Source organism: Furipterus horrens, unplaced genomic scaffold (assembly GCF_987537825.1).
Source record: "Furipterus horrens unplaced genomic scaffold, mFurHor1.1.pri manual_scaffold_2, whole genome shotgun sequence".
Taxonomy (NCBI): Eukaryota; Metazoa; Chordata; class Mammalia; order Chiroptera; family Furipteridae; genus Furipterus; species Furipterus horrens.
This window is the reverse complement of record NW_028327172.1, coordinates 120899905-120971993: the sequence shown is the minus strand read 5'-3', so window position 1 is coordinate 120971993 and position 72089 is coordinate 120899905.

The following is a 72089-nucleotide window of genomic DNA, read 5'->3' as shown; positions in this document are numbered from 1 at the left end:
GTCAGTCTGCTCCATGTATTCATGCCTCTGTTTCTATTTTGTTCATTAGATTAAACATATAACTGAGATCATATGGTATTTGTATTTCTCTGACTGGTTTATTTTACTTAGCATAATAATCTCCAGGTCCATTCATGTTGTCACAAAAGGTAAGATTTTTTTGTTTATGGCCAAATAATATTTCATTGTGTAAATGAACTACAGTTTTTTCTTTTGTTATCCTCACCTGAGGACATGCTTATTGATTTTTAGAGAAAGAGGAATAAAGGGAGAGAGAAAAGGAAAGAAACATCAATATGAAAGAGAAACATTGATTAGTTGCCTATAGGACTTGCCGCACTGGGGACCAAACCTACAACCTAGGCATTGTGTCCTGACCAGAAATTGAACTCACAACCTTTCATTTCATGAGATGATACTCCAACTAATTGAGCCAAACTGTATGTACCACAGCTTTTTTTTCATCCACTTATCTACTGATGGATACTTGGGCTGTTTCCAGATCTTGGCTTTCGTGAATAATGCTGCAATGAACATAGAGGTGCATATATTCTTTCAAATTAGTGTTTCAAGTCTCTTAGGATATATTCCCAGATGTGAGATTGCTGGGTCAAAAGTTAGTTCTATTTTTAACTTTTTTTAGGGGAATCCATATTGTTTACCACAGTAGCTGCACCAGTCTGCATTCCCACCAGCAGTGCATTTGAGTTCCCTTTTCTCCATATCCTCCTAGACTTGTTGTTGATTTACTGTTGGTAGCAACTTTAACAAGCATGATGTAATATCTCTATGTGGTTTTAATTTGCATGCCTCCGATGATTAGTGACATTGACAGGGATGTCTGTTTTCACCACTCTTATTCAACATAGTACTGGAACTATTAGTCAGAGCAATTAGACAAGAAGAAGAAATAAAAGGCATCCAAGTTGCAAAGGAGGAAGTAAAACTAAACTATCATTATTCACAGATAACGTGATATTGTATATAGAAAACCCTAAAGACTCCACCAAGAAACTACTAGATTTAATAAATTAATCTGGCAAAGCAGCAGGGTACAAAATTAATATTTAGAAATTGGTGGCATTTTTTATACACCAGTAATGAACTATCAGAAAGAGGAATTAAGAAAATCCCATTTACTATTGCAACCAAAAAATAAGGTACCTAGGAATAAATTTAACCAAAGAGATAAAAGAACTATACTCAGAAAATTGTAAGATATTGAAGAAAGAAATTGAAGAAGATGCAATTAAGTGGAAGCATATAGTGTGTTCAGGGACAGAAAAAATTCACATTATTAAAATTTTCATACTATTCAAAATAATCTACAGATTAATGCAATTTCTATTAAAAGGTCAATGGCATATCTCACAGATCTAAAGCAAATACCCCCAATTTATATGTAACCAAAAAATACCCCAAAATAGCCTCGGAAATTCTGAGAAAGGAAAACAAAGTTGGAGGTATCACACTACCTGATATCAAACTATACTACAAGGCCATAGCAATTAAAACAGCATGGTATTGGCACCAGGAGAAGAATATATTACATATCAATAGAATAGAGTATACAAAAAAAAAAAAAGAATAGAGTATACAGCACACACACACATAAAAACAGAAAACAAAACATGTCTTTATGGTCCATTAACATTTGACAAAGGAGGCAAAGAAATACAATGGATTAAGACAGTCTCTTAAAAAATAATGGTGTTGGAAAAATTGAACAGATACATGCAAAAAAATAAAAATAGATCACCAACTTACACCATATACAAGTATAAACTCAAAATGGATTAAAGATTTAATTGTAAGTAATGAAACCATAAAAATCCTAGAAGAAAACATAGGCACTAACATTACAGATATTTGTTGTAGTGACACTTTTGCCAATATGTCTCCCCAGGCAAAGGAAACAAAGGAAAAAACAAACAAATGGGACTACATCAAACTAAAAAAAACCATTTTGCACAGCAAAAGAAATCATCAACAAAATAAAAAGGGAGCCCCCTGATTGGGAGAACATATTTACAATGATACATCTGATAAGGGTTAATTTCCAAAATACACTTATATAAAGAACTTACACAACTTAACACCAAGAGAAACAACCAATTAAAAAATGCACAAGGGACCTGAATAGACATTTCCCCAAGGAAGACATATAGATGACCCATAGACATATAAAAAATGCTCAGTCACTAATCATCAGAGGAATGTAAATTTAAACCAAGTAGCTTCTTAATGTTCAGATACACATGCTGATCATAAACTTTGCATCTCAGTGAGGTCAATGTCTCACTAATTACGTATTTTAAGATCATCTAATATACAAGTGCTAAGTACTTAGAAGACAAAAGTTACCATATGAAAGCACTTTTATTTTTTATATGGTTCTCTCCCAAAGGAGATCAGAGCACTTATCATGCTGCCTGTCATTATATTTACAACACTTTTATGAGGGAGAAAGCAAAAATTACTGTTTATTTTTATTATCAAAATTTAGATAATATACCCTTAAGATACTCTGTAAGACTGAAGAAAGTTTCTGTGTCCATCTGTGTGATCCCTATAACTTAACAAAGCCTGATAAGATCACCTTCACAAGTAACCAGTGTATAACGATGAAGAATTAAATGTCATCCAGAGCCAAAGATTCTGTGTTCTTTCTGCTTAATACATTTCAGTTAATACTGAAATCTTAATATTTTATGTGTTTGATATAAAGCTTCCTACTCTGGATCTTTTCTCAATGGACATGGGGTTCAGTCCATCACCAAGCTTTCTGAAAAAGACATGAACTTTTGTTCCTGAAAACCTTGATTGAGCAGAAAATTTGTGTATCAGATAGTTTTCATATAGTCTAAACAATGGCCCATAGCTGAAGTGGGGATGGTCAGGATGATTGCTAACCTTTTGACTGTATATAGATATTTAGAATAGTTTTATATGTTGTATACAAATAATATATATTTGAAAGAGAGTTGTGTGAGGACTAATTATTGAGCCAGCATTTTCAAAAATCTATATTCTGCAACACTAGTTGCATATATTCTTGAAGTAAAAAGTCAATAAATCTGGTAAACTATTTACTGCTATTCCCTTTCAGATATTAACCATATATGCATACAGTAATATGTATAGTAAAGTCTCAGAGCTGTCTAAAGTAAAATAGAAGAAAAAAAAACATTTTTTAATATTATAAGAACTGACCAAACTTATTTTAATACCAAATCCTTTTTCATGTAGCACCCATAGGACACAGACATTGGGAAAATAACCTTAATTCATTTTTTTGGGTATTTAACATGTTTATTTCATTTCCTCTACACTTGAGAGCTATGTAATCCGTGCTATTTAAGGTCAAAAGATCACAATCTAGAAGAGACATGGTGTTTATGAAATAAAAACATTCAAAAGTTGGTATAAAATAGTAAATGCTGAGTTCCAAACAACTGAGACAGGCAAGAATGTGCCCTATAAATTAAAAGAACGGTGTAGTACAGAAGTAAGATTTTATGGGAGATTTTATGGAAGATGGTACTTGGAAGTGGTGCTTTCAGCAGGTGATTAGGTCATAAAGGCAGAACTCTTATGTATGTTATTAGTAGCCTTATGAAAGGTCCCAAAGAGCCCTTGAACTCTTCTGCCATGTGAGAACACAGAGAAAAGACTGTAAATGAGGAAGCAAGCCCTCATCAGTCACTGAATCTGCTGGTGCATTGGGCTTGGACTTTCTAGTCTCCAGAACCATGAGACATAAAGTTTTGTTGTTTATAAGTTGCCCCTCCCCTGCAGTCTTGGTGGTTTATAAGATACCCATTAGAGCAGCCTGAATGGACTAAGGCTATGAAGAGAGGAGCAAAGAAGTCAGTGTGTGGGGTTTGGCAGGGAGAAGAGAGTAGATAGGGGAAGAAGTCCAATCATGGCATGCCATCTTCCAAGGGTGAGAAAAGAATATCTGATTCACTGTAGGTATGCTTAGTAATGACATGTTAAGGAAAATAGGCTTTATCCCCCAATAATTAGACTAGATATAACAGGAGATCCTTAGACATCATCTTAGAGACTCAAAAGTGGCTGCTGCCACCATTGTTCAGCATCAAAAGTCAGCCTCTGGCTCTGTTCATTTCCTATCAGAGTGCTTGCCTCTCTGTGCAGGCCTATCTGTCATATTTCCAGTGTTGTAGCAGGAATACAGTTGGAGACCTACATAACATATATCTAAACACTTAAAATAGTAAAATTGGAAAACTTAAAAGTAGCCCCTATTATGAGCTGAATTGTTTCCTTCTCAAATTCATTTGTTGAAGTTCTAACCCACAGTACCTTAGAAAGTGACTATATTTGAAGATAGTCTTTAAAGAAATAATTCCTTTGAATTGAGATCATTAGAGTGGGCCCTAATCCAATATGATTGGTATGCTTATCAGAAAAGGAAATTAGGACACAGGCATGTACGAAGAGAAGACAATGTGAAAGCACAGGAAGAGAACAAGTGAAAAAGAGAGGCCTGAAAAGTAGCCCTGCTGACACCTGAACCTTAGACTTCTAGCTTCCAAACTGTGGCACGGTGAGTTTCTGGTGTTGAAACCCTAGTCTGTTGTTCTCTGCTATGGCGGCCATGAAAAAACTAATACAGATCCCAACTATGTCTGGCCCTAATGCCTAGAACCTGTACATACAATGTGATATCATCACTCATTGGGTAGGTTTTTTTATGGCAAGATGACTTTAAAATAGGGCTATTATCCTGAATTTTCTTGATGGGCCAAAGTAATCACATGAACCATTAAAGGTACAGAGCATTCTTTGCCAACTCTAGAGAAAGTCAGAAAGATTAAAAACTCCATGAACTCTTGCTCATCAGAGGATAGAGGGGCTATGTGAGGAGGAATGCAGGTGGCTTTAAGGAGCTGAGAGTAAGGCCCTTGAAGATACTCAGAGGGGAATGCAGACCTCAGTCCTACAACCATGAGGAACTAAATACTACCAAAGCCTGAATGAGCTTGGAACCAGATTCTTCCCCAAATCCTCCATAAGACCCTCACCCAGTCAACACCTAAACTTTGGCCTTATGAGACTTCACGCAGAGATCCCAGCCCATTTGGACTTCTGACCTACAGAACTCTAAGATAATGAACTGGTGTCAAGATGGTAAGTTTGTGGTAATTTATTATGCAGCCAATAGAAAAATAGTGCAACACCCTTAGTTCTAGCTCAGCTCAGGATAATATGAGTAGTAGGCCTATAGCCCATACATCTTCTCTTACTACCCCCAGCTCTTCCCTTACTGTGAAGTTTGAGACACTTGAGCACCTATGTTCCAACTTTATCTACATCCTCTGCAAACAGCTATTCCCTGGATACTCTTTGGACCTAGACATGCACAAATTTTCCTCATGAGTCACTATCAAGAGGACAGATTCAGAGAAGAGCCCCACACAGGCCCTGGGCTATTTGGGAGTAGAATATTAGGAATCCAGGTGTCTGGAGTATAGTCCAGATTAGGGAACAAAAAGTTCTCAAAAGATAATTGGCCTGGCCTACAGATTTTTCTGGGGATAGAGGGTGGAGAGTGGGAGGGAGCTGTGGTCATGTTGCAGGAAATTACCAGTAGCGAGAAACTCAAGCGGCACTCAGAGAGGCAGAGGAACAAACCTCTATTCATGCATGTAGGCCCAAAGGAGTCGTCTCCAAAGGTCTGAGCCCCGAGCTGCACATCTCACAGGTTTTTATGGCATTTTGCCAGCAAATGTGGGAATCAATGCTCATTGGCTGATTGTTTGAGGGCAAACTGTTCATTGGTGAATTGTTCGAGGGCAAACATGATGATCATGCCTTTTTTCTGATGCAACTATACAAGCACAGTTACGGAGACAGAACATGGCGATTATTTTCCCTATCAGTCAGAGGAGGGCCAAGTGGAGCTTCTCAGTGCAGGACTCAGAGTACAGGCTTCTGATAACAAGGTCTAGTTAGTGCTTTTGAAATCTCTAAAATGTAAAACTTAGCTCCTCTTCAAAATAGGTTTAAAAACTTTATTTTTAAGTCAGAAGAATAGATGATGAAAATGAAATTTGAGTTGGATTTGAAGTGGAAGAGATTAAAAGAAAAATTACCAGGTGATAATGCATTGCAGTATTCTGACACAAGATGAAGAACAAAAAAAGAAATGCAGAGAGTAATAATGGAAATCTGTAAAAACAACACCAGTGGAAGTATTTTTAAAATATTGTTGAATTTGAAATCTAATGGTATTTTTAAGTGGAGATGTTGTATCTGCAGTTAATGCTACCTTATAGGGATTCAAGAAAAGATGACATGGAGAGAAAGAAGTAGTTTGCTATAATTAGCATTATGAGGATACCTGAAACTATTGAGAATATGTGATTTGGGGCATCCAAGGGGGTGAGAATTAACCTTAGAGTGTGATAAATAACAGGCACAGAATAAAGAAAATCTGGAGACAGAGAACAGGAAAGGGTGTGCATAGAATGCAGAGCTTTCCCAGAGCATCCCTGCTGAGATGGACATGCTTCAAAGAAAGAGTGAGCTTCTGAGTCAAGCAAATATGAACCTGGAATATTCCCCTTTCATTCTATAATCTGCTTCTCGAATTTCTTGCCTCTGAATCACTGTCTGATTCTTTCTATGATGCTCTCTGACTTTGAGCTAATAACCTTGTCTGGATTTTCTGTCTCTGAGCTTGTTCCTTTTTACTGACTCTGCTCCCTCACAGGCAGGTCCCAGACCCAGTGTTTCTGATCTCGTCTCTACCCTCAGTTCTATCCTATTAGAGCTGATTGAGTTGGAAAGTTTAAGACATTTGGCAATGTGGGGTGGTTCTCAAGGTTAAATGCAGCAATATGGAGAATAAAGATTAGCGAAAGAAGGCAAAGATTAGGTAGTAAGCACTGGCATTAAAAAAAAAAAAAAAAAAACTCTTGCCAGAAAAATTAAAAGAAAATCAATTGATAAATCAATCATTTAACCTTAGTCTTGTCACTTTGTATTATTGATTTTCTAGGGAATTTTAAGAGTGTGCAATCTGAAAATTAATTTGGTGCTCATTATTTGGAGGATGAAGGGAAAGCCAGCATTCAGGGAGTTTTGTAATTACATTTCTCATTTCTGTGCTCTCACAATGTCAGAAATGACCCAATTTTATTGATTTGACAGGGCAGGAAACAAAACACCACATGAATACTTGGCTGAAGATGCTATGTAAATGATGAGAATTCTTGTGATCAGGATGTCAATCATATGCAATGGACAGTCATCGAGTATTTACTGACTTCTTACTCTATACTGTGGACTATGCTATGTGCTTGGTCTAGAGTGGTAAGACTATAAAACCCCTACCCTTTACATTTTAGGGGTGTGGGGTATATAAAATTAACATAAAAATAAATAAAATACTTTTAAATACAGGGGTGGGTAAAAGTAAGTTTATAGTTGTCCATATGGAAAAGACATACAGGTTTTGATTATTATAATAGCTTTATTAACTCCATGTTTTGATTACTCACAACTATAAATCTACTTTTGCCCACCCCTGTACAGAAATCAACTGTCTTGTCATTTTAAATGCAAATTGCTTTTTCATGTGTTCTCCAAATTTATTCTTATGGTGCCATTTTCTACTCTTCACTGTACCAAACTTTCCCATGAGTCTTGAACATCACTTGATAAATGTATCTTCCTTAGATGTTTATTTGCTTTTCAATAACTCTAGAATTAAGTTATAGTATGTATCTGATTTATGCAATAACCAAATCAGAGACCTGGCATTCAGTAAAGACTCCTTTCTTAGCAAGGAAATCTACTGGTCTCCATAGCTTGTTATTTTTACCTTTTGACATATCTAGAATTGTCCTTCTCTAATCCAATTCTATGGTTACTTAACTAAATTACATTATTCATTGCTTTGGGTTATTTAAATAGTCTAATAACTGGTCTTTCTGCCTCAATTTGAATATCTCTAATTTTTTCCTTACCCAGAATGACATTAAAACTCCAATATGATCATGTCATTTCCTCATATAAAAATTTCAAAGCCATCTCATCAAGCGAGAATAAGGTGTAAACAACCTTGCTTGGCTTACACAGCCTTTTGAGACCCAGCCTCTGTTCAGCTCACCAGGCTCAGTTCCACTGTTTTTCTCTCCATCCACTCTAATCTAGCTGTGCTAGGAATCCTAAAACTGTGGAAAGAACTTAGACCTTAGGGAGCCTTTGGATTTGGCATCATATGAGGCATACGGTAGGTGACTCAAAACTTTTAGGCTACATTTGTCTTCTCTAAGATGAATGTAGTATTACCTACTTCATTAGAATGTTGTGATAACCAAATAAGATTATGTATTTTAATTTGATAGTTATATATCTTGTACATTAAATATCTAACACATAGTAAATGCTTTAAATATAGCTATTATTATAATTACTCACCCTTTGTCTGAAACACTCTTTCTCCAGTGTTCACCTGTTCATAAAACAGGCTTTAATTCTTCCTTCAGAATTTAGCATAGACATAACCTTCTTTGAGACACTTTCCTTAAACGTATAAGAATTAAGTTCTGAGTTTCTTGAAACTAGGTTTAATCTTAGTTGCATTATATTCTATTTGTATAACTTTCACCAAGTAACAATTTATCAGATCTTCAGTTTTCTTCTTTGTGTAATAAGGATAAAAATTTCTATCTTGTGAGTTTCTGTGAGTATTAAATTATTTATGAAAAGGATAAATAAATCTACATCTTTTCTCCTAACACAGAAAGGTTTTCTCATCTCCACTTTTTCTCACTACCTCTTTAGTGTTTTTACATTTTCAATGTTACTGGAAAGCTGACCCTATATTCTTAAATTATAGGTTTATTATTTGTCCTTTTAAACTTTCCTTAAGAGCTATACAGACAATGTAACCAAATCATTTAAATTATTTCTTTCTATATTTCTTTCAGAAAAAGGAAGGCCCTTATTTATGTTTGGTAGAATCAGGGAATGAATCAATATGCACTTATTTATTTCTATTTATCAAATATAAACACATGATGCTGTGTAAGACCTGCACCATCAAGTCCACCACCCATGGAAACGTCTGTGTGAGCAGACAGGATCAATTAATGTGGATAATCTGGTTTCATGTTAAAATGAAGCACAGGCTCTGTCTGGGGGAGAGAAACACTTCATTTTCTGTTGAAAAAGAGACAAATTATTTAGTGTAGTAGAAGTTCTCTTAAGGAAAACTGACCAGCAATGTAAAAAACACACAGTCATTAGATGAAAAAAATTTAAAGAAGTACCTTTAAAATTTTTTCACATGGTTATTTTTGTAAAAATGAACAAAATATGCATTGGTCATTACCTTTTAAATAATAATGGACATAATCAAATAATGTAAAATCTGAAGTCTGTGGTGTTTATGCATTTTATTTTTGTTTTTATCATCCTTTAATATTGCAAATACATGCCTTTGAAAAACTCTCCTGACAGGAGTTCAGAATCTCTGCACAACCATGTTATTTGAATAACACTATTTGAATGATCATATCAGAAGAACAGAACTGATAGCAGTGTCTTCCTAGATTTATAATAAGAGCAGAGTGCTTATACTGTCTGGTGCAGGCCTTTTTTTTTTTAACACACAATTGGTCACTAAATGAAATCTACAGTAGGCAACCCACAGTCTCATTTCCATCTGCTTCTCTCTTTCTAAACACAATTGCCTCCAATCAGCTCTTGTCCTGTAAGTTTTTAAAACTGTGTAGAAGTGCTTTCTTTATTGACACAATATGAGCTATCTCATCTTTACCCCCATAAGTTGAGATATACCTGTAATAACCTTGCAAAGTTAGAGATATTATATTGGCAACCAATTGCTCTCTGCTGCTATGTACTGTATAGCTTTAAAAAAGGTTTAGCTTTCTTTCAAAATCTGTGCAAACCATTTGAACTATGCTGAATAATTTCTTGAATGAATTGATTCATCTTTGGCTGTTTCACACACACATACTGAAAGAGATGAGTCACTAAGAAGAGTGAACCTTGAGCACAGACTGAAGCTCTGCCAAGGTAAACATCAAGCCACATAAATCAGCACTGCCTTCAGCTGGGTTGCCTGTGGACTAAGGAAGGATGGGCATCACATACTCGGAAACACTCCGTTCTCACTGAACAGAGAGTAGAGGGAAACTCCCGTGATAGGGAGATCCTGACACAGCCAATCAAATCATTCTGGATTGGAAAGGCTGAGAGAAGCTAGGAGATAGAAAGTGCCGTAAAAATGCATCAAGTTAATTTCACGCTTTTCCACCTTTAACTTTTGCACAAATTAAATTTAATGCTTCTCAGCCTGAGTGGTCTGCATACAAAATGGTACCAGAGTGGTTGGGGCTGATGGAATGTTATTTACAAAATCATAAAAAAATATTTGTTCTGTAATCATGAGAAGCTTCACAGTAATTAAAAATGTCCTCTTTCCACTTTTAAAAGTACGAAAACTCTTGTAATTCACACAGCATGAACATTAAACCATTTACTCTTCTCACTATGAGATACCAAGTTCAGGTAATCTTAACTATTTCAACATTTCTTAGTTTCAATTCCAACATAAAGGTGAAGAATTTTGCTCATTTGATGATTATCTTTGGCACTTTCCAGTTCTAATACTTTAACATCTAAATAGGGCCCATCATTGGTGACTGTCTCAACATAAATGTTGGAATAAAATGCCACAGGACAGGGAAACAGGCACATCTCTAATATTCACTAGAATTTCTGGCTCCAGGCTTCATCTAAGATAAAACAAATTCATCCTAACCATGGCCCACATAAGACGGTCTTCATCAGTAGTGAAAAATTAAGAGTGTCTGACTTATAAATATTTGTGAGAAAATTACACACAAATGTATTCTGCTTTTCCTCTCTTATTTCTGGTTTAGAATATAATATCAGTTTACCAAGGAGCTCTGAAGGATTCAGGGCTTAGAGAAAAGACCTCTTTCTTCCAGATCAGTTCCCTCAGGAAAGAGGAAATGATAGAAACCTGCAGGAAACTTGTAGATTGTAAGACCTGGAAAGAGAATTTACCAACAAGGAAGGAACCTGACAAGAGTCATCAAAAATTAATTTGTCTTGTTTATTTTTCATCTCAGTTAAAGTGCTCCTCCTGCACTTTAACACTACTAGAACATTTTTCTTTACTTTTTCCTAAAATGTTCTCATTCCTAATAACATTTTTTATCTTGCTTTTTACTTATTTATTTTTATTTTTATTTTTTTAAGTGCCCATCAGTAAATGAGTGGATCAAAAACTGTGGTACATTTACACAATAGAATACTACACAGCAGAAAGAATAAGGAAACTCCTACCTTTTGCTACAGTGTGTGGATGGAACTGGAGAACATTATGCTAAGTGAAATAAGCCAGGTGGTGAAAAACAAATACCATATGATCTCACCTATAAGTGGAACCTAATGAAAAAAACAAACATGTAACATGGAAATAAGGAACAAACTGACAGTGACCAGAGGGGCAGGGGGAGGGGAATAACAGGGGAAAGAAGGGGAAGGGTCTAATCAAAGAACAAGTATAAATGACCCACAGACATGAACAACAGTGTGGGGACTGACTGTGGGAGTGGGTGGGTAGGTGGGGCAGGGGAAAGCAGTGGGGCAAAATTGGGACAACTGTAATTGAACAACAATAAAATTTTTTAAATGGTCAAATGAATTTTTTAAAAAACTAATTTTCCAAATTTAAAAATATTTATTTTTAATTATTTTCCCCAATTATAGTTAACATACAATATTATATTAGTTTCAGGTGTACAAAATACTGATTAGTCATTTACATACCTTACAAAGTGATCACCCTGATAGGTTTAGTACTCACCTGACACCATATATGGTTATTACAATATTATTGACATTATTCCCTATACTGTACTTTACATTCTTGTGACTATTTTTATAACTGGCTATTTGTACTTCTTAATTCATTTCCCTTTTTTACTCATTTTCCCCAACACCTTTCCCATCTGGAAACCACGAATTTTGTCTCTGTATCTATTAGGTTGTTTCTGCTTTATGTTGTTCTTTAGATTCCACATATAAGTGGAATAATGTGATATTTATCATTATTTAACTTATTTTACTTAGCATAATACCCTCTAGGTCCCCACATGTTTTTCCAAATGGCAAGATTTTATTTTTTTTTATGGCTGAGTAATAATTCATTATATATACTACATTTTAATTCATTTTACTATCAATGCACAATTAGGTTGCTTCTTTGTAAGTAGTACTGCAAAAAGCATAGGGATGCATATGTCTTTTTGAGTTAGTGTTTTGATGTTCTTTGGATAAATACCCAGAAGTGAAATTGATGGGTCACATGGTAGTTCTAGTTTTAAAATTTTAAGGAAACTCCATACTGTTTTCCACAGTGGCTGCATCAATTTACAATCGCTCCAACAGTGCATGAGGATTCCCTTTTTCCCACATCCTTGCTAACACTTGTGTGTTGATTTATTCTGACAAGTGTGAGGTGATATCTCATTGTGGTTTTAATTTATATTTACCTGATGATTAGTGATATTGAGCATCTTTTTATACATCTTTTGGCCATCTATATGTCCACTTTGGAGACATGTTTATTTTGGTCCACTGACCATTTGTTAGTCAGATTGTTCTTGTTGTTGGTTTGTTTGTTTGTTTTGGGGTGTTATTAAGTTCTTTATATATTTTGGATATTAACCTCTTATCAGATGTATCATTGGCAAATAGCTCTGCCCTTCAGTAGGTTATCTTTTGAGTTTGTTCATGATTTCTTTGCTGCACAAAAATTTAATTTGATGTAGTCCCATTTGTTTATTTTTCTCTTTTGATTGACTTGTGTGATGAGACCGACTCCAAAAATATTGCTGAGTGATGTTAAAGTTTTTACAATCTATGTTTTCTTCTAGAGATTTTATAGTTTCAGGTTTTACATTTAAACCTTTAACCCATTTTGACTTTTTTTTTTTTTTTTGTATTTGGTATTGTTATAGAACCCCTGGGCTGCTCCAATTGAAAACAAACCCACGGGCTCTTTAGTTAGGGGTCCGATTGCCCGCGGCCAGAATTACAACTCTTAATACTTCTGTTGAGTGGAAAGAAAATTGTTTATTTAACAGTTACACATATCCTTGCCTCCCCCCTACCAAACCTAGCCAGTTTTAGGAAGGTCAGAAACACCGTTTCCCTACTTCCCAAACACAGTTCAGCTTTACCAGTGGCTGCCAATCATTCAATCTGATTGGGGAGGTCCTTTCTGTGCTGTGGTGCCCTTCGGCTCTCAATACAAAACCGCTGGGATTCTCAGCCTCCTTCCTGTAAACCGCGTGGATCTCCTCTCCTTCTCCAGAGCACCCCTGCGAACACCCGCCAGCAAGGGAGACAGCCCCAGAGCGCGCCGCACCCCTAAAGTGTTCGCAGCTGCCTATATATCCCTGACTGCGTCATGTTGCCAACAGTTCTGACCATTCACAGAACCCCACATAGGCTCTGTGTGCTTTCCATACTGTCCCCTGGTTCAAGACTCCTCCCATCCACCTGAGGCCTTGGAAGCATCCAGGCAATTTTGCATAATGAAAGACACCAGCCACCAGCCTCAGGCGTGTGGAGGCATTCTGAAAGCTGCTTCCTTCTCCCCATCCCCCAGCTGCAAACTCCGGGGATTTTTGGACTCCCTGTTTCTGTAACAATAGTTCTTATTCATGAGTATGATACATCCTTCCATTTATTTGTGTCTTCTTCAAGTTACCTCTTTAATATCTTATTATTTCATGAGTACAGGTCTTTTGCCTCCTTGGTTAAGTTTATTCCTAGATATTTTTTTTGATGCAAATATAAATGAGATTATTTTCTTGATTTCTGTCTGTCTCTCTCTTTGCTGGCTGCTCATTTTATTTCCCACTTGGTGCAAGGTATGGTTATAGGGTGCCAAGAAGGCTTGCGGGTGGATTGGATAGTAAAGAGTGGGGCTCTCTCAACTTCATTTTTGGTATTTTGTTGTTTTTATGTAAAAGAACCCAACTGCTTCTGCTTGCTGCAGCCTGCATAGTCTATGCTGTAGGGTGAGGAGCAGGAAGGGGGCACAGAAGGAGGGATGAGAAGGGGCTCAAAAGAGCCTGGTACCTTTGGAAGTCTGGTGGCTGGTGGTGGCCCCTTAGGATAGGGGCCCAGCGTTGACTTTTCTGGGCAGGCTGGTAGGCAGATCTTTGTGGCTTCCTGAGCCAGGTCACAGGTGATTATGTGATGGAGGCCTGGGGGAATTTCAGGTACTCTAGAAATTCCAAAGATGTGACCTTGAACGGGAGAGTGGACTTCCCTAAAAAGAAGCTCAACCACCAGTGACTCAGGTCAGTCTTCAGGAGGGATGACTTCCCCAGGGTACTTGGCACTTCTGCAGAAACTGTTACTGGAAATGGAGCCCAGGCAGCACTGGTAGTAGTCATGGGAAGCCACTAGGGGATGACTGCCATGCTCTTGCTGGTCGTCGGCAGCCGTCCGTCTCGAGAGACGATGGTGTAGCTTCTTAAGAGTCTATCTGCACCGCCGAGAATGGCTGTGCAGTCCAACTCGGGAGTGACACGGTGTCTGTCTCCTCCCGTGTTGAATCGACATCTTGTGATGACGCTGAAGCTACAGAGCCTGGGCAGGGTAATATGGAGGGTCTTCTGTTGCCCATGCAGCAGACCCCCCCCTCTCTTCGCAGCTGAAGGGTCCAAGGGAAAGACGGAATCAATACAGCTTGGCTTCAGGTGCGCCGCAGGAGTTGCCGGTGTTGACTACAACGTCAAACAGCCTTAGGGACTCCGGCTCCGGATTTTCTGTCGGGGTTTACTCCCTTAGCCTTTCCCCTGAAGAGGTATGCCACAAGGCAGCGGAGGTTTTTTGGAGTCAGAGTTTTCCTTCTCTGATGTACCCTGACTGGAAGATCGAACCAGCGACACTTAGCTCGCAGGCCGACGCTCAATCCACTGAGCTAAACCAGCCAGGGCATCCGTGTCTTGTAGTATGACTTAATGTAGTAGGTGTCCTCTAAGGTCCAGTGGCACAGCCTCCCCTATCACTCAAGCTGCATACTCAAGTTGTGCCTTTCCTGTGAGCTGAGTACACCATCCTCTTGCAGTTGAGCCTTGGTTGCTATTGACAAATCAATGAGAGAGATTTATCCAGAACCAGTCAGCTGTAAGAATTGGCTATGACCGCTGACCACCAACATCTACTCCCCATGGAGGATCAACTGTGCAGAGGCAGGGTGGTGGTGCTTCGACATGGTCTGTAGCTGTCTTCTGGGTACGTTGGCTCTTGAGTTTCCCTGGTGGTGCAGACCAAGGTCAGCCTCTACCTGTGTTTTGCCTGGGGCACCCTGCCTGAGCTATAAAATAATCTGAGATGGTGCTACTCGTGCTGGGCTTGGAGATTCCCTGGTGAAGCCAAGCTGTGAATCTAGGCTGACTGCTGCTAGTGCCATGTCTGGGACTCACTAAGGCCAGATGTTACTTGTTTGATAGGATTTAGGAAGTTGTGAAGCTTGAGCCAAGACCAAGCCATTCATATGGAAAAGAAGCTTGGGTTGGCCCAATGATAGGGTGGGGCAGAGTCTCTGGGGATCTCCAAGGTGGGTCAAACAGTGTTAACCAGGTTGATGGAGTCTCAGATATGGCACCAGCCCCTAGGCTCTGTGGGGGGAGGATCCAGAAGAGACAAAGGCCTCTGCTCACTAGATGTCAAACACTTTAGTTTCTCCCTGTATACCACTAGTGCCCTTCCAGCTGCTACTCAGGTGCCAGAGCCCAGAGGGAGCAAGTCTGAGCTGGTGAGTCTGTGTGTGGGTTTTTTAAGAGGAACTGCTTGGGGCTCCAGCAGTGTCTTCCACTGACTCAGTTGCCACTGTTTTTTGCAGCCAAAAGTTGTGGGACTCTGGGCTCGGAGGCCTGGTGTGGGGCTGGTACCCCTCGCTCCTGAGATATCCCTCCCGAAATTTATTCACCACATGTGGGTGAGAGACCAGCCTGTTCCATGTCTGCACCTCTCTTACCTGTCTTGATAGATGCGGTTTCTTTAATTCCATAGTTGTCAGGCTTCCATTCAACTCAATTTCAGATGGTTCTTGCCTATGGTTGTTCTATATTTTATTTGTAATTTTGATGTGTTGTGTGAAGAGGTGAGCCACATCTGCCTACACCACCACTTTGGCCAGATCATGAAATGTCTTTTTCCATTTTGTTACTTTCAGTCTGTGTGGCTGTTTTGATTTAAAGTGGGTCTGTTGTAGGCAACATTATGAATGGGTCTTGCTTTCTTTTCCACTCAGCTCCAGAGCAGGCCAATGTTGGCTTACACTTGTGCAAGCTCGGAGCTGTTTGGTAGGAGCTACAAAGTAATTTGTGGTTGGTTGCCACTTGTGCTGGCCTTGGAGTTGCTTGGGCGAGCTATGCTGTGAACTGAGGATGGCTGCCACTTGTGCCAGTCTTGGAACCCTTTCATAGGCACTACGATAGGAACTGAGACCAGTCCAACTTGTGCCAGGCTTATGGTGGATTAGTTGGAAGTACATTACAACCAAGACTGGTCACCACCTTTATAAGTTTTAGGGTGACCTGATGGGAGTTACAATGGTGTTCAGACCAGTTGCTGCTTGTGCTGTGCGTGGGGCCATGTGATAAAAGCTACCGTGCACACTGAGACTGGCTGCTGCTTGTGTGGGATTTGCAAACCTTTGAGAAAGTCAGCAGTGCAAGTCTAGGGCAGCCCCTTCTTCCATGGATTTTGAATACCTTTGAGTGAGTCCACAGGATGTGCTGAGCTAGGCTGCTCCTGTGGAAGTCATTGAAGAGGCTCAGGCCAGGTGAGTGAGTTTGGTGGAGGCAGCTTCTCAGGAAATCAGCAGGGTGGGGCAAATGTTGTTAACCAGATCGATAAAGAGCACAGATGTTGTATTTTTGCTGGTTGCCCTCCCTGGTTTTGGCTGACTTTGCTATAATGTTACTTTCTGTTGAGGCAAAAGAGGTGGTACAAAATTTTTAAAATTATTTTTATTTTTCCCCCAATCTGGTAATGGATCTGATGGCATTGGTGATATGAATGGAGACACGGGGTTGCCACAGTCTTCGTCCTTTCTTCCCAGCACAAGGACGCTTCTGAGGAGAGCAGGTGTGCTGATACCTAGTGAACTACATGAGCCTCATATGTACCACAGGAGAAGGCAGGAAAAAAGTAACAGAAAGTATGCTTACTTCCACCCAAACCACATCGTGTTCCCTAGATAATGTTTAAAGGTTCTTTGATGATTTTTGGTTACCACAGCATCTCTATAAAGTATGACATGAATCTCAAAGATTTCAGCTTTTCAGTAGGAATTACAGTGAACATACATATGCTCTTGCCTAGAGCAATCTTAAACATCTGTGAAATGTTTTTTCTTTAATCCAGTCCAAGTATCTTTCAGAAATATTGTTTTATTTTATCCTAAATCTCATTATTTCCTTTCTTTCTAAGACTCGCCTTAAAATCTTGCAGCTAAGCTGATTTTCATGCCTTTCTCTTCTGGAATCCCTCTCCCTCTTCCAAACCCCTTTGTCTGTAGTGACACCCCTTTTTCCTCTCTTCCTTCCTAAGCCTCACTTGCCATCTGATGGAATGGTGGCCGCTTAAGCATCTTTGTAAAAGTTGCTCAGATACCTCTGAAACCTTCACTCTGTCCCAGAAGAGTTAGTTGCCTCATCACTTGTGTTCCCAAAGTACCGTGAAAACCCTTCCATTGCCACTTCTCTAATGGCACTGTGGTTGTCTGCTCCCATTTGTTTCTCCCACTGGACTGTGATATCCTTCAGGGCATGACTGTGCCTTTGTCAACTTTGTATCCAACTGAGTACCTAGGCACTCTGTAAATGTTTGATAAGTCAATGAGTCAAGAGCAGGATAAAAGAGAGGAAAGCAAAGAGCAGCATAAAAGAATTAGAACACGCATATAAAAGCCAGCATAAAAGGCTGTCTGTTGTCCGACTGGCCCTCCCCACGCCTCCTGGGGCAATGGTGGGCACTGTTGTTGTAGACAACATGAAGCAGCTTTGATGAGAAAGCTGGAACTAGTCAACATGATGCAGTAAAGCAAGTAAAGTCACTGATATGGTAGAAGCTACCTCAGAGGTACAGGTTGTCAAATACCTGTGTGATACAGGACCAGTGATTTTAAAAATACTTAGGCTTGTTTACAACTTGGAGATACAGTGCTGATCTGCAACAAGTGATAATAATGATGATTTATAATTTATGAACTTATTGCAATGTGGAAGATGTTTATGTTAAGACACTTTTCTACATTATTGAGAATTATCTCAGGAATTCTGTGTCATTTTCACAATTTTATATAGCAAGAAAAGAAAAAAGCCAAAAAAGTGTAAGTACTTAAGGCTAGGTCATTGAGGCCAGGATCGACTTTTGCCAGAGATGCACTCCAGGAAAGATTCCCAGAAAGCAATTAATCCATCAGCTATGCAGAAGCGGTAGATGTCCTCTCGTGTGTGACCAAATCACACTCCAGTGGAATGGAGGAGATGCTGGTCTCCTCTGATTTGCTGCTTTTTGCCAAGAGAAGTTCATTAAGTCCTTAATCATTTCCTAACAGTGTTTTATGAGAATGTAGGCCAAAGACTACGTTTTGCCAGAATCAGCTTACGATGTTTTCGAAGCTTTAGCTGGCAGGAGCATAAATACAAATCACCTTCAGTGTTTTATTTAGAACCTTAAGGAGAAAAAATTCCTCATGCCTCACATTCTCTTTTTCTTAACCAGAGTCCACATGAAAGTCATTGCTTTCTATTTCTCTCATATATACTTATTCTAGAACTGTCCTGTGGTTCTTTCCAAATTTATTCTCTCACTTTGTTGCTCCCTTCCAACCATTTTTCTTCCTTCCTCTGGTACATGGTATGTAAATCGTCCCACACACTCAATCTCTTCATGGAAAGCTTCTTCCACCTTCTTATTTACCTAAAGCCAGAATCTCCCTGAAGGACTTATACCTTTCTCCTATACCCAGCTACCAAAGCTGGCAGTTGATTGTTTGCTAGTCTAAAGAGCTACAGATGAGGGCTGCCCTTCCTGTAAGTTCCCCAACTGAGCCAGGACTATTCAGGCTTTGTTTACAAATCTCTGGCGAATCTTCATCTTTCATCATGATTGTAAATCTTCCCTGAAAGATTTTCATATCTTTGACTTCTCTTTAAAAATGATCAATTCTATAGATACTCAGTGTTTTTTTGGTGAATAAAAACAAAAAATAGCTTCCATTCTGGCATACATATTCACAAAAGAGCAGCCAATGGATCTTTTGTCTTATAAAAATAACCTTCATTTTAATTAAATTTTATAATATGCATGTAGAAAAGTACCTTATATGTACAGCTTGATAATTTTCACAAAATGAATATGTCTAGGTTGCATGTTTCTTTTTATTGCTGAGCAATATTCCTTTGTATGGTTGTACCACATTGTTTATCTATTTGCCATTTGAAGGAGCTTTTTAATATTTAGTATTGAAAAAGCTCCTATAAATGTCTATGCACAGGTTTTTATGTAAAACTGTTTCCATTTTTATTAGCAATACCTGGAGGTAGATCGCTGAGTCATATGGTACCTGTATGTTTATCTTTATGAGAAATTGCCAAGCTATCTTCCACATTGACTGTACCATTTTTAATCCCACCAGCACTGTATGAGAGCTCTAGTTTTTCTGCATCTTTGTCAGAACTTGGTAGTGCTTTCCCTCCCTTTTTAATAAGAATGGGTGGTATCCCATAGTTTTAATTTGCACTTCCCTTACTATCTCTTTGTGTGCTTATTTGCCATTCATATATTCTTCATGGTAAGGTGCTTGATCTTTTGCTAATTTGTCTTATTGGGTTGTTTTATTGTTGTGTTTGGAAAATTTGTTTTATAATTTGAATACAATTTTTTTTTTTGTCAGAAATGTGGTTTGTAAATGTTTTCTCCCTCTTTTTTCTTTTCATTGTCTTAACACTGTATTTAGTAGGGCAAAATATTTTTATTTTAATAAAGTATGACTTATCAATATTTTCTTTTACAAAATGCACTTCGGTGGTTTACAGTATTGCCTCATCGCGGGTATTACGTCCTAGACCCCCCCGCAAAGTAGGAACCTTGCATTTATTCTACACTCTTAAACCTACATAACTTTAACAACGTATGTATACAGAACCTCAAAATCCCGCAATATAGTGAAAAGTCTGCGATAAAGAATTAAATATAATATTTTTAAAAATCCAGTGATACAGTGAGGCCACGATAAGTTAACCACGATATAGAGAGGGACTAATATATTTATTTATGTATTTATTTATTTTAATTTTTAATTGTTTTTATTTATTGGCTTTCTTTTATTATTTTTAGGGAGAGAGAGAGAGAGTGAGAAAACACATTTATTTATTGTTCCACTTATATATGTATTCATTGGTTGATTTTTGTATGTGCCCTCACCAGGGATCAAACCCACAACCTTGGTGTATTGGGATGATGTTCTAAGCTACTGAACTACCCTGCCAGGCCCTTGATGGTATATTTAAAAATACATTAACAAACCCAACATTATGTAGATCTTCTCTTATATTTTTTTCTGTAAGTTTTAATTTATATTTACATTTAAGTCAATGATTAGTTTTGCATTATTTATTCATGTAAAGTGTAAGGTATAGATTGCATGTTGATATCCAATTATTCCAGCATGATCTGTTGAAAAGAATAAGCTTTTTAAATTAAAATACCTTTACACATTTGTCACAAAAGAGTTCGTACTTATGAAAGCTTATTTCTGAGCTCTACATTTTGTTCCATTGACATCTGTCTACCATTTACCAATACCATACTTTCTTGCTTAAGGTAACTTTACAGTAAATCTTGAGTTTAGTATTTCTTTTTCAGAACCTTCTAGCTATTCTAGTTCCTTTAGAATCAACTTGTTGCTAGCTACAAAAGCCTGATAGACCTTTTGTTTGTATTGTGGAAAGGCTACAAATTAAATTGGAGAGAATTTAGTTTCTTAGTCTTTTAACACATACAGTATATTTCTCCATTTACTTAGATCAATAATTTCTTTCACTACTGTTTTGTAACTTGTAGCATACAGATCTTGAGATTATGTTTTTAGATTTATATCTAAATACTTCATTTATTTTGGTATTATTGTAAATGGCATTTTGAAAATTTTCAAACTCATTGCAAGCATATAGAAATAAAATTAATTTTTGTATATTGACTTGTATCCTACAACTTTACTAAGCTCATTTGCTAGGAGCCTTTCTATAAATTCTTTGAGAAGTTATTTACAAAGACAGATTTTATTTCATCTCTTCAAGCTGTATGTCTTTTTATTTCCTTTGCCTTATTACACTAGCAAAGACTTCCAATATAATACTGCAGATGAGAGAAGACATCCTTATCTTGTTTCAGATCTCAAAGAGAATACCATGATAGCTAATAATAAAAAAAATGTAACTTTATTTTTTTCAAGATAGCCCTTTCTAAGATAAAGAGTTTTCCTCTATTTCTGGTTTGTTAAGACTTGCATCGCAAGTGGATGTTGAATTTATCAACATCAAAAGATGCTCATATGGTTTTTATAGTTTCTTAATATGGTAAATGATGTTGGTTGATATTTGAATATTGTACCAAGCTTGCATTCTTGGAAAACAACACACATGTATTATCCTTTTTATATGTTATTGGATCATATTTGCTAATAGTATCCTTTTTATATGTTATTGGAGTTGATTTGCTAATATTTTGTTGATGATTTTTGAGTCTATAATTGTAAGGAATGTTGGTCTCTAGTGTTCTTTTCCTATAATGCTTGTCTGGTTTTGGAATTAGGGAATGATTGCTTCATAACATGAGTTGCAAGTTTTGTCTCCTCTTCTATCTTCTGAAAGAGATTGTACAGAATTTTTATTATTTATTTCTTCAATGTGTAGTATAATTCAGCAAAAAAAAATTGTGGGTCTTGCTTTCTTTTTTTAGATTTTTAACTACAAATTAAATTTAAAAGGTATAGGTTATCTATTTCTTCTCAAGTGAGATTTGGTCATTTGTATCTTTAAAGAAATTAACTGGTTTTTTTTTTTCTGTTTTTGTAAGCATGTATGTAGATTGTTATTTAGTATTCCCTTATTATACTTTTATGGCAGTAGATATCACCTCTTTTATTCCTGATATTTATAATTTTCATCTCTTTTTTGTTTTTTTGTTTTTGTTAATCTGGTAAGAAGTTTATCAATGTTACTGATTTTTCAAAGTCTCAACTATTGTTTTCATTGATTTTCCTATTTTTAAATTTTAATTTAATTAGTTTCTGTCATTATTTTTATTATTTACTTCTTTCTGCTCAATTTGTGTTCAGCATACTCTTTTTGTCCCTAGTTCTCTAAAGTGGAAATTTAGATTATTGACAACAATATTCTACTTTCCTAATATAGCATTTAAGAGTATAAAATTCTCAAAAGTATTGCTGTAGCTACAGCCTACAAATTTTGCTATATTTTGTTTTCATTTTCAGTCATTTAAAATATTTTTTAGCCCTGGCTGCTGTGGCTCAGTCGATTGAGCGTCAGCCTGCAAGCCAAGTGTTGCTGGTTCGATTCCCAGTCAGGGCACATGACTAGGTTGCACGTTCAGGTCCCCAGTTGGGGGCATGAGTGAGAGGCAACCGCACAGTGATGTTTCTCTCCCTCTCTTTCTCCTTTCCCCTCTCTCTAAAAATAAAATAAATAAACAATCAAACAAACAACTAAATAAATTATTTAAAATAAATAAAATAAAATAAAATATTTTTAATTTTCCTGAGATTTGTTCTTTGACCCATGATTAATTAAAAGTGTTCTATTTAATTTCAATGTACTTAAGAATTTTCTATATCTCTTTTTATATTGATGGCTTCTTTAATTCTGTTATGATCTGAGAACATAGTTTGTATGAATTTCAATGTGGAATTGAAAAAAAATGTGTGTCTATACACATTTATATCTAATATGGTGTTATTGATGGTAAAGTGTTGTGGATTCTCAAGGTCCCATAACTAGACCATCTTTTAGTCTTACTTTTATTCTTATTCAAACTCCTTGGTACAACTACCATATACATTTTGAAAACTCTAATATCAGTGTCTGTAGCATAAAATCTGTTTTTATGTCCAGGTTTTTGTGTGCACTGAAATACTTATTGCACTTTTTTTTTTTATCATGGACTCTTCAAAATCATTGGGCCCCCAAATAATTTAAAACAAAGCTACTCTTCTTACCCAGTTGCGCATCTCAGAAACATGTGGTTCGTCCTTGACTCCTTGATTACTTATCTCCTCTTCCAATAGGTCATCAAATCTTGCTAATTTTATCTTCATCTGCATTTAAAAATCTTTTTTATTTCTTCCCCAATTTTAGTAGTAGTCTAATTTTCCTTTATCTCCATATTCAAATGTCATCTAATTTAGTCTCTATAAAAGTACCTTTCTATTTTAAACATAAATTTAACAATTGCCACTTGCCTATCCCTTCTTAAAAACAAGCACACAAACACCTTAGCCTCAAACAGAAAGTTGTTCATAGTCCATTTCCCCCCTACTTTATCTTAATTTTCTCACCACTCTTCCATTCTTCCCACATCTAACATTAAAATTTTTTTTTAAATTTATTTTTAGAGAAATGAGAAGGGAGGAAGAAAGAGAGGGAGAGAAACATCAATGTGTGAGGGATATGTTGATTGGTTGCCTCTTACATCCCCCCAAGTGGGGACATGGCCTGCAACTCAGGTATGTGCCCTGACTGGGAATTGAATCAGCAACCTTTTAGCTCATGGGCTGGAACTCAATCCACTGAGCCACACCAGCCAGGGCCGCATCTAACATTTTTACCACAGTGAACTACTAGCAAAACTTCTACCCTAATGTGAAATAATTTCATTTCTTATGAATTCCCTTTGCTTCATAAGTTTATGTGTAATCACTTAATATATTATACAGAGTAGGACAAAAGTAGGTCTACAGTTGTTTGTATGGAAAATAATACAATAATTAATAAAAATACAATATCTGTGTTTTGCATACTTATAACTGTAAACCTGCTTTTGCCCCACCCTATATTGTAATTGTTTGCTATTTTATACATCTCCCTTAGTAGATTATGAGATCTTTCAGGTTAGGGAATGTAATTTTATCATCTAAAAATCCCTTCCTATATCCATCAGAGGGCCTAACTAATAATAAATATGTAATAAATCTAGCTTTAAATGAATGGCTAAATGAATGATTTATTGAATGAAAGAACAGTTTGTTACCAAGAGATCTAATTAAGATCACCAAGGAGAAATAGGAGGGGCCATAGGAGGAGTTTGCTGAAGCAATGGAAAACAGTCTAGGATGAGGTTGGCTGAGAAACTGAATGCCTCCAGAGCCAATGGAAATAAAAAGGGATGGCTCTTGGCTCACAAGCTTTTCTGGCTCCTGGACTGGCTCTCTCTCAGGATCTGGCTCTGGCTCTGGCTCTCAGGCTCTTTTTTTTTTTTAATTAAAAAAAAAATTTTTTTAACAAGGTTATTTTTATTTTGTTATTTGTATTATTATTTTATTTTATTTATCTGTTTTTAGAGAGAGGGGAAAGGAGAAAGAAAGGGAGAGAAACATCAATGTGCGGTTGTCTCTCATGCTCCCCCAACTGGGGACCCGGCGTGCAACCTAGTCATGTGCCCTGACTGGGAATCGAACCAGCGACACTTGGTTCGCAGGCCGACGCTCAATCCACTGAAACACAGCAGCCAGGGTCAGGCTCCTCTTGAGGATGCCTGGATGATTGTGCTGCAGCTGCCTGCATTTCCCAGTGGACAGTTTTTCCATGGGAAGGAACTCTGGGCACAGCCTAGGATTGGGCTGGCCTGGCAGAGGGTGGCAGGTTTATTCTTTGGGTGTTCTAGAGGGAACAGGCTCTGAGGGTGAAGCCTGACATTCTTCCAAGATTGTGTAGGTTTTGTGTATTATGTTGTTTTAGTTTTTAAACTAATCCTATCGAAGCTGACAGGTGAATGACAGGAGAACTCAGTTGTTGGAGTAAAGCTGTCACTTGATAGGCTTAAGTTACTGCTTTTGAATAAAAACTCCTTTCCTTTATCACCAAACTTTTGCCTCTGGAATTTTGCCTAGAGGGTGGTGGGCCATAGGACCCCAACTGCTGTTTGATAACAAGTTGAGCCAGGACTGGAAACTGCTTATTTTACTTCCAGGTAACACACTGACTCAGTGTTTAGTAGAATAGTAGTTAGTTATTGCCTTATATACCATTTCAATAAACGACAGGTCTTACTTTCTATTTGGGTAAAATAATGTCTGTTTGATTTAACTTTTTTAACCTTTTGGCTATGGAAGCAATTGTTCCAATGTCTTGAATAAATATTCTGCAAAGATACTCAAGTCTAGTCTTTTTAAAGGATGTAATTGATAGCTAAATGTCTTGTTTTGCACTTGTTCCCACAGGAGCTTGGCTAACCACTTTTATGTCATTTCACAGTCTCATGTTATATTGCTACAACATATTCCATCAGTTACTTTCTTCACTAGCTAGAAGAGCTTACTGTTATCTGTAACTCATGAGCTCCTTCCAGTTAATTTATAAAAGGTTAAAAAAGTTGTTCCAGTTTAGGTTAAATAACAAAAGTCTTTAATTAATCAATTTCTAGAGTACTTCTAACATTTGGGGAAGAACTTTGTCCAAAATATTTTGAATATTTAATTACATTAAATTCAATGTTTCTTCCATAAATAAGAGCATATTTTCACCATCAAATATATTTAGGCATTTGTCAAAACAAAAATATCCTTACAGACATTGAATTTGTATGGCATGCTGAAGATGTAGAATTTAACATATAGATGCCATGGGTTACTCAGGCAGTACACTGAAGTATGTTACCTGTATATCTTATCAGGGAATTTAGGTGATAATTTTGTGATATAAAAGTTTTGAAATACTGCTTCTTTAGAGGCAGGGCAATCTATTAGGCATAGAGATTAACGCCTAGTAAGCTCTTAATAGATGCTACCTTTTATAATTATTATTTATTATTTAAATTCACTCTTCAGGGCACTGTAAGAATGAATAAATTATTGTCCATAAACTTATTACTAATCTTAGTAAACATAAAAAATGAGTTTTGCTATTGTTTTAGTTCTTGTTGGTGTCATATTTCTTTTGGTTACTGGATTGTTTTCTATAATAATCTAGATTGTGAATATCAAATAATTATTTAGTCTCAAAACTGACTGTTATGGAAGCCCTGTTTGGGATCTCTTATTTATTTTCACCACCAACTTAACATTTTCAGCATGAATTATAAGAAATATTAACTATTATGATTTTTCCTTTCTTCTTGTTTTTTATTGAGAAGAGGACTGTCCATGTTGCCTGCTTTCCTGAATGAGGAGGATAACTGGAGTGATATATTTTCATTCATTGAAATGGCACATTTCCTTGTAGAGATTAAGTTAATTTCCTCTTCAAAATGCCCCTTTGCCTCTGTCTCATGGTTTTTCCTTAATTTCAGATGCTCATTCACTGAATAGGGCAATATTCTTCCTAGAGTAATAAAAATAAAAAGTAACGAAGATGGAAAATCACATATGGCATTTAGGAGACAGTTTTAATAAGCCACAAATTTTCACATCCTAAGACTGCTGCAGTGTTAATAGATTTATTGTATGTCCTGTGGAACCATGGTACAGAAATAATTTGTAGAAAACAAATCAGCTAAAACGTAGTTAAGACACCGCCTTTGTAGCAATTGATTAAAATTTGGTTCATGGAGTATTATTTATGACTAATGCAAAATAAGGAGTCAAACCAATTAAAGTCATGAAAGAGAGCAGAGAACTTTACTCCAAAAATTATGTTTACCATTGCTTTCAACTCAGAATAATTGTTTTCTGTTCATCTGAATTTTCCACATCACTTCCACTGTTCCTCAAATAGAAAACCTCAGAATGCTTTCTCATTATTAACCTTGCTCTTTTTCCCTCCTACCTTGCTTCCCTGTTTTCCTCAGGGCACCCCCACACTCAGTGGATTATTTTGGACAGCATCTTTATTTAATTATCAACTTAACACTTTCTCTTAAAATGATCATCTGCAGAGAAAATTATCATCTCCCCAGCTTTGCTTTCTTTACCTAAAGGAATCACTTTTGCATGTTTACTGCAACCATAGGGTGACAAGTGATAATCCTGGTCAGACCCTTCAAACTGTATCCACCAGCACTTTTCTTCACTGAGCATGTGGTGCATGTGCGTTAGGCTCTGTTGAAGGAAACGCAGTACTCTGGAGGACAGAGCCCCGCTGTCCTTTGCAGGGGACAGGGATGGCCGACATGCTGCCATCAGTGCTGGCACCACTTTTTAAAGGGGACATTGCCAAGCAAGTAGGTAACCAGGAGAAGGTGTCCAGAATATTTAAATGATATAAGAAGATAGTTGGAGGGAAGTAGAGCTCCTCAGTATGGAAAGGAGAGGATCCAGAGAGGTCAAGTGTGCTCCTTTTCAACACCTGAAGGGATTTCAATCTATTTTGCATTTCCTTAGAGGTCCAGACCAAGTCAGTGGGTGAAGATTATGTGGGGATCATTGCAACTTAATATAAGGAAGGAAATCCTATTGACTCTACTTCTGCAACATATTCTGATCTTTCCACTTCCCTTCCCCAGTTCAAGACACCATTAGCATGCCAGCCAACTGTTTCACTAAACTTCCATCTGGTCCCTCTGCTTCTACTCTTCTGCATCTCTAATTCATCCTCTAAAGAGCAGCCAGAGAGTTATTTTGAAAACCTAAATCAGGTTTTGCATTTCCTGCCTACGCCCATTCTAGTGTCCTGTTAGTATAAATTCCTTTCCATTGCCTAACAAGGCCCTAAATGATCAAGTCCCTGTCTGCTGTTTGCCCTCTTCCCTGTTGCTTCATGTATTCCAGCTATCCCGGCCATCTTTCTTCACTAGCAACATGTGAAACTCCTTCCCAGACTTGGACCCTTGCATTGGCTATTGTCCCTGATGGAACACTCAGCCATCCATAGGCTCCCACTGCTGAGTCTTTTTTTGTGATTCAGCATCAACCCAAATGCCCCATATTTTATCTATCACATGGTAGCACAGTAGTTAAAAGTATGATCCTGGAACCTATCAGCTGTGTGAATTTCTAACTAAATTCTGTTGAGTAACATTGAGCCAGTTATTTAGACTATTTAAAAATTTTTAATACAAATTGGGGATAGAAACAGTGCCCCCTAACTGTGTATTTAGCTGAGTTGAGTAGAGGAGAAGATATATGTACAGAACTTAACATAGTGCCTGATATATGATAAGTTTTCAAATATTAGCTATTAGTGATAGTAGCAGTTTTAATGTTTTTACATAACTGTGTGACTGTCAAGGTCCTTTTATATGAGAGTGAGTCAATACCATGGTGAATTGAATAATGGCCAAGAATTTAAGTATGCTTTAAAGTTGTTTAGTCCAGAAAAATAAATTATACCGTTTTTCAATGTTATTCTTTCAAACCTTCATGTTTATTTTGACAAGTGATAAGCTTTCTGGTTACTAAAGAGAAAAAACAGAGAGAGCTTTTATAAGAGAGTTTTTCCATCTTTTAACCCTTATATAACTCAGAAATTTTCTCATTCTAAGAGATCCTACTGCAAAAATTAGTATTTACCACAAGAGTAAACAACTGTATTTATATTGTATAAGAATTCTAAGTGTTTTTACTTGTATGCATTGTTTTAGGATAGGAAAGGAAAAACAATTATATTGATGTTTAATATAAAAGTAAAATCAATAATCAAAAATACCAGTAACTATGTAAGTAACATTATTTAGCAAAAGAAATGAACTCCACATGTTTTTATCTGCACTCCTAAGAGCATATATAAATCAATACAATAGACACATAATTATGCACATCTACTGTTAAAACTCACCTTAAGTATTATTTCTTCTTTATTCATGTGAGTAAATAACTTTATAAGTTTTTAAAAAGTATTTTTGAGAACTAACTAGCATATTTCTAAGGACTACATGTCCTTGATTTATGTTTTTTGAGCATGATTTAGTGAGATTTTTGGTCTACTTTTTTTTGTACAATATATAAAGTAACCATTCTACAGTTTGTATTTCATGACTTCCCCTCAGTCTTGTCAAGGAATACCAAGATTATAGTCCTGTTGAATATATTAACAACTGTGGACAATCTTTGACTAGCTATAGTTTTTGTGCATACTTATATTTGTATTATCAATATAATGCTTGGTGAGAGTTACATTGGTCTGATCATATTAATATTTAGACAAGATCTCTCTTTAAGAATAGGTGATTACTCAATTTACACCATACATTGTATTTTTGTTTGTTTGTTTTTTAGTATGGTAACTATGATTTCTCTAGCAAGGTAAATTTTCTCTAACTTGTGAGAAAAATAAATTGGAAAATGAACTGAATTAATTTGAATAGGAATTTAAGGAAATTCCTACTTGCAGTAATTTCAAGTGCTCAATTGGTTAAGAAAATGATGTGTAAACTGAATATCTAAGTATGCTTCTAATTTTTCTGTACATATTTATAAACCTTGCTACTCATTTTCACAAATGGGTATACATAGTGGTTATTGCTACAGAATCAGGTATTTCATCAAATATACTCCTTTAGCACAAAATAAATACAGTGTGTCTGCCTCTTTCATTCAACTCTTATAGCTCAAGTCAAGCATGTATTTTCCAAAATTTAATAAAACCACCATCAAAATGGAATGCCAAAATGCCAGCTTTTTTTTTTCTGTTTGGCTTTCTGAAGCTTTATTTATTGATTAAGTGGCTTGCATCTCTACAAGGCCACCATTCATTTTTTCTAAGGCCTTGACCACAGAGCATTCAATTGCTTAGCTATTAAATTGTCAGCAGGCAATGGCTGTTTGAACATAATCTTCGAAAAGTCCAATCTCCTGATATGAGCCACAATAAATCAGTGGATAGAGTCTTAACCCTCTCAGACAAAACTCAACATAGGGGAAGCAGTTCTTATGCGTGAAAAGTCATAACAACACCTGAAAAATGCTTCAGGGAAACAGAAGATGCCTACATATGGGTATTTTAAGCTTTGATAAAGTAGGAGTTTATGTTAAAATACTCATAAACCATTCCTTGCTCACAGAATGATCCAATGCTTATCCAATGATATCCTGCTAAAGAAAAATTTCTTAATAGAAGATATTGCATATATGATAATCCAAGCATATCTGGAAGTTTCTTGTGTGTGTGAGGGAGTCCAGCAGTGACACCTTCCACTCTTGATAGACAGGAAGTTCTTGATGACATGACTCTAGGAGAGTGTTCCCTCCTTTTTGGGGTCCATAGGCATTTTTTCTTTTGTCTGTACATTCCCTTTGTGGTATCTACTTTGAACAGTGACAAACATTTGACATACAGTTAACTGGGGTACTTTTAGACTTTTATTATGATTTTAAAATAATATTTACTATTTGCCAACAAGGCAACTTACCTTCGCTGAAATATTGTAAGAAAAAGAGAAATTTGTTTGTTAAGCAATGCAAAGGTATACAAGTGATAAAATAAATGGTCAAATTCATGGAACAAACAGATAAAATGGGAATAAATAGAGGTGGGATGATGACAATGTCATCTATGATGAAGTAAAGTGTTCACTTGTTTTTTATATTGATAAAAACAATAATAATTTTCTACCAAATTTCAAGAAGTGCAACCTATCATGATGATTCAAGGTAAGTCATGGCACATGCTCTAAATTGGGCAAATAGACACAGATGGTATTATACTCTCCTGGCATGTTGCATATTTGAGACATCTGCACCATTAATCAGGATTCTTTTTTTTCTACTAATGCACTATGAAAAAATAAGATTTTTTTTCTAAAAGAATGATATATGGATGAATAGCATAATTACCTGTGTATATTCACATGGAATGTCTGACACACAACAGGAGAAAATTAATGGTATAGTTAACAAACTATAAATCTGAGAGTGGATGTATAAGCATGAATTTTATACCTTAGAAACACCATAACTAAGAGATTCTGGAGAAATAACATAGGTCAGTGTAGGATCGAAGGTAATTGGACTGATGTATTATACACACATAGCTAAAAAGCCGGTAGTGAGCAGTGAGGACTACTGTAGTGGCAGCTGATTTTCAGGACATATACATAATGGTAAGAGAAACAGGTGTCCACAAAGGTTCCATGTTGAAGGACAAAGTCCAGTGTCTAAATCTAAGCTCCATGGTGCTAATATATCCTCTTTCAGGAAGGAATGTATATATATATATATATATATATATATATATATATATATATATATATATTGGTTAGCATCATGAGATATTTTTGTCTTGAAAATCCCTGGAATATTGATACACATACAGAAAAAATGATCATTTTAATGATTAGCATCATCAATTAGCATCATCAAACTGTCACAGACTGCCACAGAAAGAGGAGAATTCTGAATATTCTGTTAAATTGGTTGAATAAATTTGGTATATAATGTATATATATTATATATTTATACACACATACATACATAATATATATGTTACAGTGTTCTTGTCACAGGGCTGGAAGGAACGGGAAGTGGAAGGGGAAGAGGTATGGGGAGGCAACCAATGAAACCAGTGAGAGTCTTTGATTAAGCTGGAACTAAATTGATTACCAAGAGCACAAATAAGGAAACAGAATTGATAGGTATTGAATGTATCTTATGTACTAGACATGTCATTATGCACTTTACATATTGTATTTCATTAAATAATAAAGCCATTTTAATCCTTTATTACTACTTTCAAGACTGTTCTCAAATATCATCTGATGACATGCTCTCTGCTCTTCAAACTGTACAGAAAATCCCTGGAAATTTTTGTCTGTCAGTTTGAGCCCACCAAAAAAAAAAAAAAAAAAAAAGTTATTTTAATGACCATCATCATCATCAATTAGCACTTATCAAATATTTACAAAAAGGATGCTATTCTGAACAATATAGTCTACAGTACTGTAGTCCGTTTTAAGTGATGCTCACTATGCATGTGTAACTGTGTGTATGAACTTGGATGGGTGAAAATATATATAGAAAATTGGCACTTACCAAATAGTCACAAAGAGGATACAATTATGAACAATTTGTTAAATTGGCTGAATAAATCTGGCAATCTAAAAAGTAAGTTTTAATGTTTTGCTCTAATTAAGAAACTAGTATATAATAGTGTAAAAAGGTGGAAAATATTGAAAAGCATAAGGAAAAAAGTCATACAGAAGCCATTGTCCAAACGTGACCACTACAATATTTAACCATGTGTATGTAGGAAGCATTTCTTTTTTTTAAATATGCTTTATTGATTATGCTTTTACAGTTGTCCCAATTTCTTTTCCTTTTGTTCCCCTCCACCCAGTGACATCTCTCCCTCCAGTAGTCCCACCCCTTAGTCCATGCCCATTGGTTGTGCATATAGTTCTTTTCAACATCTTCCTGTCTACTCCACTCCCTCCTACTATGCTTCTTAATTCCTGTACCATCTCCCTTCCTTTCCCCTCATCCCCCTCCCTGCTGACCTCCCTCGATAATGTTCCCCATACCTACAGTTCTTTTCCCACTCCCATTGCCTACTTAGTTTGCCTTTGTTTTGATTCCCTAGCTTCTGTTGTTGGTTGTTGTGATACAGTTTTCATTTCAGTGTTCATAGTTTTAATCCTCTTTCTCCTAAACAAGTACCTTTAACATGTCATATAACAGTGGTTTGGATCTGATGAACTCCTTCAGTTTTACTTAGTCCTGGAAGCATTTTCTCTGCCTTTCTATTCTGAATGACAGCTTCACTGGATAGAATAATCATGGTTGTAGGTTTTTGCTTTTCATTACTTTGAATATTTCTTGCCAGTCCCTTCTTGCCTGCAGAGTTTCTTTTGAGAAATCAGCTGACAGTCTTATTGGGACGCATTTGTATGTAATTCTCTTCTTCTCTCTTGCTCCTTTTAAGATTCTCTCTTTATCCTTAATTTTTGACATTTTGATTATAATGTTTCTTGGTGTGGTTCTCCCTGGGTCCAGTTTTTTTGGAACTCTTTGTGCTTCCTGGACCTGTAAGTCTATTTCCTTCCCCAAGTTAGGGAAGTTCTGCTTTATTATTTTTTCACATAATGTTTCAATTTCTAGTTCTTCTTCACCTTCTGGCAGCCCTATGATTCATATGTTGTCCCGCTTATAGCTGTCTGATAAGTTTCTGAGCCTCTCCTCATTTTCCTCACTTCTCGTTTCCTCTTTCTGCACTGGTTGACTGTTTATCCTTCCCTATGTTCCAATTTGTTGATTTGATCCCTGGTTTTCTTTCCCTCACCACTAGTTTCATATGTGTTTTTGTTCATTTCAGCAGGACTAGCCTTCATTCCTTCCCTGTCTTGTTTACTATCTGCTGTTAGGTCTGCAAGCACTTCTATAACCAAAGCTCTGAACTGTGCATCAGAAAGATTTCCTATCTGCTGCTTCATTAGATTAGAAATTTGCTGTCTGGTCAGCTGCGTCACTGGGGTCTCTATCATGATCTGTGCCATCCTGAACAGTTTTATGAGTACCTTTGCTTCCTGGGCAGGACTGTCACACCTCATATGCTATAGGGGGCAGAGCCCTATGCACTCATCACAACCAGGCGTTTTCTGCAGGGGTGGTGGTCCAAGATGGATTCCTGCCGTTAAATCTTTGCTGAGAGACCGGGAGCCTCCTCCTTCGTCCCTACCCGACTGGGCCTCACAGTCCAAGGCAATGGGGGGTCTGCCTTTTCTGGCTTTGGAATCGCAAGCTGACAGGTTTGGTTTGCATCCAGGGGTGCTCCCCAGGTGCTTCTCACCTCCCCTTAAATGTGGGCACTGTGCTTACCGATATCCTGCTGCCTCAATGCTGCTGCCATGGACAGCACAGCTTAATCTCTCCTTGCCAGCTTCGCCCCTTCTACCTGTCCGTATGAGCACCACTTCTTTATAACGTCATACGTTGGACTTCCATTTATTTTCTGGAGCTTCTGGTTATTTCTGGTTTTTCGGTAGTTGTATTCCTTCTTAGTTGTGGAGGGAGATGGAGCGTGTCAGTGTAGGCCTCCATCTTGGCTGGAAGTCTCCTGTGTTTGTTTGCTTCCATGTCCCAGGGAGAGCTGTTGCTCCTACCATGTTGTAAGGGGTGGAGCCTTAGGTATTCATCAGCAATGGGCAACTTGTTTCACCACATTGTGGTGCTGTATGTGGGGGAGGGGTCTGAGAAGGAACAATGCCGCTTGCCCAGCACTCGCCCCTTTCTCAGGCACTTCTCCCACTTCTGCACTGGACTGGCGCCCCTCTAGCTGCTGTCCTGGCTGTCATTCCCAGGGTGGGTGGGTCTGTGGATGTTCTTGGTCCATTGGGGCCCTTTAAACAAGTGGACTCTGCTGAGATACTGGCAGTTTCTGCCTCCATCTCAACCCCCACTTGTTTACACAGTCAAAAGCAATGAGGCTTGATTTTCCCCAGAGCTGGGACAGTGAGCTGCTCTGGTGAGGAGCTGGGAATGCTCCCCAGGTGTCCCTCCTGACTTTTTAAAATGTGTAACTGCACTTTCTGCTGAGCTGCTGCTGTTGCCACTGCTGCTACCACTACACCGTCTCTTCTCCACCCAGGCTCCGCCCCTCCTACCTGTCTGGATGAGTATTTCTTCTTTAAATCCTTGTTTGCTGGACTTCCTTGTACTTTGATTTTCTGGAACTTCTGGTTGTTTCTAGTTTTGAGATAGTTGTATTCCTTCTTAGTTGTGGAGGGATACACAGCATGTCTGTCTACGCCTCCATCTTGGCTGGAAGTTGGAAGCATTTTTTTTTATCTTCCTGTATACATGCACATCTTAGCACAGTTGGGATCATATGATACATACAATGCTATATTCTGCTTTTTCATTGCCCTTCACTTTTAAGCAATTTCTTATGCTGTTAAGAACCTTATAAAACATGTTAATGCTTGTATGTTATATCCAATTATATATGTAAACCATAATTTATTTAACCACTCAGAGGATTTTTTTGTACAACTTTATTATTTTAAATGATAATGTAGCTAATATCTCTTTCCTTTATTCATTTGTTCACTCAACAAATTTTTATCAAATGTCTTTTATATGTTAGGCACTGTGTGCCAGGTAGTGTGCTGGACTTTGAAGGTCCACAGTGTATAAATGATGAAGATAGCCTATAAAAACAAATAATTACAGTAAAATATGATAAATGCTAATATAACATACATATAAATCTATGTTTACATTTCTTATAATTTATTTACTATATTATATAAAGAAGATTATTAGGTTACTGTGAATAAATATTTTGAAAACTTTAGATACTACTGCCTAACTGCTTTCCAAAATGATTCTATCAATTTACAAATACATTGGCACTGTGTTGACAGTATATTTCTCATCAAACCTATCAAAATATTATTAGCATTTTATATATTTGCTAATTTCATAAGTAAAAATTATATTTTATAATTGACTTATTTCTCATTTCCTTATTAGTAAAGTTAAACATAATTTTACAGCCTAGTCAGTTTTTAAAAATATCTTCTTTTATGAACTATTACCTCATTATCTTTCAGTGTTATACCATTGAAATATTATTATTTATCTTATCAATATGTATTGTACTTTTTACAAAGTAATTATCTTTTTGTGTAAATTTTAATAAATATTTTAGTAAATATTGATTCTCAATTTTAGGGCCTTCAATTTTGTTTTGATAGCTTTTGATAGTTTTGATACACATTAAATTTAAATTTTAAGTGCTTATGTTGATATTTTGTGAATATTTCCACATAGAATTATATATATTTTTCACAAAGATTAAGTTGAAGGTTATATGTGTGTTTCTCAGACACAATTTTGTTCAGTTATAAAAAGTTTCTTATCTAGGTCACTAAAAGAGACAAAGGACTATTGGCTGGTATTGGAATGGGTCAAGGTAGACATCAGGATTAGTGGGAGCTCTGGAAAACCACTGCTTCTAGCATCTCTCTCTAGTAAAATCTCAGTAATCTTTGGGTACAAGTTCCCCCTTAAAACTTGACCTTTTCACAATCCTGCATGACTCTGACTTACTTCAGTCTCACTCTGCTTATACATATTTTTAATATCAGATCCTATTGCTAATTGATTGAGGCTCCTCATGTTTCAAGAGCAGGGCCCAGTTCACCTTTATACACCAGATCTCAATTTAGATTGCTGGTCAATATATTCATTGGCCATTCTTGAGTTGGGGTCCACTCATTGACTAGTCAGTTGAGAGAAATAGGAGAAGAGTGGTGGTACCAGTGAGTCAAGTTGAAAAATATTTGTCTGTGGGCTGGTCAGTATCTATTAGAATGAGTTGTGGGTGTCAGAAATCCTGTGATTGACATCGCTGTCAAAAAACAGTTGCAAGTAAGATGGAAATTGGGCAGTCAGGAGTTTATAGTACTAATCTCAGCTCTGGGTCCTTATACTAATCCCATAACTTACTTACTTACTTACTTTATTTATTTATTTATTTTTGCTTTTGGTTTCTTTTTTCAACATTTTTATTGTATTTTTTTTCTTATAATTTAGTCCTGTTATACTCTCTCCCCCCTGTAATCACCATACTGTTGTCCATGTACATAAATCCTTTCTCCTTTTTGCTCAATCCCTCCACCCCAGCCCTTAGCTGTCAGCCTGCTCTCCATCTATGAGTCTGTCTCGATTTTGCTTGTTAGTTCAGTTTGTTCATTAGATTCCACATGAGTAAATCATATGGTACTTCTTTTTCTCTGACTAGCTTTACTTAGAATAATGTTCTCCAGGTCCATCCATACTTTCACAAAGGGTAAACTTTTCTTCTTTTTTAATGCCAAGTAGTAGTCCATTTTGTAAATGTCCCACAGTTGTTTTATCCACTCATCGACTGATGGGCACTTAAGCTGTTCCCATATCTTGGTAACTGTAAATAATGCTGCAATGAACAAAGGGGTTCAAAATAGATCTGCCTTTTGACCCTGTAATTCCACTTCTGGGAATATATCCAAAGGAATACAAAACATAGTCTGAAAGAACATAAGCATCCTTAACATTTTTAAAGTACACTTTGTATCTGAAAATATGGTAATTGTACAGTCTTTAAATTCCATTCCAATCCCAAAACAGCTATAGCACTTTTATATAGTATTTGACAATCTGAAAAATAATTCTCTGTTTACTCTGAGGAGTAATCAAGTACTATCATCACTTAGCTATGAACTGAATGAAACAATATATTTCAGAACATTTAAGTTATGATATAGTTTAGAGACTAAAATACAGGAGGAACAGATATGCAGACTTGACAGTCCTTGGTTGACTACAAGATAGCTCAGTTAATAACATGGTGTGAGCAACCTCCTTATTATTTTACTTCTTTTGAGCTCAGTAATAAACCTTGCTAAATTCTTGAAGAGATCAGCACAAACTGCTCCTCAAACTACCAAAGCTAACACATAAATACAAAATGTTGACTGTAAAACTCTTAAGGAGAAGTTTATTTGGGAATTATTAATGGTGGTGGCCACAAACCAATCCCAAATCTCAGTAACTTTTTTAAAAAATGTTTATTTCTAGATTATATCACAGTTTGGCTACTTGATGTGTGGCCTTTTGTATGTGATTGAAGGACCCTGGCTCTATCCATCTATGGCTTCGCTGTCTTGTAGACCTTCACATTTCTCCATAGCTTTCTTTGCTTTTAGCTGGGAGCAAGCAAAGTGTGAGTGGCAGGGACACCTGGACAGTTCTAGAAGAGGTATAGAATACTTCCACTCACATTCTTTCAACAGAACCCAGGAACTTGGCCCTGCCCTTACTGTAAGGGAGTCTGGGAAGTTATTGTCTTCCTATGTGTCAGGAAGAGGAAGCAGGTTTGAGACCATCTAGCCAATTTTGGTCACAATGGCTGAAATGTGCTGAAATGAAAAATCAAGTGAGCACAACAAATACTGTTTTTAACTTATAGCTGCACCAATAATAATGAAATTGTCAAAAATAAATTTACTTCCTAAAAACTGAAAACAAATTTTCATATAGAAATAAAAATTTTTTACTAAGATAGTTTTGGGTAATTCTTATTAATCATGAAAAAATGTTAATAAGGTTTTTGCCAAGTGATTACATTTAGCAGCAGATTTTGGTGAGATTTTTTCCCCCTAGTGAATTTTTAAAATAAATTACTTACAACTGAATTCTCTATCTCAGATAAATTGGTATAAGGTGGTAACTGACAACATCATCTATGTCTAGGACGAAGGGTGTTTTGACATTGACAAAGATTCATGTCATAACAAAGGGCTCAACAGGATAACCAGAGTTTTTACATGACACTATTTTGCACACAGATGTCAGTCACCTTTTTATACGTTTTTTCTTAGTTTTACATAAGAAAACCAACAATAAACAGTCTTTTATCATCTAGCTTCATTGGTCTTAGGGTCATGACATATTCCTCAAGATTGATTTTCCCCCTTCTCCTTTCTACTCATCCTTTACTCACACTTCTATACAGAGTAAAATCTTTTTCCTTATGTCTATTTACCTATTCTGCCTTTTTAATGTTTTTCTTAAGGTGTCCAATAGACTCCCTAGTGTCTTTTCCTTAATCAGTTATTTCTCTTCCCAGGACTGTGGGCACTTCTTGACTATCAGTTATACTTACCCAATAATTCAGAGTATATTAAAAAACAAAACTGTAACCAGTGTTAATAAGATGAACTATACACATTCTCTTATGCACAGAAAAATAATATTATTGTGTTTAAAGAAGAGTAATTTCTGACCATATTCAGTTGTGTCGTGCTATGCCATGTTAACTGACAAAGGAAACCACTACTAAAATTCTACTCATTTGAAGTGATTCTGATTTTTTATAGTGTTTTGTCTTCTGACTGATTGACTTATATATGTATTAAAATGTCTTCAGTTTACTAGATTCAATTGTTTGGGGCGTGAGGGTAACTATCTTTTACTTCAATGCTTGACATAATCTTCTTCAAATGGATAGCACAGACACAGTATCCTGCATCTTTTTCCTTTCAGAAAGAACCAGCATCTTGTCAGAAAAGCAGAATATAAAGCTGATTCTCCATCTTGCTTAAAACCAATTTATCAGTTGTCTTTGTTTTGTCATAATAAGTCATCAACATTTCCAAAGAAATTTGAAATTAAAATATTTTTAAACAATCATGGTTGTTATGGATACTACTAAGTACTCTACAAAGTGGAATGCTGCCTTATTGTAAGATAATATTTATCAAACCTAACCCTATTATGACCCTATTAGGGAAAGGTATTGTGAAATTTGCATTTCAGTCTGAGTTCCACAATTCTGAATAAGATCACCAGATAACAGCGTCTAATGGAGTCATGAATTGATCTTTTGTTGAAAGAGAATATCAGTATCGAATTTACAAAATTTTGTGATAATAATGAATAAATTCACCAGTTTAAATGCCTCATATTAAAAATAATTAATGTAACCATTTTTTACAATTGATCTACACTAAGTACCTACCAACTGCAAAACATTGTTTATCTTTCCTATAAGAAGATGACAAGCAATAACACACACATGACCACTGTATTTATATATATAATGTGTATAAGCAAGCATGGACAGTCATATGATGAAAAACAATGAACTATTAGATGATTTTGTATATCGATACTTGCTAATGTGGGAAATATACACCATATGCTTCTAAGGGAAAAACAAGTAGGCTCAAATTAATATGCAAAGAAATTTTAAAAGAAAATATATGATTTAAAGATGTACTAGAAAGACATATCAAATGTTTATAGTAATTATCTCTGGTTGATGGTATTATAAGCAATTATTTCTCTGTGGTTTTCTGTAATTTCATTTCTGTTTTAAGCATGTCACGTGTGTAATAAGAGGAAATGATAAATGTAATTAGAGAACATAATGTAGTCTTAGAAATGGCATGAATATAAATAAGTATAATACTGTAAAAATCTACAAAGCCATTCATTTGTTTATTCAGCAATCTTATTTAATATTTACTGTTTCCGACTTGGGCTAAGTACTTAGTATGCAGCCTCTCCCTCACTGAGCCTGTTGATTTGCAGCAAAGTGTTAGGCAATTTAGGGAAAGGACTGGTTATTTTGGCTGATATCCAGACACCAGGGTCTTATGATACCAATGGCTTGAGAGTCATTATTCACAGGAGAGCTTTATCTCTTTGTAAATGACATCAAAGGAGCATCTAAAATCATCACAGCTGCAAGAAAAAAAAAAATGGAAATTTTTAAAATGATGATTAGAGTAATTGCAAACCCATTTTTCTATTTCATAATGAAACATTTGAAAAGGAAGGGGACTTGAAATAATACTATCTCAAATATTTTGTTGTTAATAATATAAGATTATAGTTTATAAATATCAAATTTCTCCTACACTTTAATATGGTTTAGCCTCTTGGATATAGATTATTTTAGGTCATGCCACCATGTTTCCAGTTTCATGAGGTGCTAAGAGGACGTCCTATGTTACAGGCACTGTTCCAGGTCAAGAAGGCAGCGAGAGCTGGATCGGTGTTAGCTGTCCTGCATTGCCCACTCTTCGGGGTGGTGTGGACCATAAGAACATATCCTTTCCCATGGCCACTAGAGGGCTGGGAATGAGAATGAAGGACTGCCCACTGTAGTCCCTTGGTGCAATATTAAAATACTGATTTGGAATTTCTATGCTTTGAAAGAACGGGTTTTCACAGAAGAATAAGAGCTAAAATTTTGTACATTAGCTCCTCTTTATAATCCAAATCTAGTTCATTATTCTGGGGGTGGGAGTTTATTTGTTTAAAATTAATCCATAATTTTAAATGTTTCTTGCAGATCCAGAAACTTCTTTCTGTACAGGCTTCAACTAAATTTCTGTATGTCTGCTATGGTGAATGAAGGTTTTTGAACAATACAATTAAGACATCAAATAAAATGATTTGAAATTACAAGATGACCTAACTTGAAAATAATAGCCCATTCACTTAAGATGCTAGCTCACACCCAGGTTAGGACCATGGCTTAGATGATTTTGAAGTTCAGTGATTTCTAAAATGAATATCACATATTTGGTAATTTTTTAAATTGCAAATCTGTTTTGATCTGGGTAGACTTCTTTACATCTTGTGTTGCACAGTAACATTTTCTGAATTTACTCTTTTGATTCGTATAACAATCAATTTTGCTTCCAAATGCAAATGGCTTATTTGCCTAACATACAGGTCAGCAAATTTCTGTCAAAGCACATGGGGCTCATATAAACTGCTAAGTGTTACAGTGTGAATAAGGAAGTGATTACTTGATTTTATACGAAACACCCTATAATTGGACTATTTCTCTATATTTTATAAGGTCTACAATTAACTAGTCAATAAGGGTGTGTTAAGAACTTCATAAAGGATGTGATCTTGAAAAGAGATGGTGCAATACGGCTGGATGGAAAAAAAAAAGACTTGCAAAATTATATCATAAGCCACATGTCTACAATAGCAAAACAGAAAATTAAAACAAAGAATAAACTGACACATTGATAATAGTTGGTAAAATTCGTAGAAATCAGACAGAGCTGGTGTGAGGAGCTGTTTTTGGATAACTGGTGTGAGGGGGCATTTTTACCACATAACTGAGCCCCAAATGAGAGGAGCCACAAACCGTAATTCTTAGCATCTTTGCATTTACCTAGAGTGTTCACTCAGACCTGCTACTTTCAGTCTGCTCAAAGTAATGCTGCCCAAATTTCTTCTGGCCTTTATCTGACCTTAGACAAAAATCAAAGTAGGAAAAATACCTGATTGGATGTTTTGTTATCAGCATGATGGGAAACAAATATTTTGACTGAACACTCTTGCAGCCTGATAGAATGATATAGTCTACAGTACTGTAGTCTGTTTTAAGTGATTCTCACTATGCATGTGTGACTGTGTGTGAATTTGTATGGGTGAAAATATATATAGAAAATTGGCACTTACCAAATAGTCACAAAGAGGATACAATTATGAACAATTTGTTAAATTGGCTGAATAAATCTGGCAATTGAAAAAGTAAGTTTCAATGTTTTGCTCTAATTAAGAAACTAGTATATAATAGTGTTAAAAGGTGGAAAATATTGAAAAGCATGAAGAAAAAAAGAAAAGTCATACAGAAGCCATCGTTCAAATTTGACCACTACAATATTTGACCATGTGTATGTAGGAGTGCATTTCTTTTAATCATCATGTATATATGCACATCTTAGAAGCATATGATACATACAATGTTATATTCTGCTTTTTCATTGCCCTTTACTTTTAAGCAATTTCTTATACCATTAACAACCTCATAAAACATTATGTTAATGCTTGTATGTTATATCCCATTATATATGTAAACCATAATTTATTTAACCACTCAGAGGATATTTTTTGTACTACTTTATTGTTTTAAATGTTACTGTAACTAATATCTCTTTTCCTTTATTCATTTGTTCATTCAACAGTTTTTTATCAAGTATCTTTTATGTGTTAGGTACTGCATGCCAGGCAGTGTGCTAGGCTTTGGAGGTAACAAAGTGAATAAAGGATGAAGATAACCTATAAAATCAAACAATTACAATATGGACAGAGGACTAGGATTAGATTTTTATATTTAAATTAGATTTCTATATTTAAGAATTAGCAAAATAACTCTCACGTGTCTGGGTTTCTAGGAAGGTTTTCCTGCGAAGTCAAATGCTATTCCTAATTTTTCAGGTTCTCAAAATTCATATTTTAGGGGTTTATTCCTCAGACCTAATTTTGTCTTTTACCCTAGCAATTTTATACCTCAATATAAAGCAATTTTCTATAACTTTTTCTGCCTTTGCACATTCAGTTATCATGGAATACTTTCCACCTACACTTATCTTTCACAACTACTGGTGCAGGACCTGGTTCAAGTGTCTTTTCCAATTCAAAATCTTCCCTGAATTTTCTAAGTGAACTTTGTAACTTCCTTCTATAAGTCATATTTATACATAATATCTTGCTATCATTATTGTATTCATTACATTGGATTGCATTTATTTTGTATCTTTCTCCTCATTAAGCTATGAGTTAGTAAGTGTATGCTTTATGCCTTATATATTTTAATAATTCTAGCATCTGGCACTTGAGTCTTACAATTCTTCATTGAATGAATACATGATTAAATAAATCTGTGTTGTCAGAGAAGGGGAATGCTTCAAGCAGGGAGGGAGTATTCAGAGGAAGAGAGGTGAAGGAGAAAGATACTGCTGGGCATACTGAGGTGAATTTCACTTACTTCACAATCTCCTTTGGGGCTGAGCCTTTGTGTCAGTTACCACCTGGGCTGAGCTGTGTACCTCAAGTCAGGCCCTTGGTTTGTAACCCAGGCTGCTATTTGCAAAACCCTTTGGAGATTCAGACTCTTAAAGTCTGCTAAAAACCTTTTCTTTAGAGCTTTTCTGCTTGATGCAACCACCCATTACGATCTGTCTTTTGTGGTAATTTCCCAGAAGTCTTCACCAAATTGTTTGTACAATTAATCCTGAAAGAATTTCTTCTTTGGTTGCCAAACAGGTGGCTTCAAAGTATCGAGGAGCTAAAAGAAATAATGCTATATGTAAGGGGCAAAAAAAAAAAAAAAAAAAGAAATCTTATTTTAAACATGTAGAGTCCTGAATGGGAGAGGTAATTTACAACAGTTCTTAAAGTAATGATGGTCAACGTCAACCACTCTGCCATGACATTGGGACTATCAAGGTAAAAGTTTCAAGTTGATTTAAAAATAGGTATTTGTAAACATACAAATAAATCTGATTTAAAGGAGTGTTCTTTCTGCAGAAATCCTTTATCTGTAATTAAAAATCTGCCTGAGAAAAAGAGAAGCAATTTTCAATCTGTTTAAGTACATTTTATAAGGCATTCTGGAGAACTAGAAAACAGTTCAAGGTCAGTGTTAGGGTTGTTTCTCCCTCTCAGAAAAGATACTGCTAAACTGTGGACTGCTTCATAGTGCTGTGTGAAACAAAGATGCTGGAAGGCTCACGATGCTCTGTCTTCCTCACCTACCTGCTCCTATTTATTCACAGGGTGCATTGCTTGAGCCCTTCACCTATTTCTTGGCTATTCGTTGCCTAAATGTGTAATACTGAGGATTTTTATTATATTAAACTTGACTTTTTAACTTTGGGTGTTGACAACTTCATTACTCCTAAGAGATTTATGCAAGTAAATTGTCCTCCCCAGCAAAATAGAAAGTTCTCTTAGAAGTTTGGAATCATGGCACACACTTCTGCCCAATGTGCTGATAAGTATAGAATTCTGTGGCACTGAATTTGTTTGTAATAGAGAACCAAAAAGAGTGCTGAAGAGGAAGATGCAGCAGCAGGGTTGGTTTCTGTAATGGGGTAAAATAAAATAATTGGAAATCCTCTTCCAATTTTTGACAAATTAATGGGCATTGCTGGCTTCTTCCCTTGGATATAATTTTGTAGATTATAATTAGGATTCAGTTCTGTGACAGAAGTGGCAGTATGGTTGATTCCGAGAAGCTAAAATTAAACGACTGAGGATTCTTAAAAGACATAAGCTGATTGGTCTTCATGCGCGGAGAGGAAGAACAATCTAAAAATAAAAAGAGCTGGATATAAGGACAACAAAAGTTTGGGGAGGAACTTTTCACTTGTAGCTTCTGCATTTCCTCAATTGCTCTGTTTGGATTGTTGCCTACAGGAAGGAGAAAAAAACTGCAGCACCAGCCCAGCACAAACAACAGATGGTAGAAAGAGAGCAGAAGGCACTTGTGCCTAGCAGAGGTGAAGGGTGGGTAACAACAGTTTCTCAGACATTTTGGCTGACTCCTGAGAATTCCCTCCTCCTGAAAAACCCCACTAGAACTTCAGAGAACGAAAGGAGAGTCCTCTAAGAGTAGAGTTGCTTCTATCAGGGAGGGGTACACAGAGAGTGGTTTAAACCAGATTGTAATGTTAGAAAAATCTGAAACTTGAGGTGCAATCCTCTACCCTATGTCAGATAAAGAAGAATTCGTGGACTAGAAAGTTATATAAACAAAAGCTTTATTAGGTCAAATCAATATTCTCAAAGAGATATAGGAGAATATTGGAAAAGATAAGCCAAATAATAAGCTCTACAGAAAAAATAAAATAAAGAACAAACTAGATAGACTAAAATATGGAATGACTACAACTGGATAAAAAATTAGTGGGTTCCAAGATGAAGTTGAGAAATTCCAAAAAGTTATCAGGAAGGGTTAAAGAAAGAGGAGAGTAAAATTAGAGTTTAGAGATATTGAGGATGGAAGTGCAAATGTTAACCTCCACATTAAAGTTTTCCCAGAAAAATGGAAGAAAAAAGTGGAAGGAAGGAAATATTTGAAGAAATAATGACCTAGAATCTCTATGAACTAAAGAAAGGTAAACATTAAAAAGTTTCATAATGCCAATTCTTAAAACAATTACATAACAATGTATTAGACTAAATTTTAAAACATCAAAAAACTGTCCTTAAATCTCTCTAATAGAAAAAGCAGATTATTTTAAAAGAACAGAAAAAAGCAACAACATACTTCTCAATGTTAATCTCTTCTTTAAAATACACATAACATTGTATTTTGCATACTAACAGAATAATATTGTTAAAAAGTTGGAATAAAGGAACTTTAAACAGAGAACACTCTCTTCAACAAACATTAATTTAAATACAGAAGAATTATACTTACACATTCTTAGTCAAACAGGGACTCAGAAATTTCATCAAGCAAATGGCTCTTTTGAAAACTCTTTTAGAAGTACACCGTAAGATGTCAAAAAAAAGAGAAAAGCTAAAGAGATCTAAAAATATATATATGGACTGTAAAGGTGAGGAAATAATAAGTTTCTTTGTTATGGTGGTTGCTAAAGCAAGCCAAAATTCCATAAAAGATCCACAAATCTCAGAATTAAAATGTAGAAAAAACAATTGTGGTGGGAGTGAAAGACAAGAGAGTTTAGATGGTATGGATATTGATAAGCATAAGAAACAGGTAGAAAGCAAAAATTAATGCAGACATATATTGTTTTATTGGTAATACCCCAAAAGGAAAAAAAAATACACCATTTACCTTTATGTAGAAGAGGAAACTTGATGTGTCCAATGAAAGGTATGAAAGCAGAATTATGACAATTATAGAAAATACATAAATAGAAAAAAGTCAATCAAATAGGAAGGTAGAAATAAATTCTAACAACGTCTATATGTGAGCAGAGCAAGGGCGGGGCTAGGGACAGAAGTTCAGCAGGTGAAAAGCTGAGGGTGCCTAGCAAGGAAAAAAGTGGGAAAACAATGGCCTCACCCCAGTGTGACCTTTCCTCCCCTAGCATATTTCTGGTCATGTGTTTTAGAACCCCTGAATTTTCATTAGGCTGATCATGCGGTTCGGACCCTCCCCTGACTTTCCCTCCCCTCGCATATTGCTGGCCATGAGGGTTAGACCCCCCCCCCTTTGAGGAGGAACAAGGGGCTGGCTGAAAAGTGGCCCCAAAGGACCCTCAGTAGACCCCTTGCACAGCCAATCCCTTAAGCATTAATCTATAGAGATAACATATAGGCCTTAGTCGTGTTTAAGCTCCAAGCCCAGAAAAGCAGCAAAACCAGACGAATGTCGATGCTACTGACCTCAGGACCAGCTGCATCTGCTAATGACCTGTGCCCTGGCACCAACCAATCAGTGGAGACCATGACCCTGAAAGGGCACAACTGTAAAACTAATGAATATTCTTTTGGGTCCTCCCCTGGAAACTCCCCTAAAATTCCAGCCCTTAAAAGCCCTTAGGATGGAGGACCCAGCTCACTCTCCTTCCAGGAAGCACACCCATGCCTTTCCCCTTCCCCACCCTCAGGTTATGATTACCTTCCTCTCTTCTAAGCTCCAAGGACCCTCCTTTTGCCTCTGTAACTTGTTTCTGGAACCCATCTCTTCTATGGCTCACTTCTTCTACCTCTGTGACTTTCTAAATAAACTTTCTCTTATAGTTTGAGTCTTAGCTCTGAATTCTTTCTTAGCCAAATCTCAAGTACTGACATTGCTGAACCAAGATCCGAACTGACCACAGCAGTCTAACACCTGGTGCTCTTCTCAGCTCCACCAACATTTTAACTAAAATCTGGCAAATTTGAACTATGCTTCTACTTTGGGAACTGTACTTTTTCTATAGAGATTCTTTGTCTGCTTATACAGAAATTTAGAAGTTTCTGGGAAGTTAGTCCCTCTTCTCATAGCCCTTGCTTGATCAATGACAATTTAGTTTCTTTTCTGTGGACAACTGTGACGTGTAACTAACTGCAGAGCTTCCCTGCAGGGTCATGCTCAAGCTATGTTCTGCAGGTTTTTGTCTTAGATCACACTTTTGCTTGCTTTTTTTTCTCTTTTTTCTTTTCTTAATAGGAAAGGCTGACAATAAAAAGTTGATGAGGGTGTGCAGAAGTGAAATCCTCATGCATTACTGGTGGGAAGGTTGGTACAGCTACATTGGATAACAGTTTGGTTATAATATTAAATATAAAGTTACCATATGACCTACTAAATCTCTCAGGTACACAAATGTTCATAACAGTATTATTCATAATAGCCAAAAAGTGGAAACAACCCAAATTCCAACAACTGATGAATAAACAAAATGTGGCATATTCATATAGCTATAGAGTGGAATATTATTATGCAATAAAAGAGAATGGAGTAGTTACACATGCTACAACAGGAATGGACCTCAAAACTATGCTAAGTAGAGGAAGCCAATCACAAAAAACCACATAGTATATAATTTCATTTATACGAAATGTGTAAACTAGGACATTTTGTAAATATAGAAGGTAGATTACTGGTTGTCTTGGGTAGGGGTTAAGGAGGTTAGGTTAGGAAACTGGAAGTAAATACTAATAGTTACAGATTTTTTTGAAGTCATGAAAATGTCTTAAAATTGGATTATATTACCTCTCCTGTACTTTACATCCCTGCAATTATTTTGTAATTACCAATTTGTACTTCTTAATCTCATCACCTTTTGCATCCAGCCTCTTGGTCCTTGCTTCCATCTGGCAACTCAGTTTTTTCTATGACTCTGTTTCTCTTTTGTTTGTTCTTTAGATTTCGTTCTTTAGATTTAAAATATAATGAAATCATATGATGTTTGTCTTTCTCTGTCTGACTTACTTTTCTTAGCATAATGCCCTATAGGTCCATCCATGTTGTCACAAATGATAAGACTTTATTCTTTTTTGTGGCTAATATTTCATTATATACATGTACCACAAATTTTTTATGCACTTGTCTATCTATGGGCACTTTGGTCGCTTCCATATCTTGACTATTGTAAATAATGCTAGAATGAACATAGGGGTATATATATCATTTCAAATTAGTGTTATTGTATTATTTGGATACATATCTAGAAGTGGAAATGATGGGTCACCTGGTAGTTCTACTTTTTTTTAAATCTTCCATATTTTTATTTTTCATGATGTTTATTTTGAGAGATCACTGTTTTGTTTTAAATAATTTTTATTTATTTGTTTGTTTATTTATTTTATTTTTAGAAAGAGGGGAAAGGAGAAAGAGAGAAAGAGAAACATCACTGTGTGGTTGCCTCTCACTCACGCCCCCAACTGGGGACCTGACATGCAACCTAGTCATGTGCCCTGACTGGGAATCGAACCAGTGAAACTTGGCTCACAGGCCGACACTCAATCCACTGAGCCACAGCAGCCAGGGCTTGAGAGATCACTGTTAAATTGAGCATTTCTTCTTTGTTTCCCCCATTATTCTTTTTGTTTGTTTTTTAAATTCAATTTTATTGTTTTTCTATCAAAGTTGTCCCAGTTTTCCCCCATTGCTCCCCCCCAACCCAGCCCACCCCTTCTCCCACAGTCATTCCCCACCCAATTGTCCATGTCCAGGGGTTATTTATACTAATTCCTTTACTAAATCCTTCCCATACTTACCCCCTTCTCTCCTCCCCCATTGCCCCTGATAACCGTTATTCTGTTCCATGTTCGATTGCGTTCATTTGTTTGCGTTGTTCATTAGTCTCCTGTATTAGGTGATGTCATATGGTATTTTTCTTTCACTGTCTGGCTTATTTTGCTAAGCATAATTCTCTCTAGTTCCATCAGTGTTGTCGCAAATGGAAGGAGTTCCTTCTTTCTTTCTGCTGTAGAGTATTCCATTGTGTAAATGTACCACAGTTGTTTTAATCCACTCATTTACAGATGGGCACTTAGGCTGTTTCCAGCACTTGGCTATTGTAAACAGCACTGCTATGAACATAGGGGTGCATAGGTTCTTCAGGGTTTTCAGGATTCTTTGGGTATAATCCTAGCAATGGGATCACTGGTTCAAGAGGCAGTTCCATTTTTAGTTTTTTGAGGAAATTCCATACTGTTTACCATAATGGCTGCACCAGTCTGCATTCCCACCAACACTGCACTAGGGTTCCTATTTCTCCACATCCTCACCAGCACTTGTTGCTTGTTGATTTGTTGATGATGGTCATTCTGACAGGTGTAAAGTGGTATCTCATTGTAGTATTTATTTGCATCTCTCTGATTGCTAGTGATCTTGATAATTTTTTTATATGCCTATAGAACCTCTGTATATTCTCCTTGAAGAAGTGTTTGTTCAGGTCCTTTGCCCATTTTTTAACTGGGCTGTCTGTCTTCTTGATGTTGAGATGTGTAAGTTCTTTTTTTTTTTTAAGTATATTTTATTGATTATGTTGTTACAGTAGTTCCAATTTTTTTCCCTTTGCTCCTCTCTGCCCAGTACCCCCCTTCCCTCCAGCAATCCCACCCCCCTTAGTTAATGTCCATGGGTTGTACATATAAGTTCTTTGACTTCACCCTTTCCTATATTATTCTTAACTTCCCCTTGTCTATTTCATACCAATCAATTACACTTCTTAATCCCTGTACCATATCCCCATTCCTCCCCCTCCCAGCTCCCAGCTGATAACCCTCCAAGTGATCCCCATACCTATGATTCTGTTCCTATTCTGGTTTGCTTAGTTGGATTTTATTTTTATTTTTTAGATTCAGTTGTTGATAGTTGTGAGTTTGTTGTCGTTTTAATGTTCATAGTTTTCATCTTCTTTTTCTTAAGTAAGTGCCTTTGACATTTCATATAATAATGGCTTAGTTATGATGAACTCCTTTGGCTTTATCTTGTCTGGGAAGCACTTCATCTACCCTTCCATTCCAAATGATAGCCTTGCTGGATAGAGTAATCCTGGTTGCAGGTTGCCTTTTATCACATTGAATACTGCTTGCCAGTCCCTTCCTGCCTGCAAAGTGTCCTCTGAGAAATCAGCTGATAGTCCTATAGGCACCCCCCTGTAGGCAACCCTCTGCCTCTCTCTTGCTGCCCCCAGGACTATGTCTATCTTTCACTTTTGGCATCTCAATCATGATGCATCATGGTGTGGTTCCCTCTGGGTCCAGCTCACCCAGGACTCTCTGTGCTTACTGGACCTGTATGTCCATCTCCTTCACAAAATTTGGGAAATTTTCCTCATTTTTTTCATTTCTTGCTTTCTCATTCTGCACTGGTTGACTGTTTCTTTCTTCTTTATGTTCAAAATCATTGATCTGAACCCTGGTTTTCTTCCCTTCACTGTTGGTTTTGTATGAATTTTCCTTTGTTTCACTTAGCATAGCCTTCACTTCTTCTCTTATGTGTTTGCCATACTCAAGCATATCTGTCAAGCCTGTGAGCATCTTTATCATCAGTGTTTTGAGTTCTGCATCTGTTATGTTGTCTATCTCCTCATCTGTGAGGTTGGCTATCTCCTTGTCACTTAGTTCTCCCACTGGAACCTTGATCCATTCCCCCTTTTGGGCCATACTTCTCTGTCTCCTCATTCTGACAGGCTCCTGTGTTTATTTGCCTCCATGTCCCAGGTAGAGTTGTTGCTCCTGTTATGTTGTAAGGGGTGGAGCCTTAGGGATTCGTCAGTACAGGGCAACCTGTTTCACCACGTTGTGGCTCTGTATGTGGGGGAGGGGTCAGAGAGGGAACAATGCCGCTTGCCCAGCGCTCACCCCTTTTCCAGGCACTTCTCCGACTTCTGCACCAGACTTGTGCCCCTCTAGCTGCTGCCCTGGCTGTCGTTCCCAGAGTAGGTGGGTCTGCTGATGTCCTAGGACTGTGGGGGCCCTTTAAACAAGCAGGCTCTGCTGAGACCGGCAGTTTCTGCCTTCTTTCCAACCCCCACTCGTTTGCCCAGTCACAAGCAATGAGGCTTTATTTTCCCTGGTGCTAGGACCGTGAGCTTCGAGGTCTGGTGAGGAGCTGGGAACACTCCCCAGGTGTCCCTCCTGACTTTAAAATGTGTGACTGCACTTTCTGCCAGCCCGCTGCTGCTGCTGTCACCACACCAAGTCCTCTCCACTCTGGCTCTACCCCTCCTACCTGTCTGGATGAGTATTTCTTCTTCATATCCTTGTTTGCTGGACTCCCATGCACTTTGATTTTCTGGAACTTCTGGTTTTTTTTAGTTTTGAGGTAGTTGTATTTCTTCTTCGTTGTGGAGGGAGATCCAGCGTGTCTGTCTACACCTCCATCTTGGCCAGAAGTCTCGAGACGTGTAAGTTCTCTTTATATTTTGGAGATCAATCCCTTGTCTGAGGTATCATTGGCAAATATATTTTCCCATATGGTTGGTTCCCTTTTCATCTTGCTGATGTTTTCTTTCACTAAGCAGAAACTCTTTAGTTTGATGTTTCATTTGTTTATTCTTTCCTTTATTTCCCTTGCCTTAGGATATATATCGGTGAAAATATTGCTACGTGGGATATCTGAAAATTTCCTGCCTATGTTTTCCTCTAGGACTTTTATGGTGTCACGGCTTACATTTAAGTCTTTGATCCATCTTGAGTTTATTCTGGTGTGTGGTGTAAGTTGGTGGTCTGCTTTCATTTTTTTGGATGTCCCTGTTCAGTTCTCCCAGCACCATTTGTTGAAGAGGCTCTTTTCACTTCATTTTATGTTCCTTCCCCCTTTGTCAAATATTAGTTGACCATATAGACCTGGGATTATTTCTAGGCTCTCTATTCTGTCCCACTGATCTGTATGTCTGTTCTTATGCCAGTACCAGGCTGTTTTGATTATAGTGGCTTTGAGATCAGGTACTGTGATTCTTCCTATTGTGTTCTTCTGTCTGAATATTGCTGTTGCTATTTGGGTTATTTTTTGTTGTTGTTGTTCTATATAAACCTTTGATGTATTTGTTCTAGGTCTGTGAAATATGTCATTGGTATTTTAATAGGTATTGCATTGAATCTATAAATTACTTTGGGTAGTATGGACATTTTAATGATGTTGATTCTTTCCATCCATGAACATGGTGTATACTTCCATTTATTTGTATCTTCCTTAATTTCTTTCTTCAATGTTATGTAGTTTTCCAAGTACTGGTCTTTTATCTTTTTGGTTAAGTTTATTCCTAGGTACTTTATTTTTCATGTTGCTTTTGTAAATGAAAAAAAAATTTTTTTAGTTTCTATCTCTCATATTTTATTGTTGTTGTACAGAAATGCCTTCAATTTCTGAATATTGACTTTGTACCTTATTATTTCACCATATTCACTTATTACATCAAGTGAGTTTTTTTTGGTGGAGTCTATAGGGTTTTAAGTACATTATCATATCATCTGTAATAGTGACAGTTTTACTTCTTCTTTTCCAATTTGGATGCCTTTTATTTCTTTTTCTTGTCTGATTCTGTGGCTAGAATTTCCAGTACTATGTTGAATAGGAGTAGAGAGAGTGGGGATCCTTGTCTTGTTCCTGATCTCAGGGGGGATGCTTTCAGTTTTTGCCCATTGAGTATGATGTTGCTTCAGGTTTCTCATATATAGCCTTTATTATGTTGAAGTGTGCTCTCTCTATTTCCATTTTCTGAGTGTTTTCATCATAAATGGGTGTTGTACATTATCAAATGCTTTTTCAACATCTATTGATATGATCATGTGATTTTTGTCTTTCATTTTGTTGAGGTGGCGTATTATATTTATTGATTTGCGAATATTGAACCACCTTTGCATCCCTGGGATGAATTCCACTTGATCGTGGTGTATGATCTTTTTAATGTGTTGCTGGATCTTGTTTGCCAATAATTTGTTGAGGATTTTAGCATTTATGTCCATCAGCGATATTGGCCTGTAGTTTTCTTCCTTTGTTGTGTCTTGACCTGGTTTTGAAATTAGGGTAATACTGGCTTCATAGAAAGAATTTGGGAGTCTTCGCCCTTCTTGGATTTTTTTGAATAGTTTGAGAAGGGTACGCATTAGTTTTTCCCTAAATGTTTTGTAAAATTTGCCTGTGAAGCCATCCAGTCCAGGGCTTTTGTGAGCTGGGAGTTTTTTGATTACAGTTTCAATTTCACTCTTTGTTATCGATCTGTTCAGGCTTTCTACTTCTTGATTCAGTTTTGGAGGATTATATGTTTCTAGAAGTTTATCAATTTCATCTAGGTTGTCAAGTTTCTTGTCATACAGTTATTTGTAGTAATCTCTTACAATCCTTTGTATTTCTGTGATATCGGTCATAATTTCTCCTCTTTTCTTTCTGATTTTGTTTATTTGGGTCCCCCCTTTTTTTCTTGTTGAGCCTGGCTAAAGACTTGTCGACTTTGTTTATCTTTTCAAAGAACTAACTCCTAGTTTTGTTGATCTTTTGATTTGTTTGTTTGGTCTCTATGTCATTTAATTCTGCTCTGATCTTGATGATTACTTCCTTCTACTTGCTCTGGGCTTTGTTTATTGTTGTTCTAGTTCTTGTAGCTGTAGGGTTAGATTTTTTATTTGAGATTATTCTAACCTTTTAGGTAGGATTATATTGCTATGAACTTTTCTCTCAGGCCTGCTTTTGCTTTGTCCCATAGGTTTTGGGTTGTTGTGTGTTCATTATCATTTGTTTCCTGAAACTTCTTGATTTCTTCCTTGCTGTCATTGTTAACCCATTCATTATTTAATATTATGTTATTTATTCTTCATGGGTTTGAATGTCTTTGAGTTTTTTCCTTGAGGTTGATTTTTAGTTTCAAGGCATTGTAATCTGAGAAGATGCTTGATATAATTTTAATTTTTTTGAATTTGTTGAGGCTTGTTTTGTGTCCTGCCATGTGGTCTATCTTTGAAAATAGTCCATGGGAACTTGAAAAGAACATATATTTTGCTTCTTTCGGGTGAAAAGTTCTATATATATCAACTAAGTCCATTTGATCTAAAGTGTTGTTCAATGCTTCAATATCCTTGGTGTTCCTTTGCTTTAGAGATCTGTTCATTGTTGATAATAGGGTGTTACAGTTTTCTGTTATGAGTGTGTTGCTGTTGATATCTTCTTGTAGCCTTCCAATATTTTCCTTATATATTTGGGTTCTCCTATGTTGGGTGCATATATGTTTATCAGGTGTTGACCCTGGCTGGTTTGGGTCAGTGGATTGAGCGTCGGCCTGTGAGCTAAGTGTCGCTGGTTCGATCTTCCAGTCAGGGCACATCAGAGAAGGAAAACTCTGACTCCAAAAAACCTCCGCTGCCTTGCGGCATACCTCTTCAGGGGAAAGGCTAAGGGAGTAAACCCCGACAGAAAATCCGGAGCCGGAGTCCCTAAGGCGGTTTGACGTTGTAGTCAACACCGGCAACTCCTGCGGCGCACCTGAAGCCAAGCTGTATTGACTCCGTCTTTCCCTTGGACCCTTCAGCTGCGAAGAGAGGGGGGGTCTGCTGCATGGGCAACAGCAGACCCTCCATATCACCCTGCCCAGGCTCTGTAGCTTCAGCTTCACTGGAGAGGACACTCCAGCGTCATCGTAAGATGTTGATTCAACACGGGAGGAGACAGATACCGTGTCACTCCCGAGTCGGACTGCACAGCCATTCTCGGCGGTGCAGATAGACTCTTCGGAAGCTACACCATCGTCTCTCGAGACGGACGGCTGCTGATGACGACGACGACGACGACGACGACGACGATCTTCTTGATGGATTGTTCCCTTAAGTATTATGAAATGTCCTTCTTCATTTCTTTTTATGGCCTTTGTGTGAAGTCTGTTTTGTCTGATATAACTATTGCTACCCCAGCTTTTTTTTCATGTCCATTTGCTTAGAATACTTTTTTCCATCCCTTCACTTTTAATCTGTGTAAATCTTTTGTTTTGAGGTGTGTCTCTTGTAGACAGCATATATGTGGGTCATGTTTTAATTTCCATTTTGCGACCCTGTGTCTTTTGATTGGAGCATTTAATCCATTTACATTTAAGGATATATTGACAAGTATTTATTCATTTCCTTTTGTACCTGTGTTCTTCTCTCTCTCTCTCTTCTTTTTATTAAAGCACCCCCTTTAGCATCTCTTGCAATGCTGCTTTGGTGCAGATGTATTCTTTTAGTCTTCCTTTGTCTGGGAAACTCCTTATTTCACCTTCCATTTGGAATGAGACCCTTGCTGGGTAGAGTAATCTTGGTTGTAGGCCTTTGTTTTTCATCACTTGAAATATTTTTTGCCATTTCCTTTGGCTTGTAGTGTTTCTGTTGAGAAATCAGTTGATAGTCTTATTTGAGCTCCCTTGTATGTTATTTGCTGTTGGGTTTTTTTTTTTTTTCTGCCTTTAGGATTCTCTCTTTGTCTTTGAATGTTGCCATTTTAATTATGATGTGCCTTGGAGTGGGCCTTTTTGGGTTCATCTTCTTTGGAACCCTCTGTGCTTCCTGGACTTGCAGGACTTTTTCTCTCATCTAGTTAGGAAAATTTTCTGTCATTATGTTTTCCCATGCTCCTCTTCTTCTCCTTTTTGTATCCCTATGATATGGATATTGTTTCATTTTATGTTGTTCTGCAGTTCTCTTAAACTCTCTTCATTCTTTTTTAATCTTTTTTCATTTTGTTATATTGTCTCGGATTTTTTTCTACATTGTCCTCTCAGTAATCTGATCCTCTGCTTTGTTTAGCCTGCTTTTGATTGCTTCTACTGTGTTTTTCAGTTCAGAAATTGTGTTATTCATTTATTCCTGGCTCTTATTGATAGTTTTTATGTACTTTTTATGCTGGTGTAGTTGTCCTTGTAAGCTCCTTGTAGTTTCCCTGGAGTTATTTGTATCTCCCCTGGAGTTTGTTGTAGTTTTCTCTGAGTTTGTCAAGTTTATTGAGCTTCCTTATAACCATTTTTTAAAAATTCCATGTCTGATCGTTTGCTTATGTCTGTTTCATCTAGCACTCTTTTGGGGGATTCTTCTTTTCCTTCATTGGGAGGTTGTTTCTGTGTCTCCCCATGTTGGATGTTTCTTCTTATTTGTTTTTGTTTCTTAGATTTGTCTGCTTTGATTTCCCACCCTTGCAGTATGAGATTCTATATAGGAGACCTGAGGGATTCAGTGGTGCAGTCTCTTTGATCTCCTGAGCTTGATGCTCTTGGAATGCCCTTTATACCATTTGTTTAAGCTGTCTGTTTGTATTTCAGTTACTTTTTGGTGGAACCTTCCCTCTGGCTAGTTGATTGAGAGTCACTTTTCCCACCACATCTTGAGTTCTTTGTGGAGATGCTGTTAAAACATAAATACACAACCCAGGCAAGAAACTCACACTCTCAAACATATCCCCACCCACAATCACACTATCAGCAGCAAATGAGCCAGTATTAATATAGATGTAAAGAGGTTAAGACTATTATACTATAGGAAAAACAGATAAGGTTTATTTTATCTGAAAGAAAGATGATTTTTGAGAGGGAAGATGGTAGAATAATAACAGTAGCAAGTAGGGTCAAGGCTTTGTGATACAGTAAGTAATATTTACATTGTATGCTGAAAAAGGGAGGGAAGAATGCAGAACGAAGTGAGAAAATGGAAGTTATAGCATTAGGTTTATATAACAGTTATATGTTATATATTTAGTGTAAGAGGGAGTATAAACAAAACAGACAAACAAAAAAAAATTAAAGAAGAATAGGAGGGAGAGAAGGTAGGAAATAGATTAAAGAAAGAGCTTTACCCCAGTACAAACTTTGGGCACTGTCTTCTTTTTCTGGATTGGCCCCTGGTCAAAATTCCATGGGTTTCAAATCTTTTCTGGCTGTCTGTCTAAGAGGATATCTAGCTGGATTCTGAGGCTGCTATTCTCTCACTCGTGGGCCTGCCGCAGCTCTCTGCTGTGAGCTGCACTGAGTTGAGTACCCCCCACTGGTCCTGTGACACCCTCTAGCACTCCTCAGGCTTGTCCAGCACCCTTACTCTGCTGGCAAGCCAGTGCACATGCCCAGCCTCAGGTCCTGTCTCCACTCCTCCTCCAAAAAAGTCTGTGTTGCTTCCAAGCTGCAGCACCAGCCTGCATCCCTGCCTGGCAGAACCTTGTTGCATGAGTGTGTGCAGAGTTGCCTGCCTGGGGTCCCTACTGAGTTGGGTTCCACTATAGCTTTCCCATATAGGCCCCTCTCCACAGTTCAGTTCTGCATTTTTGTTTGGTGGAGCTTTGGTGCGTGTGCATGTGCAGGCACAGTGTTGCCTGCCCGAGGTCCCCACCAAGTTTGGGGTTTTGCCGCCACTTTCCCATGTAGGGCCCTCTCTGCAGCTCAGTTCTGTGTTTTTGTTTGGTGGAGCCCTGATGTGACCACCCCTGGGTGCAGGGTTGCCAGCACAGGGGTTCCCCACCAAGACCCAGTTCACATACCCTCCCACAGTCCAGGCTGCTCTCTGTCCTTTCACGCCTCTGGCTGTTTCAACCAAACCTCACTGACTCCCTCCGGGACTTTGCTGGTCAGAGTGACTATGGCAGAGGGAAGTTTCCAAGCAGATCACAGCTAATGAGCTGGTCAGCAGTTGCCCCTTCCGGGCAGAGGTACCAGGCTTGGGAGTGTAGGCCAAGCTTTCTGCCCTCTTTCATGCTGCTCCCACACTCCCATCCCTGGTTCGCCCTCTCTGAAATTCGCACTCACTCACTCCACTCCATACTTGTACTCCAAGTCCTTCCACGATGGGAGCAAGCAGACAACACTGTTACCTACTCTGCCACCACCTTCCCACCCCCCCCAGTAGGTCTACTTTTAATTGATCAGCTCTCTTATCCTGAAAGGAAGATTATACTTCTCCCTTGGGTTTTATCATTGTGAATGAATAAATTGATGAGGCAAATGTTGTTTTAAATGAAATAAAATTGATCTTACACAGGATATTATTTGTAACCAGTATATACACAAGAAAGTTTTATTAATTTTCTTCAAGAGTTAGTTAAGATTTAGGCAAAGGGAGAGTCACAGATAGGTTTAAAGGCCATGAGGTGATGAAGGTAACAGACAGTGATCTTTGACAATAAAAATGCAAGAACCCCTCATGGATGTTGTAGAGAAAATGAAAATGATTAACATTACTTTTATAAGTGTGTTTTCTCTCTTTTAGTAGTAACTAACATTATTGTTATCAAGGATTATTTTTATTTTTAATATCCATGACTTTGGTTATTAAAAATATTATACTCTTCAAATTGCATTTAATAACTAGTTCAATTCTCTTTTTCATAGTTGAAAGAATATGTAATTGGACATCACATAAGCAAAAAAAAAAAAACCAAAAAAAACCTGTAGACTATAGGTTTGATATAAGTCAAAATGTAAGCTAATTTTTCTATTTTTTTCTTTATTAACTTACTTTTTGCTTTCATTCTCCTATTCATTCCCCAATTCATTAATTATTGAGTGCTTTTCATGTATTAGAAACTGAATCTTTATTGTGATTAAATACAAGTTTCCTAAAACTTTCTGACATATGAGAAATAGTTCAAGATCTCCCTACAAACTCTGTAGACTGGAATTTTTGGAAGGCCTAATTTTTTATAAGAAAAAGTTGACATCTATAGAGGTTAAATAATTTGCCCCAGTTTGTATAGACAATTCATGGTTGCAATACCTGTAGGTATAATAGTAATAATACTTAATATATTAATACTTAAAAAATAAAAATGACTTATTTTTTGTCTTCTCTCTTAGGATCTGTCATTACATTTGGCTAAATAATTGTTGCAGGATAATTTGTACCGTCGTCGGCGTCGTCGTCGGCAGCCGTCCGTCTCGAGAGACCATGGCGTAGCTTCTTGAGAGTCTATCTGCACCGCCGAGAATGGCTGTGCAGTCCGACTCGGGAGTGACAATCCCTGCCGCACTTGTTACAGGTGAAGGCAGATGGCTGTTGTTGCTGCTGTTGACGCTGCTTCCGCCTCGATCTTTTCTGGACCGCCTCCTCGTTGCGCGCAGCCTCTGCACGTGACGTACCTTGCCTGACCGCGAGCCTCCAGGCTAGGCGGTCGTCTGCTTGAATTTCCCATGTGTTGAGATTGATGGAGCATTGTGTCATGTCCTTTTTGCAGATGTCTTTGAACCGCAGTTTTGGGCGCCCTGTCATCCTCTTGCCTTCTGCTAGCTCGCCGTAGAGGAGGTCTTTGGGGATACGGCCTGCATCCATTCTTTTGACATGGCCGAGCCACCTGAGGCGTCTCTCGCTAAGAACTGCATGCAAACTGCTCATATTGGCTCGCTTCAGCACCTCGGTGTTGGGGACCTTATCCTGCCAGGCGACATGCAGGACGCGTCGCAGGCACCTCATGTGGAAGCTGTTGAGTTTCCTTTCGTGCCTTGCGTAGGTGGTCCACGTCTCGCTGCCATAGAGGAGAGTGCTGAGTACGCAGGCTTGGTAGATGCGCAGTCTGGTTTTCTCAGTGAGGCTGGAATTGTTCCACGCTCGCCGGTTCAGTCTGGCCATAACTGTGGCTGCCCTGGCGATTCTCCGGTTGACCTCCAAGTCGACTGACAGAGAGCTCGAGATGGTGGACCCGAGGTAAGTGAAGTCGTTGACAACCTCCAGGGTGTACCCGTCGATGGTGATGCATGGGGGAGTCCCCGTGCCTTGAGCCATAACATTCGTCTTCGTCAGGCTGATGGCTAGTCCGAACTCCTTGCATGCATGGGAAAGGCAAGTGACTAGCTGCTGGAGTCCCTCTTCGGAGTGTGATGTCAAAGCTGCGTCGTCGGCGAAGAGCATCTCACGGATGAGCACCTCTTTGACTTTGTTCTTGGCTCGTAGACGGGCCAGGTTGTAGAGCTTGCCATCGGATCTGGTGTGAATGAAGACACCCTCGCTGCAGTCCTTAAAGGCGTATTGGAGGAGCATGGAGAAGAAGATTCCGAACAGCGTAGGCGTGAGGACGCAGCCCTGCTTTACTCCGCTGCTGACTGGGAAGGCCTCAGAGGTTGCGCCGTTGTAGGACACCGTGCTGTGCATGTTGTCGTGAAAGGACATGACCACAGCAAGCAGATGTCGTGGACAGCCAATCTTCCATAGCAAGCTGAAGAGACCGCTTCGACTGACCAGATCAAACACCTTCGTAAGGTCGATAAAGGCGAGGTAGAGTGGTTTATGCTGCTCGTGACACTTCTCCTGCAGCTGGCGTAGGGAGAAGATCATGTCCACTGTTGATCGGCCAGCTCTGAAGCCACACTGGGACTCTGGGTAGACGCAGGAAGCAAGGGTCTGCAGGCGGGCAAGAGCGACCCGGGCGAATACTTTGCCGACGACGCTGAGGAGAGAGATGCCCCGGTAGTTGTTGCAGTCGCTGCGGTCTCCTTTGTTCTTGTACATGGTGATAATGTTGGAATTTCTCATATCCTGGGGGATGTAACCCTCCTTCCAGCAGCGACAGAGTAGATGGTGGAGCGGCTGTAGCAGGACTGGTTTCCCGCTCTTTAGGATTTCTGGAGGGATTCCGTCGCTTCCTGGTGCTTTCCCGCAAGCGAGGCGGTCGATGGCTTTGCCGAGCTCTGCCGCAGTAGGTGGGGTGTCTAGCTCCTCCATGACTGGTAGGTCTGGGATGGCGTTAAGAGCAGTGTCTGTTATGGTGTTCTTCGTTGCGTACAGCTCGAGGTAGTGCTCAGTCCACCGCCGCATTTGCTGTTCCTGGTCAGTGATGACCTCACCTGTCTTGGACTTAAGGGGGGCGATCTTGGAGGGGATTGGGCCTGTTGCCTTCTTGATACCCTCATACATTCCTCGTGCGTTGCCTATATCGGCGGCTTCCTGAATGCTTCTGCACAGGTTTAGCCAATAGGTGTTGGCACAGTGGCGGGCGGTCTTCTGGACTTTGTTCCTGGCAGCCCGTAGAGCTTGAAGTGTACTGGGAGTGGGCGTGACCTTGTAAGTCAGTAGGGCCTTCCTCTTAGCCTCGATCACGGGTTCCATTTCTTCCCAGTGAGCCTCGTACCAGTCAGCGTTCTTCCGCTCTTTCTTCCCGTAAGCAATAATGGCGGAGTTGTATATGGCGTCGCGGAGACGTGGCCAATTGGATTCGATAATGTCATCTGCCGCCACTCCCTTGCCGAGTGCATCTTCCATCTTGTTGATGAATTGCTGGGTCTTAACTGGGTTGCTGGCACAACTGGTGTTGATGCGTGGGCGACCCTTCATCTTGGAGTGGTGCAACCTCTTCGGCATTATGCGCACCTTGCTTACCACGAGGGCATGGTCCGTGTCGCAGTCTGCACTGTGGTAGCTGCGGGTGAGGAGGGTGCTGCCAATATCCGTTCTTCTGGTGGTGACGAGGTCAAGCTGGTGCCAATGGCGGGAGCGGGGGTGCCTCCATGACACCTGGTGGATCTCTTTGCACTTGAAGAATGTGTTTGTCACGCACAGGCCGTGGTGACATGAAAGCTCAAGCAGTCGCTGACCATTCTCATTGATCTTTCCTCTCCCAAAGTTTCCAAGGCAGGTAGGCCAGGCCATGTGGTCGGCTCCTACTCTTGCATTGAAGTCTCCAAGGAGATAGAGAGCGTTACTTCTGGGGATCTTGGATAACGCTTCGTCCAGTGCATGGTAGAACTGTTCTTTCTCTTTGATGGTGGCGCAGAGGGTTGGGGCATACACGCTAAGAATGCTGACTGGGCCGAAAGTTGTTGACAATCGGAGGGTAAGTAATCTCTCTGTGCCTCCTGTGGGTGGCTCTATGGAGTTAACAAGCGTGTTCTTCACAGCGAACCCAACACTGTGCTGTCTTGGTTGGTCCGGAGACTTCCCTTGCCAGTAGAAGGTGTAGTTGGTTTCTCTGATAGTTCCGTTGTCGGCCAACCGGGTCTCCTGTAGAGCCGCAATGTCGATGTTTAGTCGTGCCAGTTCCCTATCGATGACAGCGGTTTTCCTGGCACCCTTGATCCACGGAAGGTCTGCAGTAAGTCCGGGGCACATGGTCCTGATGTTCCAGCTAGCGAGGCGAAGAGCCGGAGGCTTCTTTCTTGTTGTTTGCTTGGAATTAACTGGTGCGGGTGTTTTGTGGCCCACTTTTCGAGAGGCGCCTCTCTGATCCCCACGCACCCAGTGGGGCAGGCGAGCCATGGTGAGACGGCATCTAATTGGCTGGGGCTGCCCAGCTTGAGGCGGGCTGTAGCTGTCCAGTGAGGTGCGATAACCTCTCCCACCGTCAGAGGAGACCCCTGGCGCTCGTTTCCTTCGCCAATCGGATGAGCTTATAACTGGTATCTGTCTCCTCCCGTGTTGAGTCGACATCTTGCGATGATGCTGGAGTGTCCTCTCCAGTGAAACTGAAGCTACAGAGCCTGGGCAGGGTGATATGGAGGGTCTGCTGTTGCCCATGCAGCAGACCCCCCCTCTCTTCGCAGCCGAAGGGTCCAAGGGAAAGACAAAGTCAATACAGCTTGGCTTCAGGTGCGCCGCAGGAGTTGCCGGTGTTGACTACAATGTCAAACTGCCTTAGGGACTCCGGCTCCGGATTTTCTGTCGGGGTTTACTCCCTTAGCCTTTCCCCTGAAGAGGTATGCCGCAAGGCAGCGGAGGTTTTTTGGAGTCAGAGTTTTCCTTCTCTGATTTTAGAGATGTCCTTCCTCTTTCCTCCTTTACAGGAGTAGAGATGGCCCACTTGGTGTCTGAGCCACCTGCCCCTTCCAGGACCTGATTCCCTGATTCTGATCAGAGCATAATTTGTACCATAACTTTTTTTTAATATGCTTTTTTTGATTATGCTGTTACAGTTGATCCAATTTCTTTTCCCTTTGTTCCTCTCCACCCAGTGACATCCCTCTCTCCAGTTGTCCCCTACCCTTAGTCCATGCCCATTGGTTGTACATATAGTTCTTTTCAACATCTTCCTGTCTACTCCACTCCCTCCTACTATGCTTCTTAATTCCTGTACCATCTCCTTTCCTTTCCCTCCTTCGTCCTCCCTGCTGACCTCCCCCCATAATATTCCCCATACTTATAATTCTTTTCCCACTCTTGTTGCCTACTTAGTTTGCCTTTGTTTCAGTTCCCTAGCTTCTGTTGTTGTGATACACTTTTCGTTTTAATGCTCATAGTTTTGATCGTCTTTCTCCTAAACAAGTCCTTTTAACATTTCATATAACAGTGGTTTGGATCTGATGAACTCCTTCAGTTTTACATTGTCCTGGAAGCACTTTCTCTGCCCTTCTATTCTGAATGACAACTTCGCTGAATAGAGTAGTCATGGTTGTAGGTTTTTGCTTTTCATTACTTTGAATATTTCTTGTGTGCAGAGTTTCTCTTGAGAAATCAGCTGATAGTCTTTTTGGGACCCCTTTTTATGTAATTCTCTTCTTCTCTCTTGCTGCCTTTAAGATTCTCTGTTTATCCTTAATTTTTGACATTTTGATTATAATGTGTCTTGGTGTGGTTCTCCCTGGGTCCAGTTGTTTTGGAACTCTCTGTGTTTCCTGGACCTGTAAGTCTATCTCCTTCCCCAAATTTGGGAAGTTCTGCTTAATTATTTTTTCACATAATGTTTCAATTTCTAGTTCTTCTTCATCTTTTGGCAACTCTATGATTCAGATGTTGGCTTGATTATAGCTGTCCGATAAGTTTCTGAGCCTCTCCTCATTTTCCTCACTTCTTGTTGCCTGTTTCTGTACTGGTTGACTGTTCCTTCCCTAAGTTCTGATTTATTGATTTGATCCCTGGTTTTCTTTCCCTCACCACTAGTTTCATATGTGTTTTTGTTCATTTCAGCAATACTAGCCTTCATTCCTTTCCTGTCTTGTTTAAGATCTGCTGTTAGGTCTGTAAGCACTTTTATAACCAAAGCTCTGAACTGTGCCTCAGAAAGATTTTCTATCTGCTGCTTCGTACGATTAGAAATTTGTTGACTGGTCAGCTGCGTCACTGGGATCTCTATCATGATCTGTGCCATCTTGAACAGTTTTGTGTTTACCTTTGCTTCCTGGGCAGGGCTGTCACACCTCTTACGCTATAGAGGGCAGAGCCCCATGCACTCATCACAACCGGGCGACCTGTCTCACTACACTGTGACATTTTCTGCAGGGGTGGGGGTCCAAGATGGATTCCTGCTATTCACTCTCCGCTGAGAGACCAGGAGCATCCTCCTCCATCCCCACCCTGTCTAGGCCTCACAGTCCAAGGCAATAGAGGTCTGCCTTCCCTGGCTTTGGAATCGCAAGTTGATGGATCTGGTCTGCAGCCGGGGGTGCTCCCCAGGCGCTTCTCACCTCCCCTTAAATACAGGTGTCTGTGCTTACTGTGTCCTGCTGCTGCTGGCGACAGCACAGCTTAACCTCTCCTCCCCGGCTTTGCTTCTCCTACCTGTCCGGATGAGCACCACTTCTTTATAACTTCATACATTGGCCTTCCATTTATTTTCTGGAACTTCTGGTTATTGCTAGTTTTGTGGTAGTTGTATTCCTTCTTAGTTGTGGAGGGAGACAGAGAGTGTAAGTCTAGGCCTCCATCTTGGCCAGAAGTCTCCTCTGTACCATAACTTTTAATTGTAGCAATCGACAAAAACTTTTTTCTTTAACCTCTAATCAGAGAAACATACATCTGGGTCTCAGTCAATTCTAGTTGCTTATAAATGGCCTTTGACTAATTACCACAGTTGGAAAGAATGGTCAGGTAAGTTTGTCATCAAGCATGTAGACAATAGCCCAAGAGAGTTTGACAAAATACTGAAGCAGCTGACCTGTGGCAATAGATCAAAACAATTGCTGCATAGTCAGTGCTGAACAAAGGAAAAAAAGCAGTGACAAAACAAAGTATTTTAAAAATCACTTGTTCAACAGCCAACCTTGATCAAACCTTAAAGTTTAAAGTCAGATGAAATCGTGACTATTCTACCTCCCTGTAGGTAAATAACTTCTCAAACATTCAGCCTCTACACTTTTAATAGAAGCTGACTACAACTTCATTATTTATTTATCCCAGGATGCACTTACAAATATGAACTATCATTATTTGGGTTTGTTATACCATTAGCTTTAAAATTTTATAAACTACTGAACAGGTGATAAGTGGGAATTTAAGGAGGCTTATTGCTATAAGTATTCAAGTAGGAAATTCCCTTGGTAAAACCAAAAAACTAAAGACAAAAATTTACTAAATCCTTTTAATAAAAATGTATTTTTCAGCTTTCAAAATATTAAAGTTGCCTTAATGACTAAAATGTGTTTTAAAAATCCTAAACTAGAAAATTTGTTTTATTTTTGTTTTTGCAGAATGGCCAACTTACTTTTATTTTGATATGTTCCCATTTGTCTCCACACTCCACGTGCCCCAAAAATGAATTTATAATCAGCCATTGTTTTCTAATTGAGTATTTACGGGAACTAGAAGTTGTTTTTCATAAGAAATATTATTTTAAAGAACACATTAGAGGTCTCAACAAGTAATCTTTTGGGAAAAGCCTTGACAACTTTGTTAGTCTACATTTAGTTTGACCACCAAGAAAACTGGCCAGTGATGTGACAGTAAAAAAAAAAAAAAAAAAAAAAAGAGAAAAACAATCTTAGGAAAAGTATAATAATTGGAATAATGCTAAAATTAACAAAAAGACCTTTACAGTTTTAATTTATTTAATATTTTTTAATATTGATTAAGCACCTCTTTGGTGACAAGCACTAAGAAAATATCTGCAGAAAAAAATTAAGTCCTTGCCTTCTATCTTCTTTTAGTTAAATGGGGAATGCAGAGATGATAACAAGCAATTACAACATAGTGTGCTAAATTCCACAGAAGGCCATCAGGAGGTATCATAGGACATAGGAGGGGTACCTAATTTAGGTTTGGAGGATCAGCGAAGGCTTCTCAAGTATATTATCTTTAAGACCTGATGGATGAATAAATGTTAGATAACGAAAAAGCTGAGGACAAGAAGAGTGTTCCCAATGGAGAGGACTTACGCGAAGGCTAGAAGTCATAATTATGAATATATAATAGATCTCCCCTCTGCTTAGAAAATATGGTGAAATGCTAGCAAATACAATCAGGAGGCAAAATCATTCCACTCCTATTTTGCATCTGTGTTTGCCACTATGAAAAAGTTATTATCAAAATAGAATGGATAAAAAACACCATTAAGAGTGAATTGAAGTCCCAGAATATATAAATAGAAGAGATTATAAAAAGCCACCAGACATTTTAAATGAGTTCTAGCTTGCAGCCATAGACAAGTTATACTTCAATGTGTGGAAAGGACTTACAGATGCAATCACAGAACGACTGACAGTAATCTGTAGAAATCATAGAGAAAGGGACTGGCACCAGGAGATGTGATCTGAGCAAATATCACCCCAATTCTCTCACATGGTAAAAAAAAAAAAAAAAAAAAAACACCAGGAACTATTAAATCAGCATTCTATTTAATAGCATTCTAGAATGGATTACTCTAACAAGGAATTGAGAATAATGGAACTACCTGTAGAACCAGTCTGAGATCAATAAAAACATAACTGCAAAATTAGCCTGATACTTTAAATACATATATAAGGTGGGTAGCTTGAGATATTTCAAGAGTTTGGGAGGTTGCAATATATGTATATAGGTAAGGATTTTGATGAAATCATTCAGACTGTTCTTGTGCACTAATGTAGAAATATACCTGAATGATAGTAAGGGTAAGAAGATGTGTAGTTGGTTGCACAACTGTATGTAACTAATAATTTTGTGTTAGCACTTTAGGGAAGTTTTTCATGGTCTGTCCCATGGCTTTGTTCTTGGCCTGTCTTGGTCATGTTTTAAAATCTAATCTGGTTTAAGAGATACCAGTCTGGAAGAAGTAAACTAGCATATTGATTAACAGAACTTAAAAATGTCTTAGCAGATAGAACAATGTATAAAAATTAGGAATTTTTAAAAGCTGATGTTTAAGCAATAAAAAGCAAAAAAGGAAAGGAAAAATCCAAAAACTTTAGGTCCATTTATTAACTGAAAACTGCAAAAGAGGCACCTGCTTTTTAAAAAAGTGTATTAATAGAACAACAGTTTCCAAAACGAGGGAAGGGCAGTAAAACTGAGTCCTAATATTTCACTGAACTTAGGCTCTAATCAGACTCAACCTGAGTTTCATATTAGTTATAGATGGATAGAAGACATGGTTATTTTCTCAATGTCCATTCCATCTGTCCTTTTGATACCAGCAATAAGGTTTGAATGGACTTGACCTCACCACAGTTTCAAGGGTAGGTGATGCCCAGCCAAGATCAATCAGGAAAAGTCCATCTCCCTTTGCACTGTCATTGGTTCAATTAATTGAAGCCTGAGCCTACCACTGTGTGACATGCCCCTGGTTTTAGGGATTGGTTCATGGCTGGCCAATTGATGTAAATCTCAGTGTTTTCTTTCTCTCGGCAGTTAATGGGAAGCAACCTGCTTCTCCTGCTGAATGAGGCTTCATGCAGCACTAATTGCTTCTGGCAGGCTTCCAACAATTAGGAGGGATGTAGGTCTGAGAGAAAGTTAGCACAGAGATAAAGGCAGAGAACAGCAAACCCAAGGAAAATGGACTTGGAGCTCTGACCTAGCTACACCGAAACTGACGTGAGATTGGAAGTTTTATTTATTCTTTAAGCCAAATTGAGTTTTTTGCTTTTTTTTTTTTTTTTTTTTTACACCTATAACTGAAAGCATTCTAACAGATCCAAGGGCATGTTCTAAAGCATTTATTGTCAAAACAGAGGGAGGCCACAACATAAGAACTTTGGAAGAACTCAGGAAGAGTTATATATGTTTAGAGACATCTGCCTCATAGAAGAGAGAATGGATTGTTGTTATCATCTGAGAATTCAGGGCTGGGACTGTTGCTACAGAGTCATGGGAAGAGAAATTTTGACTCAACATAAGACACTGAAAATTACTCTTTCAAAGAACATTTCTAATTTTTAGAGGCATTCCATTGTAGAAAGAGGTGCTTGCCAATTACTGGAAGTGCTAAAGCAAAGAATAATGAACCATCTGTAAGTTCTATTTAGCCCCAGGATCTGATGGCATTTTGCCATTCCTCACTGTTTAAATGGCAATAAGGTAGTTTCTAGATTGAGAGAGTTTTACTCCTGCCTAGTCCTCCCTGTATGACCTGATCTATATTTTCCCTGGTCTGTATCCTCATCTGAAGAGTGACTGGATTAGAATAAATGGTTTCTAAAACTGTTTCTATCTCTAAACATTTTTTCCACCCAAAGAAAATAGCTGGAATTGTGGCAGCAGAGCTTTGGGCCTGCTACCTCTCGAGATAACAGTACAATCTAAATATGGGAAATAAGAACATCAGCTTCCCATTGATCACATCACATCTCAAAGTTAGAATGGGAGATTGCCTTCGGAAATACCACCTAGATCTAATTCTTAAAGATATTATGAGCAAATTTCAGAAATGGAATCTTCTACTGAATAAATTATAAAAAATTCAATCAATTAACAAGAAGGTGTTGAGATCTACATCTCCAGGCCTGCGCTAAAAACTGTGACACAGAAAACCTTACCTGCATGGCTTTGTCTAAGATACAAAGTAAATCTTCCTCTCTCAGTCCAGTGCATTCTCTGTTATCCAGAGGCCACAATATTTTCCTTAGCTTTTGCTCTTAGTACTGAATCCAGGATATTGCTAAGATTCTCAATATATAAAGAAAAAAAGAAGATAAAAATGTATCATTATAGGTTTTATTAGATTATTCTAAGAGATCTTTTAAATAAAGGCTAAAAGTTATTTTATACTACGTACACACACATACAATATTATACTGAAATAATATTAAAAAACATAAATATTTTATATTAAATTATTTAAATGTATACATTTTAGAAAATAGAGGGTTCATAAATATCCTGGGTATACAGCTAATATATTCCTGCTATGTATTTATTATTGTGCTGGTGCAGTGGAATCTGTATAAAATGCAGTTCCTGACTCCTAGAAGGTGCTACTTGGAAGGACTAAAATTGATAAATAAGCTTTTCAGTAATTTTTGTGTAGATGTGCTAATCTGTGTGATATATGTCATGGGTGCCACAGGAGCATGGGGGTGGCAAAGAAATGCAGTCTGGGAGGCTAACATGGAGAAAGTGGGTATTAGTTGAGCCTTGAAGGGTAAAGACACTGAAATTTATGGGCAGGGGTGGTGAAGAATGCTGCTTAGGTGAGGAAAGAGACAGATGTGAAGGCTCAGACACAATAGATTTTCATATGGCTATGAGGATACTGACCTTACCAGACAGAAGTGGCAGGGGTGGGGGTGGGGGGGTCATGAAAAGTAAGGATGTCCTCAGTTCTTGCCCTGTCTTAAAAGCAAAGCAAAGTGATTAAGACTACACAAGATTTGAAGTAGGGAGATTAAGAATGTTTTGAGCAAGGAGTACCAAAAGCCATACTTACAGAGGTGTATATTAGCAATGATCTACAACATGAATTGGAGAATAAAGATGATTGCTAGGAAGTTACTGTAATAATCTCTGTGTGAGAGATGATGTCAAGATATGGGTAGTTAAAAGGTTAACAACAAGATGAAAACTTGTTTCAAGGAAAAGAACTTTGATAACTGATTGGACATAATTAATTCATGCCAGATCTCTCAGTTTGGAAAACAGTCATTTTTCACTTAGTATAAATTATATGAAGCCATCATTTGAGCTTTTATGTATATGTCCAGTCTCTCAGCTTCTTGTAAACCCTAGAGACAGCATGTCTGGCCTTGCTAGGGCTCCAGTCTATTGAGGAGATAGAGGGAAAATGGAAAACTTGATACCAAGGTTTCGAACCTAAGTAACCAAGGTGTTTCATCTACCTCTCTAATAATTTCACAAGGATAGGGTGAATCATTTTTAAAGCAAGTGTTGTGTTTGAATACTAAACTGTAAAGCTGATGTTAATATTACCTTACACATCCATAAACCCTTATTCTGGAAAAAGTTGACTCATTCTTTCTTTTGTAAGAATGGGATGGGAAATTGAAAGAAATTCTTTTCTCATACCAAACTATGCATAAGGTGAGTGCATAAACATTTGCTCAAGGTCCTTTTATGTTTTCACCTTTAAAAAAGTCTGGGGTGATATATGAAAAGAACTCAAGCTTTCCTCTCTGGTTTGTATTGTCACCAGACACATTGGACACCAGGGCGTAGTTTGCTTATATTCCATGTTGTATGTTATAGATGTGGTTTGGATGATGTACATGATTAATAATTGAAAAGCTCCATGTGCTGAGAAATGCAGAATTCATTATGGGAATCCAATAAGAATGTGAAGATGCTACATCTATTACTTATTTCTGCAATTAATTGTGTTGATAGGTGCACAATTACTTTGGGTAGAATAAAACTACTGAGATAGATCCCAAAATGGAAACAGTAGGTAAGCAAAAATAAATTTAAAAAACAAACAAACCCTGAAATATGGGATATAGGTTCATTTGATTTTATTTTGTTTAAATTTTCAGAATATATAGAGATTTCTAAATGGTACTGAGAGTTCATTATATTGTGAAATAGGGAAAAATGTGGTTAAAAGTGGGCTTAGTTTACCATCTTTTGCAAGGAGGAAGGCAGTATAAGTGTGCAGAGATACAGATGAGTTGGAGGATTGCAGGTGGTAGAATCAGTGTGGTTTTTTTATGGATTCTCATTGCTCAGGGAACAAGAGGTAAAATTATCACCAATGCAGGATTAAGTAAGTGATACTACAAGGAGGAGAGTGAGTGAAATAGTTATTTTGAACTGGAAGAGAGAACTGATTAGTAAAATATAGAATTATTAGGCAGTGCAGATGTTTGCCCTTATAAATTTAAAGTAAAACTGACTACATTTCAAAATTCAGCTGCACAGGCTTGTGAGTCTATGTGAAGAACTAGATTCAACCAGGATTAAAATTGTATCATGCAAGAAAGATTGCAGAAGAAATGGGCAAGGGAATAGAGGGTGTATGCAAAGGAGCAATTGTAATAATAATGCATGGAATTCAAGCAAGTAAAGAGAAAGTAAGAAAGTGGTGTGGTAGAAAAAAATTTAGGAGTGGAGTTCCTAGGTGTTTGAAATAGAAGACAACAGATGGAGATCACATTGTGTGATGTTCTAAACTGAGATTTGGAAGATGGAGCAATTATTGATAAGACAGATCTAGTGGGTACTTAAAGAGGTAGATGGTGGAGGGGTTGACATCAAGAAACTGTGTGGCCCTTGTTTTGAAGGAATCTTCTCCATATCTCTTGAAGTCGCCAAGACTGATCATAGGATTTATGAGAGGGAAGAACCAGTGATCTAAGAGCTAAAATCTTCACTGAATAGAGGCAGTGGCTGGGAAGACTGAAGACAAAGGCACCAAATGGTGGGAGGCAATAATGACACAGACATTAAGAGAAAGGACTCTGGAACCCAACTGCCAGGATCCCAATCCTGGCTCTAACATTTTCTAGTTGCTTGAGTGTAGACAGTAACTTAACATCCTAGTACCACAAATGCATGTGTAAAATCAAGATAGGCCAGAAAGTATCCAGCCAAGTAATATGAAAAATAGAGACATTTATTAAAGAAGATACAAGATACATGA